Here is a 72,089-nt window from a genome sequence, read left to right as displayed (position 1 = left end):
TCAGTTGGTTCCGATCATGGAGACAAAAAATTAAAGTTCATTTATGGTCCATCAATCCTATCATTCATTCCATTCTATTCTGATGAGCAGTGGTCATCAACATAGCATTTTCATCGGCCTGTTTTGACGGTTTCATCCACGCGATACGTAAAAATGATCATGAATTGGGTTCGGATTAGTTGAATCTTCATCTATCATTCATCTGCCGCTTTAATTTTTCAACCTACTCATAAGTTATATGTGAAACTTGTAAGCGGTCATCCATTCATGCATATATGCGAATAAAGTATCAAAGTTGGCTGGTGTGAATGGTAAGGACTCTCATCTCTTAAACAATTGGTCAGAGGTTCAATTCCCGACTCTTGCGAATGAAAAAGTCAAACTTGAAAAGGGTCAACCCATTAAATTGCATTCAGTACTCCGAAAGAGATTGCCCAGTTGTCGGCAGTTGATACTTTTGATCAACACCAAAAAAATATATCGCGAATAACGTGTGAATTGAGTGATAAGCGGGTGATTATACAAATATTTTGATTTTTGATTATAAATCTTTAATGTGTACTTTACTTAATATAATTACGGAGTGTTTAAAGGGTGGAATAAGTAGAATATTTGAATATTTTTTGTCGAAATAAAGTATTATATATATTTTTTTTAAAAGGAAAAAATTTAATATTTGGTGCTGGACGGACGACGAGTGAGATTAATTTTCATCCAACCCAACAGTCATCCTCAAACCATTTCAACTATCATCCATCAACCGTTGTTGGATTTAATTTTCATCCATGTTGTAGAGTCGGTCGATCGGACTTGATCGGGTGCAGGTGAAATTGGCGTACATACTCTTATGTGTGTTTTGATTGATGAATTGGGACTTTGGGAGGGAAAGAGAGGTGATGAGTTTGGAGGGAGGAAAATTTCTTTGTTTAGTTAACAAAAGGGGGTCGAAAGGATTTGGATGTGAGTGCTCAAAGACAAATTATTTTTCCTCCAACAAATAAAAGATTTCGGTCCTTCTCCATTTACCTACTACGCACTTTCCTCCATATCTTTTTCCTCAATCCCTTCCTTTCCCTTTTCCTTTCCATTTTATACCCAAACAAGGCATTAGGTTTCTGTTCATATGTATTACTCCCTCCATTGAAAGTTATTCTCTCTCTAAAGCCTTCTCTCACTTCTCTCTACAAAAAACACAAAAAACTCTAACTCCTTTGTGCCGCCGCCTCCACTGACCACACCCCCCCTTCTTCATCTATCGATCGCCGATGTTGGGTCCTTCCCATGGCCCTTTACCGGCGATCCTTCACATCTCCCCCCTTTTGATTCATCATTTTGATCTCATTTTTCTTGGTTCGTCGGCTTCTTGGCGGTTCTCGTTTTCAATTCCGTCGGCTTTTGGGCTCTTTGGTGGTCGTCGCTGCTTCCATGGGGCTCATGTCCCTTCGAATCCTTGTCCTGTCACCGATCTTTTTGCATGTTGCCCAGGGGTGATCCCCCCATCTCCCCCACCCCTGGTTTGTCAAGTGTCTTTCCGGCCATTTGCCGGTTGGTTTTGGTTCTTCGTTTTCTGTTTTTTTAACTGGTTTTGCGTTGTCGGTCGTTTGTGGTTGTTCGGTCTTGGTTTGGGCCGTTGTTGTTGAACTGGTTTTTGTTGTGTTACGGGTCGGTTGGAGATCGTCTGGTGATCCCCCCATTTCCCCCACCTTTCAGTCCTTAGTCGTTGTTGTTTTTGTCATAGCTCATTGAGTCTGGTTGGGACTGATTGGTGATCCCCCCATTTCCCCCACCTTTCGGTCTTTTGTCATGTGTCTCGTATGTGGTTGTGGTGGTTTGTTTGTGCATGTTTGTCGGTGGTCCTGGGAGGATTCGTTTGGTGAAATGGGTGGCCTTTGCTTGGATTTTGGTGCGACTTTCTGTTTTGATGTATGTGGAGTCCGTCTCTTTTTTTTGGTTGGCGTGAGGTCTTAATGGATGGGTCTTCCTTTGTGAGCTGTGACTGGTAGGGGATGTTTCGGGTTGTTGGTTGTGTTGTTGGTCATGTTGGACGCAGTGGTTGTTGCTTCTTGTTGATGTTGATCTTCGTTTCACTTTTAATGATGTTGTGGTTTTTTCTTTTCCTTATGTTAATAAAAACCTCCCTTGGGTTATGGGTGTCATGTCCCTTAATCTTTGGGGTGGCTTGTAGTGTCGTGTCTTTAAACCATATTAGGGTTATGGCTATTCCGCATCTGACTATGGGCATGGGTGCTCCGTCCCCGTGGCTTAGTGTTCGTGGTGGTCATCGCATGTCAGATTACCTGGTCTGTTGGTCCTATGATCAAAGAGTACGATTTCTAAGGTGTAGGAGGTTTTTCTCCATCGGTGGCGGACTTCGCCGTCTTGCTTACCACTTTGTCTTTCTACGCTCTTTTCGCAAGAGTGTAAGTATACCTCGTTATTGTCACTCTGCGGCTCGTATGTATCGATGGAATTCGGTGGTCTTCCGTGTGTATGAAGCTTGTTCCATGGCCAGCGGTTTGTTATCCAGCATTCACCATCACGCCCTTAAGGCTCTTATCCGTCTTGTGGTAGCTGTAATTTTTACTTATGTGTTTCTTATCGTTAGGAATGACTTGGTAGCACTAGAGATGATAGTCAGTTTTCTGGTGCTACTTAGTCGAATAGCTTACTTTGTAACATTCGAAATAATGTAAGTTATTCATTTCTTGTTGTCAAAAAAAATATTACTCCCTCCGTCTCAATCAATAGTTAACTATTGGTTTTGGCATAAAGATTAAGGAAACAAGTATGGGTGAATTTGGACCACACAAATCACTTAACCCCACATGCACATGGAAAATAGCTACCAAAAATGGAAATAGATAACACTATTCAATGATACACCCAAAATGGAAATAGTTAACTATTGATCGGGACGGATGAAGTATCTTTTTGGAAGATGATACACATACACGACGTGTATGAGTTTTTCCATACACAACCAATCTACATAGTATAAAAGTTGAGTTTTTTAAACTCTTCTGATTGGTCCCTTGAATTTAGGAAAAAAAAAAAGACTTTTCATTTGGTAGAAATCCCACATTGAACTTGGCTATTTAATTATTCTCTCTCATCCAACTTTTCAGAATTTCATTCTCCATATATTAAAATGTTTTAATTTACACCAAAACATAAACTAAAACATAGTACAAGCATAAAAAGGAAAGCTGACATATTTATTTATGTGCTAAACAACAAAATAAAAAAAATTACAGTACAAATTAATAAAAATATTATAACAATGTTACTCTAATTTCATATAAAAAAATCACTATATTTTTTATAAACTGCATGGAGCAAATTTGGGTATATGAGCTAAAGAACAAATAAAATATCAGCATAAATCTCCAAAAAAAAGATTAAAAAGAAAAATCTCAAAACGATTAGATTTTCAAATTAAAAATGAAATAAAATCCTATGAAATAAGTATAGAAAAAACACATTTAAAAGGGTAATTTCTTTTTACTTGGTATCAAACAATTAAAATTGATATTATCATCAAACCTCATAAATTGGAATGGAAGGCCTAAATTATCACAGATCCCGTGAAAACTGTTTTAATATAGACGAACTGAAATCCAAAACATTACTTGAAGTTGAATAAGATCAAAAGTGGTAGATTAAGAGGTTGTGAATGAGATTCATGCTACTTGGTCTTCTTTTTACTGTGAGGGAGCAATTAAGGAAAGCATTTATTTGGACTTATTTTTTTTACTGCAAACAGAATGTAAAAGGCGATGGAGCAATAGAGTATCACTTCCTTTTATGTTTAGCCGTTTAGGGTTATTCCTTTAAAAAAAAGCCTTTTAGGGTTATTAATTTTAATGGGTTGTTTTTTGGGAGTAGGGATTAGCCCAATTCAATGGGTTATATTCTCCAGTGATTAAATTTTGTAGTGGCTTAATTACAGTGAACACAAATAATTTTCTGTGTATGTGTTTTTGTTAAACGAGAACGAGTTTAACAAATTCTCATTTAAAATAAGTGTATCCGTTTAAGTTTAATACGAGTCAAAATGTCAAATAGTATGAATAAGACAAGAGGTTAATGCATAAGGAAAAGTAAAAAGTATTGTCCTATATGCCAAATGGGACGATATATCCGTTTTAAGGAAGACTAACTGTTAGTTCATATATTAACGACTTTAAGGTTAGTCTAATGTATCCCCATTAGTTATTAAATTTTTAATTTCGATTTGTTTGGGATGTATTTTGAAAACAAGTTTAACTCATTGTTCCTGAATTATGATAATCGAATCTCCTGGTAAGCATGGACTTGGCAAAAATAACTTGATCTATACCTAACCCGACACCCGAACTTGGCCTGTAATCTGAATTAACCTGACCCATATGAGTAAATGACATGACCTGTAATCTGAATTAGGCTTCATGCTTTTAAATTTCTTATATGCGATAATAATAATCGCCATATCGAATTTTTTTCTCAAAATTATAAAGGTGTCAGAATGTCAGCTTCCATGTATGTATAAATGGTTTCTTTTTCTTTACTAATAGGTCCTTATACATGGTAATTTCCCTCCAATTTGTACGACTTAATTCATTTGCTTTTGGTACAAGAATTATGGAATCAATATATATATATATATATATATATATATATATATATATATATATATATATATATATATATAGGAATGAGATCATGTGAGGATACACTATCTTTTTGAGGATTGAGGATTTCGGTACAATATCACAGGTTGTTCAATACAATATCACAAGTTATTCAATACAATATCACACACAAAAAACACCCATGCAAAAAAAAAAAAAAAAAATTCAAAAAAAAAAAAAAATTTTTTTTGGCAAAGGTCAAATTTTTCGTGATATTGTATTGAAAAACATGTGATATTGTATTCACTAATCCTCAATCCTCAAATATTTAAGAGTTCTCACCGGATCCTCTATATATATATATATATATATATATATATATATATATATATATATATATATATATATATATATATATATATATATATATATATACAAATATATATATGAGGGGCTTGTGGGTTTCACGATTTCAACATTAAATTTTAGTCACATAAATCATACTAAAGTATGAAAATGAGCAATTCATAAGAACAAAGCAAATAAAATAAGCCATTTCGTAAGAATCAGATTAAGTATTAAGCAAGTGCTTTTTTTCGCATTTTTATTTCAATTTTTTTTCATCTATCCATTTTTTGTAAATAAAATTTTAATGAGCAAACCCGTGCAATTTTTATTGCACGGGAATAAAATTAGTTACATTGTGATACGTGGCAAACTAGAGTTAACCTCCATTAGTTAGTTTAAGGCTAGATTAGTAATTTAGCATTTGTAGTTAAATTTTTCGGAAATTTTTTATTTCCTTATTTTATACATTAGATTTATTATTAAGTCAAATCTCAAAAAGAGCAATTGATGGGGCTTGATCCCACAACCTCTTGGTTTGAATGGCCTTACTATTACCGGTGTGACACTTGCATCTTGTTGTTAGTTTTGTATATATTTTGATATATATCTTTGTTAAGATCTAAGTCAAACAATATGTACATATAATAACTATTAATTGTACTTCTAACTTATATTCAATATACCTATGGTAATTATTATTTGTAATTATAATTTACATAATTAATATAAAATTTACATTCATTATAGTTCATATTATTATAACGAAAAATGTATTTACGTAAAATATATTTATGTCAAAGGTACATCTTATTTCCATTGGAGGTACATAATATATACCTATATGACATGTCATGTATATTCCAATTAATTATCAAGTGTATATATAGATTTGGATCCGGTGAGAACCACTCAGATAATGAGAATTGTGAGAACTCCACCTTACAAAATTTTATTTTTAAAATAACAACATATTTGATTCGGCGTACAAATGCGGGAGTAGTTAAAAAAATAAATAAAGATGGCGGGAGTAGTGAAAGTAACAGTAGTGACAACAAATGTTATAAAAGTAACAGTATGAACAATGGAGAAAGTTAGCTAACAATTTGGTTTAAGGAAAATATTTTATTTATTTAAATATATAAGTTTGATAAAATTAACGGGAATAGTGAATTTAACTATAAAAATAGCGGGAATAGTCAAAGAAACAACAGTAATCGAAGGAATAGTGAACGTAATAGTATTAACAGGGGATCGGAAGAATAAGTGAATGTGTCTCATATAATTTGTTGATAAATTTTAATGTCATCATAATTTCAAGATATATCATAAAACAATATATTATAAATCGTAAATGTATGTGTTAAGAAATACTAACGCAATATAAAAAAATAAAATTTAAATGGTAAATAGAGGTATATCGGTGGGGCCGGGCACCAAACCCAGTTAAATGCAAACTAAATGTGCATATGATAATTAACATAAATAAATAAAATATTTTGTTCAATTTTTTCAAGTATACTTAACTTACTCAGTAAATACAATACATTAAATATAAGGTAGAAGTATTTATTTAATAATTATTACAAGTAAATATTATTTTAACACGGATTTAACATATAAATAACAAAAGAGATACATATTTAGCAATGAGATGGAGTTGTCACAAAACTCACAATGGTAATAGCAAGTGTATTTGCACCAAGAGGTCATGTGTTCGAGCCTCATCAACAACATTTTGATGTTAACTCTAATTTGCCACGTGTCTATGTGTAGCCTTTTTGTATCTTTTTGCCAACACTAACTGTTTTATTTTATAAATCATCTTAAAATATTACATAAGCACAGTGTGTGTTCTCGCTCAATGGAGAATGCCTCCTTATATAAGCACACTCAACCGGCTACTTATTTTGCACTTCTGACTCCTTCTAGACTGATACTTGACCTCTGGGCCTTCTTTGTTTCTTCTAAATACTTGATTGGGCCAATCATCTATTCTTCACATAAAAGCTCACTTACCAGTTACCATAATGCAATAAATTTAGACCTTACTAAATTGAGCGCTAACAACGAATTAAACACCCCCTAAAAATAAACAAATGATTGAGACGAATAAAAGATAAAATTAGGTATATATTTGATTTTTTTTAATGAAGAAAGAATGCACAATACTGACAACAGTCACCATTAAAAATACATAATAAGAGAATTAAATGCAACCCTTTTTTTCTGTGTTTTCTGCTGTTCTTCCACAAATTGACACTTAACCATAGCTAGATTTAGAAACATTCCCCCATCAAATCACACTATTTCCATAAACTCTCAACATACTAGTATACTACATACTACATAAAAATATAAACAAGAACACATCTAAATCATCACAATTCACAACTAGAAATAAATTACAAATTCCAAACAAAAAGAAAAACAAAAAAAACCAAGTAATAATTTAATTTTTCATTGCTCTCTTGAATTATCATTAGAATGAGATTGATGCAATTGTTGATGCAAATCATCAGCACTATTTTGTTGTTGTTGTTGTTGTTCTTGTTGTTGTTCATGAGATTGATGTTGTTGTTGTTGTTGCCTTTGATAAACGGGCCCAATAATACCATGACTATCTTGGGCCAGGCCCAACTGTAGGCCCGGAATCTGACCACCTCTTGTCAAAAACGGAGTAAAACTAAGTAAACCCATGTTAGTACTAGGCAACCCAACACCTTGTAACTGAAAATTCGTCAAATAACCCGTATTCTGACTCTGACCCGATAAATTTGAAATCGCACCTCCAGCTCCAGTACTACTAGACCCATTACCACCATCAAAAAACCCGCTATTCATACCGGGCCAAATCGATGTACCCAGTTGAGATCCTCCAAAACCAGCCCTAATCAAACCTGACAAATATCAATAAAACAGAAAATTATCCGTTAATTTCAAGATTTGGAGAACGTTAAGCTTTTCGAACTTCAAATAAATCAATTTGGGTACCACCTTGAACGAAATTGAAGATTTTTAATTAAGTATTATTGATTGATGTTGTTTTACATCGATATGGTGAGCTATTTATAATATCTCCCAACTTAATAAAACTATAACCCTAATATGACCAACCTTAATGATAGCCGGACCTAGTATAAGCTAATCCCCTAATAGAATATTAGGATTCAATCTCACGACGGTGACTTGGTCGCATATTTGTGTTACTTTATAAAAATGAGTGCGCAATCTCACGTGGAAGACTAGCTTACGCGGTACAAAATATTCAAGAGTCTACTGAAATTCACTTGGTTCAGATCATGGAGACAAAATATTAAAGTTCATTTATGGTCCCTGAATGCTATCATTCATTCCATTCAATTCTGATGAGCATTGGTCATCAACATAGCATTTTCATCGGCCTGTTTTGACGGTTTCATCCACGCGATACGTAAAAATGAGAACGAATTGGGTTCGGATTAGTTGAATCTTCATCTATCATTCATCTGCCGCTTTAACTTTTCAACCCACTCATAACTTCATAAGTCATATGTGAAACTTGTAATCGGTCATCCATGCATGCATATATCGCGAATAACGTAAAATTAGCTGGTGTAACTAGCAAGGCTCTCATTTCTTAAACAAGTGCTCAGGAGTTTAATTCCCGACTCTTGCGAATGAAAAAGTCAAACTTGAGACGGGTCAACCCATTAAATTGCCTTCAATACTTCGAAACAGATTGCCCCAACTATCGGTCAGAGATACTCCTAGTTAGCACCAAAAAAAATATATACCGCGAATAAAGTGTGAATTGGGTGATAAACGGGTGATTATACAAATATTTTGATTTTTGATTATAAATCTTTAATGTGTACTTTTACTTAATATATAATTACAGAGTGTTTTAAGGTTGGAATAACTAGAATATTCGAATATTTTATGTCGAAATAATGTATTATATATATTTTTTAAAAAGGAAAAAAAATATTTGGTGTTGTACGGACGACGAGTGAGATTAATCTTCATCCAACCAAAAACTCATCCTCAAACCATTTCAACTACCATCCCTCAATCGTTGTTGGATTTAATTTTCATCCATGTTGTAGAATATGTGGATCGGATTTGATCGGGTGCAGGTGAAATTGTTGTACATACTCTTATGTGTGTTTTGAATGATGGATTGGGACTTTGGGAGGGAATGAGAGGGGATGAGTTTGGAGGGAGGAAAATTTCTTTGTTTAGTTAACAAAAGGGAGTCGAAGGGATTTGGATGGGAGTGCTCCAAGCCTCCAAGGCAAATTATTTTTCCTCCAATGAATAAAAGATTCGGGACCTTCTCCATTTACCTACTATGCACTTTCCTCCATATCTTTTTCCTCAATCCCTTCCTTTCCCTTTCCCTTTCCATTTTCTACCCAAACAAGGCATTAGGTTTTTGTTCATATGTATTACTCCCTCCGTCTCAATCAATAGTTATCTATTGATTTTGGCATAAAGATTAAGGAAACAGGTATGGGTGAATTTGGACCATACAAATCACTTAACCCCACATGCACATGGAAAATAGCTACCAAAAATGAAAATAGATAACTATTCAATGTTACACCTCAAAATGAAAATAGTTAACTGTTTAGGTATTTTTACCCAAGTCGATTAATTAGGTCAATGTAGTCTTACTCGTTGGTTGGTTGTATGATCGTTCGTATGTTAATAAGTAAATAGAAAAATAAAGCGCGTAATGTAAATTGACACGTAAGATTTGGTGACGCGGAAAACCCGATGTGGGAACAACCGCGGGAGGGACGGTACCCTGCCAAGTATTGCACTATATGAATAGGAGGATAATTACAATTGTGGCGCAAAGCTAATCCTGCTGGTCCTAGGCGTCAGGCCTGCAAGATCCTGGACGAACGTATATTTGAGTATAATATGTCGAGGTGTGATCTTGAATGTGGATGTGTGAGTACGGTGTGTTGAATGTCCTTCTTGATTTGCTTCCTTGGCTATTTATAGGGCAAGAACCCTAGATATGTCCTACTTTGAATATGGAAAGGAAATATAATTTCCATAAGAACTCTTTCCATACTTGGCCGTCTTTCCCAATTCTCTCTGATCTCCCTAACTTCTCCCTAACTCCTATTTCCTTAGTCCAGACACCTTCTATGATGGGCTCCTGATCTCCCTTGAGCCCGTTCCCCCTTTCTCCATCCGCGGGCTTCCTTCCTCCTTATCACTCCTTCCATAGCTTTTATTTTATTAAGTGGGCCTCCTTTGTTGTGCTAATTTTAGCCCAAACAGTTTTCCCCAAATTTCTTGTGAAGCACGCTTCTAGATATCGAGCAAGGAATTTACGTAATCGAATGCTAAAAACCCTAAGCCGTCTTTTACACTCCTTCCCATGCAATCCATCATGTCAGCCGCCCTACTCCTCTTTTCTCGCACCCAACTCCCTCTCTCCTCTTTATAACTCCAACCTCCACCTTCCACTTTTCATTAAATCATTTCAAAAAATACTCTTCTCTCTTAAACCCTCAACCTACCTTCTTTTCATCTTTGCCGGCTTCACTGTTCCTCTTCCCCGTCTTCTTCACCAGGTAATCCACCCTCTTTTCTCCTTTTAATTTTCGTTTCCTCCCTCCACCATGGGCAAAACTCGTCAATCCTCCACACCTTCTGACCGTAATCTCGACCCCACTTTTCCTTCTCGAGGACTTTTTAAGCACCCCCACGACTGTGACTCTGCCTTGACTGCGGCCGATATTCCCACGATCAAAAATCTGCTTGGTCTTGGTGACGGAGTGGACATTGCCATTCCTGAACCGGGACAGAAAGCCGACGCCCTCCGTCCAGGGTGGGTTAGTTTTTACCTGTACCCATTCAGATACGGCCTCCGTTTTCCTTTTCCTAAACTCGTTCAAGACTTCATCTTCACCAACAACTTTGCCATGGCGCAAATTTCTGCTGTCATTTGGAGAGTTCTTCTCTATTCTCTTGCCGGCCGAATCGAATCGGTAAATCTGTCACTCGGGGCGACCTAGCCCATATGTATAACATCGATCCACGGGGGTCAATTCTCATTCCGGGGGCCGTGGAGAGGCTCCCTTCAGACACGTGTCAAAATCCCGTGATGAGAAATGGTTTGAGGACTTCTTCTACGTGAGGAAGAACTCCATCCAGCCTCCTGCTGATTATATTTTCGAGAAATGGGTTCTAACTTCGAGTAAGTAGCCTTCCTGTCACCTGATTGATTTTATCTCGCTGCTTACTAGCTTACTTCATCGTCTTCGTGCAGGCCCCTGTGACCTTACCCGTATCGGTGCCAAGATCCCTGCCTGCAACAAACTGTTAAGCATCTCTGAATCTGAGAGAAAGTTCTCATACCTGCTTCCTGGTTTTTCACCTGCTTCCTCCTCCAATCCTCCTCAGTCGGCTCACAGTATGTCTTCTGGTAAGATTTCTACAGCCGTTTCAATTTGCATGCTATTTCTGCTGATGTTTTAAGCATTCTGTCGTCTGAGGCTGTATATGCTTGCAGGTTCAAAAGTTGATCAATTGGAAATCATCCTCCAAAGTGCCAAAAGAAAGAGACCTTCACAAATTTCCGCCACGATGTGGCCTCTCGCCTCCAAGAGGAGTGCTCCTGCTGCCTCCTTCCAGACTCCTCCCACAATTTCCAGTTCTGCTGCACGTGAGCCCTTGGAGGTCGATCCGTTATCTCGCCATCCGCCTACTCCTCCTGCCAGTCCTCGTGCTTCGTCCAGCGGAGGCATTATTGCTCATTTCCCAGAGGGCTTTGGGAATGTCGACAAGATGCCGTACTGGCCGGGGATTGACCAGCTGTTCTTCCCTCCTGTTGACGAGACGTTTTCGGAATTCTCCCCAGAGGAGATGGCTGAGAATGACGTGCACAATGCCTTAATGGTAAATATTCTTCGCCCTCTACCTGTTTGTCTTCTCTTATTTAGATTTTATCTTTCAACTTCCCTGCTGACTTCTGATTTTTCCTGCCCCAGACCCTCCAGTCTGCACTCTACAACAGGAAGATGATCAACATAGTGCAGACCACTAGCCGTGCTACCAGCGCCAAGAACCAGGAGCTGAAGGGGACCATTGCTCGATCTGATCTGCGCAAAGCGGGCCGATCCGAAGGAGCGAGTGGTGGAGCCAAGACCGAGTTCTTGTCACCAAGAAGAAGGCGAAGGAGGGGGCGATCACCGGCTCGCACTCGGGCGGTGTGCAACACTTTCTCTAACTCCCTCAAGCGCTCGATGAGAAGATCGGTGGTGATCTCCCCGCCACCAACGTTGTTGTCTATGCTACCTGGCGGGGAAAGATCAGCGGGATGTGTGCTGCCCTCGTGGAGGCTCCTACCCAGCAGGCTATAGAGGAAGAGGAGAAGCAGCTGGAGATGCTCTACCCCACCCAACCTGATCTGAGTGTGCTGATGCCTAAAGTCGGGGAGGTGAATTCTCATGCGCTGGCTGAACAAGCTGCTGGGGATGGAGCTGGAACGTCCCAGGATGCTGCTGACAGAGCTCAGGAAGCTATGGCAGCCGAGGATGTACAAGCTGGTGCGGTACCTGAAACGGGAGGTCAGCAGGCAGAGGAGGTGCCAGAGGTGGAGGTCATTAATGTGACCGATAATTAAGTATTTTTATGTTTTTTGATGAACGTTTTTGGCAGTCTGGCCCAGAGGCGGCAGACTTTGTAAGTTTTGAAACTTTCTTTCTGTGGTTGCTCCGCCAAGGTGGCGGTTAAACTTGGGGCCGTATTTTGGCCATGTTTTGAAATGCCCCTTGTCATAGTTTGGCAAGGTTTTAGTTTTACATATCGTGTGCTTGGTACTTATTTTCCCTGTTTTTAGGAAGTTTGCCGTGTCAGCCTGCTTGACTGATTTAGGCGAGCCCTGCCAACAAGGCTGACGTTCTGACTCAGCTAGCTGCCGTGTCAGCCTGACGGCTGATTTAGGCATATGCCGCAATGTAAGGAGGAGTGGCCGTGTCAACCTAGGAGGTTGATTTAGACCAGCCTGGTCAGCCCGAATAGGCTGATCCAGACTAAGCTAGCTGCCTTGTCAGCCGGATGACTGATTTAGGCGTATGCCGCAGTTTTGGACTACTTAACTTTGTTCATGACGCAAGGTGTGTTCATCACGTTTAAAGCCAACAGGGGCGTCATTGAGGCAAGTTTATCGTCATTCTAGGGCCGATGGGACGCTGCAGATTCTCGTAGCGCGAGATATCCCTACGTTCCATGTTCGTGTGCATGCATCTTTGGGGCCCCGATTAATTGCGATTAGTGCGAGCTACGTCCAAGGGGTGGTATGAGGGGTAGCTGGATAAGCGTATTCACCACAACCAGGCTCCCTTTCGTATGTTCCACATCACTTTGGTGAGGGTGCTCCTTGTGGAGAAAATAGGTTAGGCATGTTGGAGTGTCGTGTGCCTTGTCACCCGCGTTGGCGGTTGACAGATCTGCTAGACATCCTTTCAAAGTACCATAGACACTAGAATTGAGTGATGTACTTAGAGAAGCCGAAATAAGAAAATCTATTAAAATGATGTGAAATACCTTGCGCCATCTCATGGGGTACTGAGCAATTGTGGTCCCGGGACGCCGCTGACCACACCATCTAAGAGTAGTTTAAAGTTTTAAAAATAACTAGAGACACCAAAAATAAAAGTGAAATTGGCAGTATGCCTACTACCGGATTTTTATTTTAACTTTAAACAGTGATTTGGCTTTTCATAGTACATTATTCTGAAAGCTAAAGTCTACTTATTATTAAAAGTAATACCTCTTCAGGTGAAGTATGTTCCATGGGCGTTGTATGATTTGACCGTCCATAGTCATCAGTCTATATGCACCATAGCCAACAACTCCTTCTACCTGGTATGGTCCTTCCCATTTGTAGGCGAATTTGCCTGCTTTTCGATTCTTGGTGTTTTGAAACACTTCTCGGAGAACCAGGTCTCCTACCTCCAGGAGCCTGACTTTCACATTCTTGTTATAACTCCTGGCCACCGACTGTTTGTAGGCAGCCAAACGGATTTTTGCGCTTGATCGCAGTTCGTCAATTGTGTCCAGGCTTCTGATCATCTCTGTATTGTTCAGTTCCCCTGTCATATTTTCATACCTGTGATTGGGAACTAGAACTTCTGACGGAATGACTACTTCTGCGCCAAACACCAGGCTGAAGGGTGTTTAACCTGTTGCTATCTTTGGTGTCGTTCTGTCTGACCATAACACTAGTGGCAATTCATCTGCCCACTTTCCTCCTAACTCCTGTAACCTCCTTCTCAGATTGTCCATAATGATTTTGTTGCTGGATTCAGGTTGCCCGTTGGACTTCGGAGTCCTAGGTGCTGACTTTTTTAAGGTGATGTTCCACCTGGCACAGTATCCCTCGGTATCGTTGGAGATGAATTGTGAGCCATTGTCACATATGATTTCTGATGGGATACCAAATCTGCAAATGATGTTTCGTTTTATAAACGAAATGACATGTTTATCTTTTACCTCTGTGAATGCTTCTGCCTCTATCCACTTGGAGAAGTAATCTGTCATTGCTAGCATCCAGGTTCTGTTTCCTGTGGCCCGTGGTAGAGGGCCTACTATGTCCATGCCCCATGCCATGAATGGCCAGGGGGAAATGATAGGGTGCAGGGGCTCTGTTGATGGATCATTGATCTTTGAGCGCCGGCGGCACATTTACGTGCGTACTCTGCTGCATCTGCCTTCATCGTAGGCCAATAGTATCCTTGTCTGAGGGCTTTATTTGCCAGACTCCTGCCCCCTGCATGGTTTCCACATTCGCCAATGTGGAGAGCATGTAACACAGTTTGTGCTTCTTCCTTGTCCAGGCACCATAGGTAGGGGTCTGCTAGCGATTTTCTGAATAATATATCGTCAATAAGTATGAATCTGGAGGCCTTTACTCTGAAAGCTCTCACTTCCTTCTTGTCATCTGGTAGCTTGTTATGGCGTAGCCAGTCTAGGTAAGGTGTGCGCCAGTCGCCTGCTTATTCGGCTGTTTGGTCAGGCGTCTGCCTGTTTGGCTGGGAGGTTCCGCCTTCCTCTGTAACTGCCTGGACTTCTTTCTCGCTCTGTGGGTCCTCCAGTTCACCTTTATCTATTTCATCTGCCTTCTGGATGGAAGGCTCCAACATGTGTGCTATTGGAATGTTGGATAGTTCTGTTGGTTTAAATGTTGCCCCCAGGGTTGCCAGGGCGTCTGCTTCCACATTCTGATCTCTGGGGATCTGTTTAAGCTTGCAAGTTTCGAATTTCTGTTTCAACTCCTTTGCTACTTTTAGGTATGTAATCATCTTCGAATCTCTGGCTATAAACTCATCATTCACGTGGTTGACTATTAATAGAGAGTCACTGGATATGAGCAGGTGCCTGACCCCTAACTCCAAAGCTAGCTTCATTCCTAATATCAAGGCCTCGTACTCTGTTTCGTTGTTGGTTGCCTTGAATTCACATCTTACTGCTTGCGCTATCAGGTCTCCCTGTGGTGATCGCAGGATTAATCCCACACCTGCCCCCCTTTGGTTGGAGGCTCCGTCAATATGCATCTGCCAGACTTCTGTCTCCTTGCTTTCCTCTAAGGTGAGGATCTCCGTATCTGCCAGATTATGGATGGCTGGGCTGAAGTCTGACACGAAGTCGGCCAGTGCTTGCGATTTGATTGCTGTTCTGGGGTCATATTGGATATCATACCCACTAAAGTGTACAGACCATTTTGACATTCTGCCTGATAGTTCATGATAGATTTTAACGGGTAGTTGGTCACGACATGTATGATGTGGGACTCAAAATAGGGGCGCAGTTTGCGAGATGCTACTACCAATGCTAGTACCAATTTTTCAAGGGATGTGTACCTGGTCTCTGCCGGCAGCAGAGACTTGCTCACTTAGTATACTGGCTTTTGCTCCTTTTCTTGCTCCCTGACCAGGACAGCACTCACTGCCACTTCTGTGACGGCTAGGTATAGGAATAATGGTTCTCCGGGCTTTGGCTTCGACAGTAGCGGCGGGCTGCTGAGGTAGTGCTTCAGCTCTCTGAAAGCTTGCTCGTGCTCAGGCGTCCATTCAAACTTCTGGCTTTTCCTTAGTATGTCGTAAAACAGCCTGCATTTATCTGAAGATCTTGAAATGAACCTGTTTAGGGCTGCTACCCTTCCAGCTAGTCTTTGAACATCCTTAGGCTTCTCAGGTGACTCTAGCTGCAAGACGGCTTTGATCTGCTCGACGCTAGCCTCTATTCCTCTTTGGGTTACTATATAGCCTAAGAATTTGCCAGAAGATACTCCGAAGGTGCACTTAGATGGATTTAGCTTCATTTTGTATTCTCTGAGGGTCTTTGAACGTTTACGCGGATGCCGCATATGATCTTTGGCCTTTTCTGATTTCACCACCATGTCATCAATATACACCTCCATTGTTCTTCCTATCTGTTCTTTGAACATTCGGTTAACCAGCCTTTGATATGTGGAGCCTGCATTCTTTAGGCCGAATGGCATGACGTTGTAGCAATATATTCCTCTTTCAGACATAAATGTCGTCTTCTCTTGATCTGCAGGATCCATCTTGATCTGATTGTATCCACTCCATGCGTCCGGGAATGTTAACATCTCATGTCCAGCTGTCGCATCTACCATTGCGTCAATATGAGGCAGCGGGAAGAGATCTTTAGGGCATGCTTTGTTGAGATCGGTGAAGTCCACACATACTCTCCACTTCCCATTCTTCTTAGGCACCAACACTACGTTAGACAGCCACTCTGGATATTTTACTTCTCTTATTTTCTTCGCTGCCAGCAGGTTATCTACCTCCTGGTTGATCACCTTATTTCTCTCCGCTGCAAACTTTCTTCTTCTCTGCTGGATGGGTTTACTCTTTGAGTCCACACTAAGCTTATGTGTTATGATGGGCCGATCTATTCCTATCATGTCATCGTGTGACCATGCAAAACAATCCATGTTATCCTGTAAGAACTTTACTAGTTGTTGTCTTAAGTTTCATGTGCATCCTGCTCCAATGAGCACGGTTCGTTCTGGGTGCAGCTTGTCCAGGTTGATTTGATCCAGCTCTTCTGCTGGGGGTTCGATGTATTCATCCTGGATAGGCTGCTTCTGTAATTGCTTTGCGAGAGGGCTGGCAGTGCACTTGAGTACCTTCTTATAGCAGCCTCTAGTTTCCTCCTGATCTCCTCTTATTGTTTCTACTCCCCATGGTGTGGGAAACTTTATGCACTGGTGGTATGTTGAGGGGACTGCTTTCATCTGGTGCAACCATGGTCTTCCCAAGATGACGTTGTAGGTGGAGGGGCCGTCTATAACCAGGTATCTGACTTGCTTGTTTACTCCTCCCACATAGGTTGGGATGACTATCTCACCTAGCGAGCTGGCTGTTTCTCCACTGAAGCCTACTAGTGGAATAGTCTTCTTCTGCAAATCCTTCTCGCTGAATCCCATATTTTCTATAGTTTTCAGCATGATTAGGTTGACCGAGCTTCCTGTATCTACCAAGACCTTTCTAACTGTGCAATTGGCCATCGATAAGGTGATAATAAGTGCGTCATGATGTTCTCGCTCGTCGTATGTATCTCCTTCATCAAAACTGACCGCTGGCAGGTCACTATGTGAAATTCTGCAAGAATTGGCTGGCCTGTCTTCTTTGATCTCGGTGGCACGTCTTTTAGCTGCTGAGTATGTCAGTCCGCTTAAGTCTGAGCCGCATGTTATCACGTTTATGATTTTGGTGCATGTGGGTGGGTCTGCCGGCTTAGCGGAGCCTACCTTATCTTGCTGCTTTCCCCCACGTAGTAATAGGTGGCTCAGCTTTCCTTGTTCATATAGGCGCTTGATCTCTCTTCGTAATGTGTAGCAGTCCTCAATGTTGTACCCAATATCACGGTGGAACTCACACTTCTTCTTGCTATCCTTTCTCCAAGCTTGTTCTCCTACTGGTGGGTTGGGCCACCTGACTCTATCTCCCATCTCCCTGAGTGCCTTCAGGATTCCTCCGATACCTGTAGTGAATCCATACTCTGCCAGAGTGGGGAGTAGCTGATTTTCCTCGATTCTGTTGACTCCCCTCCCATATGGTCTCTATCTCTCATCCTTCTTGCTGGTGGTTTGCTTTCTTCCTGATTTCTCCACGGCTGAGATACTAGAGATACTTGGCGTGCTTAGTAAGCTGGCTCTGGCTGAGATATCTTCCTCCAATCTGATTGCGGCAGCTGCCTTCTCCTGTACTGCCTCGAGACTATGGCATGAATACATGGTTAGCTGCTTATATAGGTCGGAGTCGTGGTGGAGGCCTCTTCTGAAGGCTTCTACTGCTGTTGAGACATCACACTCTCGTCCTGCTACCTTCTCATTGTTAAACCTGGTATTGTATTCTCCAATGCTCTCTCCGCCCCCGGACGATTACGTGCGGATCTCCCGCATGCTTCGTGGTTTTCTGCTTTTTGCGAACTGTTGAGTAAATGCGTTCGAAATTCAAAGAAATGTGGATATCGACCTGTTGGGCGGGCTTACAAACCATCGAAGTCTTTGGTCCCGCTAGGGTGGACCCGAACCCTTTGCACATGCAAGCCTCCTTGACTTGCCCTACAACTGTTACTGTCATCATTTTCTGCTTGTACTGGCTTATATGATCAAAGGGATCTGCCGTGCCATCGAAGAGAGACATATTTGGATTTGTGAATCCCTTTGGCATTGCTGTGATGGATATGGTGTCCACGAATGGTGAGTCGGCGTAGCTGTCTGAGCCGCTTTCTCGAGTGGGGTGGCAACCCCGGACCCCGCTCATTTTCTTTTAACTCAATCTCTTGATTTGTTATACTTGCTGAATCGGGGTCCGCATGTCCACGGCTTTTTTTTGGTTTAATATATTGCCTCTTGATCCGAGCTCTTGATGGTTCTGATGTGTTCCAGCTGCTAGAGGAGTTGTTGTAACGACTGTCCCCTGCTGCCAGTCCATTTGTTGGTTTGACTCGGATCCTGCTCCAGGCGTCTGATCGATCGTTGCGGGGCTGCTGACAGGGATGCCACCTGCTCGTACTTCCATACAGCTAGCTGCGGGCCAGTTATCTGGCGTGAGGTATCCCAGCCCTTGTGGGGTTATCCTTCCATCTGATGGTATCGTGGACAGATCCAATCTTGTTATTAATTCAGCCGGTACCTGTCGAAGTGAATTTCTGCTGCCTGATGCCCCCTGCGTCAGATCTACTAGTGTAGGCCTTCCCACGTCTGTTCTGCTTGCTGGGGTGACAGACTGCTGTTTCAGGATGTCTATCTGTGCCCAGAGTTCTTTGTCCCTCCTTCTTGCTTCAGTTTCAGCTTTCCTCTGGTCTTCTCTCATGTTTTCCATAGCTTTCTGAAGATTTTCCACGCCGGTGAGCAAGATTTGTGTGGGACTAGGTGGCGGAGGGAGGCCTGAACTTGTTGTTCCTTTATCTGATCTGGCTTGGGCCGCGGCAGCAGGAGCCTTAGGAGGTAAAGAGGTTTTTGTTGTCGATATGATTCTTGAGGTGTGTCCGGGAGCCTGCGTGGCCACTGCTGATGTTGGATTTTGAGTAGATGGTGGCGGTGGCGATGGTTGCCTGCTCCCTGACACGGCTTCAGATGTTTTCTTATCCATTGTGTATCTAGAATATCAACGATTGACGACCACAATGCCCCACGGTGGGCGCCAAACTGTTTAGGTATTTTTACCCAAGTCGATTAATTAGGGTCAATGTAGTCTTACTCGTTGGTTGGTTGTATGATCGTTCGTATGTTAATAAGTAAATAGAAAAATAAAGCGCGTAATGTAAATTGACACGTAAGATTTGGTGACGCGGAAAACCCGATGTGGGAACAACCGCGGGAGGGACGGTACCCTGCCAAGTATTGCACTATATGAATAGGAGGATGATTACAATTGTGGCGCAAAGCTAATCCTGCTGGCCCTAGGCGTCAGGCCTGCAAGATCCTGGACGAACGTATATTTGAGTATAATATGTCGAGGTGTGATCTTGAATGTGGATGTGTGAATACGGTGTGTTGAATGTCCTTCTTGATTTGCTTCCTTGGCTATTTATAGGGCAAGAACCCTAGATATGTCCTACTTTGAATATGGAAAGGAAATATAATTTCCATAAGAACTCTTTCCATACTTGGCCGTCTTTCCCAATTCTCCCTGATATCCCTAACTTCTCCCTAACTTCTCCCTAACTCCTATTTCCTTAGTCCAGACACCTTCTATGATGGGCTCCTAATCTCCCTTGAGCCCGTTCCCCCTTTCTCCATCCGCGGGCTTCCTTCCTCCTTATCACTCCTTCCATAGCTTTTATTTTATTAAGTGGGCCTCTTTTGTTGTGCTAATTTTAGCCCAAACATTAACTATTGACCGGGACGGAGAGAGTATCTTTTTGCCAACACTCTAACCGTTTTATTTTATAAATCATCTTAAAATATTACATAAGCACACTGCGTTTGTTCTCACTCAATGGAGAATGCCTACTTGTATACGCACACTCAACCGGCTACTTATTTTTGCAATGACTTCCTTTAGCGAGGAGCGGTTAAATAACTGCTGACAGTCTGTTTTTCTTCCAAGCACTTCTAACTCGTGCTTGACTGATACTTGACCTTTGGGCCTTCTTTGTTTCTTCTAAATACTTGATTGGGCCAATCATCTATTCTTCACATAAAAGCTCACTTACTAGTTACCATAATGCAATAAATTTAGAGGGCGTTTGGTTAGAGAAAGGGAAAGGAAATTAGAAAGGGTAAGAGGGCGAAAGGTAAGGGATTTCCTAAAACTTAACTAATTGTTTGGTTATATCAAGAAAATGAAGTGTGGTGGTTTGTGGTTTGTTTTGGTGTACGAGTGGTGGTTAAGGTGGGGTGGTTGTTGTGTGGTGATGGTGATTGTGGCGGTGGCGTCGTGGTGGTGGAGGTGGCAGTGGGGTGGCTGTGGTGGTGGTGGTGGCAGTGGGGTGGTTGTGGAGGTAGTGTTGCGGTTTGTGATTTATGGGGGGGTGGGTGTGGTGGTAGGGTGGCTGGGGTGGTGGTTTTGGTGGTGGTGGTTGTGGTGGGGTGGTTGTTGTTGTGGTGGTGGTGGTGGTAGTGGTAGTGGGGTGGCTGTGGAGGTGGTGGCATCATGGTGGTTGTGGCGGTGGTTTATGTGGGGTGGCTGTGGTGGTGGTTTTGGTGGTGGTGGCGATGGCGTCTTGATAGTGACGGGTGTGGTGGGAGTTGTAAGTGTGGTGGTAGGAAAACAAGGTGGTTGAAGGGTAACAAGGGTAATGAAATTTCAAGGAAGGGGGTGGGATGTAAGGAATTAGTTGGATTGAGAGGGAAGGTTCATTCTCTTTATTTGTGTCAAATAGACACCAATAAAGGAAATCAATAGCTTTGTTTCCCTTTCTCTTTTCTTATATATCTCCAATCAAAAGTCCCCTTAAGCCTTACTGAATTGAGCGCTAACAACGAATAAAATACCCTCTAAAAATAAACAAGTGATTGAAACGAATCTATATATATATATATAAGAGAGTTTTTTCGAGCGATCTGAGAGAGTCCACATCATCAAAAATCAATTTAGGAAAGTATAATTTTTGATGTAAAAAATAAAGTGGAAAATCTTTTAATTATTATAATATGTATATTTCCTAAATTATATTCAAGTGATATTTCTAATTTTTATAACAAACTTTTACATTTCATTTGGCAAAAAAATATAGTTAAAAAAATTATGAAAATAATACAATTAGCTTTGTGGAAAAAAATGCTATCATTAGAGTATAGATTTCATATTATTTGCACATATTAAAGATGGTGTACTTTTTAATACGTAAAATTGTGTACTTTTTAGTATGTTTTGTCCCACATTGAAAAATAAGTAGGAGTGGTGATTATACTACATATAAATAGTAGAATTGTCCCACATCGAAAGATTAGTATAAGGAGATGTGATCTTATGATTATAAATAGGAGGCATATTTGCAACTTATGTATCCACCCAAAAAATTTTGAGTCTCATAAATATTGTTTTAATTAAAGAGCTCTTAAAATTTTCTATCATTATCTACGATATGATATAAAAAATAAAGTGGAAATCGTTGAAGGAACTACCCGGGAAAGAGTTAAGAACATGAACAAGAAAATCAAAAAATACAAAACTAAAGGTTTTACTAATGGTAGTCTCCTGACATAGTGCAAAACTAAAGATATTACTAATGGTTGTCTTCTGAATGCAGTATACAAAACAAAAGGTTTTACTAATGGTAGTCTCCTGACATAGTACAAAACTAAAGATATTACTAATGGTTGTCTTCTGAATGCAGTAATAGAGCGTTAATGAGTCGTTATATGTACGATGTAGAGATCCCTTTCTAATGATCGAGACTAAGTGGTTTTACCTTCAAAGAAAAATAATATGTATACAATAGTAGCTTTTTTAAGAAGAGACATGTATTTCCTGGTATGTTATATCTTTCACATTGAAAAATAATGTAGCCATGATGAACATACTACGTCTAAATAATTAAATTATGTATCTCACATTGAAATAATAGTATACGGTAGGGTGATTCTATAAATATAAATAGGAGGCATCTTTGAAACTTAGGTATTAACCCAAAATTTTTTGATATAAAAAATATGTACTTTTTAGTATGTTATATGTCCCACATTGAAAAATAATATAGGTGTGATGAATATATTATGTATAAATAATAAAAATGTCCCATATATATACATTTTCTATATTATATTAAAGTGATGTTTATAATTTTGATATAAAAACTTTATATTTCATTTGACAAAAAAGTATCGTATGAAAATTATATAATTAGATTGTGACAAAAAAATGCTATCATTAGAGTGTAGATTGTATTGTATTGTATTTTCTCATTATTAAATCGGGTTGATGTCAAAGTAGGTGAAAAAAAAAATGGTGTACTTAGTATGTTATTTGCCCTACATTGAAAAGTAATGTAAGTCTGGTGAATATACTATGTATAAATATTAGAATTGTCCCACATCGGAAGATTACCATAAGGCAGGGTGATCTTATGATTATAAATGGAAGTCATAACCCAAAATCTTTTGATTCTCTTAAGTATTGTTAGAGAGAGCTCTTAAAAGAGTTTGTATTACTGTCTCTACAATAATGATTTCTAACCTAAGTTAATCTTTGGAAAATCTTTTAGTTATTATAATATATATACTCTGTATTTCTTATTTTATATTCAAGTGATGTTTCTAATTTTTATATAAAAACTTTTACATTTCATTTGGCAAAATAATGTCGGTAAAAAAATTATGAAAATAATATTATTAGATTTATGGTAAGAAATGCTATCATTAGAGTATATATAGATTTCATATAATTTACACGTATTAAAGATGGTGTATTTCAGAGTATGTTATATGTCCCACATTGAAAAATAATATAGATGTGATAAATATACTACATATAAAAAATAGAATTTTTCCACATCGAAATATAGCATAAGGTGGGTGATTCTATGATTATAAATAGGAGGCATCCTTGGAACTTACACTACTACACATCCCTTACATTGATGACGCTTTTTTAAGCTTTTTTCGACGCTTTAAAGCGTCAACTTTTTGTTTATCGACGCTTTTTAAAAGCGTCAATTTTTGGGCCGTCGTTATTTTTTGACGCTTTTTTTTGTCACCAAATATGACGCTTTTAAGCGTCTTCACGGACTATTGATGATTTTAATTGTCAATAAAATTGACGCTTTTAAGCGTCTTCGGTGGCTATTGACGCTTTTTTTTGTCAATGAATTTGATGCTTTTAAACGTCTTTTATGGACCATTGACGCTTTTAATTGTCAACAAATTTGACGCTTTTAAGCGTCTACAGCGACTATTGATGGTTTTATGTGTCACTTGATGCGACGAAATAATGCGTCAACTATTTATATATTGACACTTTTTTAATTTCTGATAAAATCGTAGAGATTAATTAAATAGACCTATAAATAGTATAGTACAACTAGCTATTACTAAATCATAAAAAAAAAACATAATGCAATATATATAATTAATAACGTACCCACGTAGTTTTATAAATTAAATAATCATACGTTTGATACATATATCGTCTCCGTCACAAATACTATAGCGAGCTAGCATTGGCAATTTAACTAATATAAACTAGTACGTACTTTATAGTACGACAAAATCAAAAATATCAAAAGGGATCCGAAAGATAGTAAAATCCAACATAAAATTGTCCAAAAAAAAAATCGTAAGAAATTTTACGTAACTAGCTAGACAGGGACATTTGAGTAGTTTGAATGTGGTAGGGACTTCAATCATGTAGGCGTAATGTCAAAGGAACTCCAATCAACATATGAAGGCACATCTTCAATCAACATATGAAGGTGCATCATCACCATCTGATGAATCTAAAACCTACAACGGGTAAAGAAAATATAATTAATATAAATATTTTTTGATTAGTACATATACACTTCACAAAAATGTTTCTAATTGTGCTGAACTGAATTACCCGTCGACGGGTAAGAAGAGAGAAAATTAGCGAGAGAATGAGACTATTACACAGTACTTAGATTGAGACTCAGTAGATTTCATCACTACATTCATAAATAACAACACATAATTTTTTTAGGCATTTAGCCGAACATTTGGAATGCAATATAAGAACATATATAACAGTAGAAATGGCCAAAAGCAAGCAATTAGAGAGCAGCAAACGCAAATCAGACAAAGCATAAGAGTACAAACGGAAAGCAAAAAATGATACCAAGAAAACGGAGAGGTAAAGATGATATTCCAATCTCAAACAAGGGGGCAAGGTAAGTATGACTACATATCTCAACAGCTATAAGCAACATGATAAGTTCTTCAGAGCAATGTATTTTTCATGAAAAAAAATTATCTACCACAGTCATCAGACCGAAACTTGACCAAATTATATTAATGCACTGGTGACTTGGTAAGAAGAGAGTCTAAGCATGCGCATGGTTTTTGCCATTACAATCACAGAATCATTTCCATTTAAGCCCACAGAAACAAACTTTTACAAAAAGAGAATCGATTAATCAAGAGAGAAAAAACTACGAATCGCAACCCCAAATTTTGCGAGCAATCAACAGCACACCTGAGATTCAAAATGTAAAAACGTTATTACTAATAAAATATTGGAGGGTCGGACTTCAAAGAAAAAAAAGTGATTCATAAATTGAATGTTCACACTTATAAAAGAAAAAAAAATTGGGTAATTTCTCATGCCAGAAATATGATAAAAAAGCTAGCAAGGAGAACTAATAAGCAAAATATTGGGGAAGAGGAAGGAAGAATCAGTAAAAAAGGAAGAAGAAGATGTAAATTGAGTAGGTAAGATTAATAAATAATTCATTAGTTTGGTCTACAGTCAAGAAAAGCAAATAAAAAATACTACGATGAAGTATTTTAACATGCATTCACGAAAACACAAAAAACATCACCTAAAAAAAAGCAATCGATGACATATCCTAAGATACCAAGACACATATCGAAATGTTGTCACAAAAATTCTCCAAATTATAGGGCCATGAGTGTATAGTCATACACATACATACACTTACGATGTTCTTTGAACTAATTTAATTGTCATTAAACACGCGAAGTTTTTTTCATTTTTTGTAGTAGAACTGTAATTGTTTAATCATATAATTAAGGCTGCAATTAGTTTGTGTGCACTATCTACTAAATCAAGTAAACAGTCCTGATAAAGTAAAGTTCTGTAGTGCTTAGAATATCTAGTAACTATATAAATTATCGAGAAGTATAGAATAAGACGATCTGATATCGTGAGAGGGTCCGTTTAACCATATTGTAGGACCTTATCATGTCGAGACAAATCCAACTGTAAGTGTGTAACCATATTCTCAGGATATGTCATCTGATTATAAGCCCATTTCAGTACATGGAATTTCAAGCAAGCTTTATTTAATACTTTACATCTACTCAAATACAATACCAAACCAAATGAACATGTTAAACAACATAACATTTGAGCAATGTAAAGTAATAGACGAAGCTAAAAATTTACTACTATGTAGTACTTGGTATATCATAGTTTTAGTATTTATAATATTATGTTATTAAGTATACTTCCATTATATTTTAAAATTACGTAGTATATTTAAAAATTACATAGTAGTTTATATCTTGGTTATATATATTCTTAGTTAAATTTTTAAGAAGGGAAAATATGATTGAACCTCACCCCAACTTCAACTTACTAGACATCTCAATCTTTTAGACTCGACTAGATAGTTGGGGCTGAGAGCTCTAACACAAATTTCCACGTCCAATCACGACTCACCGGTCCAGCCGAGCTCAATAATACATCCTTAATTGAAAAATATAGAAATTACTAAATACTCTAAAAATATTGAAACAAAATATTAAAATTACTTATTCCTTCCTGGCTGGTAATAAACTCATGTGGAGTAATATCTTGGTGTCAAATGAGGTGCAAGGACAGCTGGCCAGTACAATAAACAGGGAAGGGAGATTTTAAACCTGTGATCTATATTGTCACGACACGTCCGTCATAACCATTATACTAAGACCTGGTGGTAATACTAATACACTCATAATGGAGATGCAGACAAACCCAAAAGCTCAGTTAACTTAACCTTCACCAAATTGTACAGCAGTACCACATAATTTCTATCCTTACCACAAGGGTGTATTTTTTAAGGGGTGGAAGTCAAGGCAGCTGGCAATCTGCAATAATAGTGGGCAGAAGGGTATTAAAACTTGGGTGGGGGAACCTGCCATCTGCATCTGAAACGGGAAAGAGCTGGATCATTACTGAAGTATTGTAGCATTATGTTCATTAGTTATTTAGGTTTGTAGATGGCCATCTGACCTGAATAGCCTTTGGATTATCCTCAAATACTATCACCACATGGTCTGCAACGGACCAAGTTTCAGGCAATGTTTAGAACACACAAAGGGACATATAGAAATAGCAAGGGCACATGAAACCGTGTTTATTTTAAAACAATAGTTCCACCGTTCGATTATCAAGCAACACCACAAATGCTATCTCAAGTCTCAGTTATCAATCAGCACCGCAGATGCAAACTAAAATCATTAAACCCTACCTAGCAAGAACTATCTTTAATCCCCAAAATTAACACACTAATCAAATAAATCATCGCCACTATCATAACACCACAATTAATCATAAAATCGTGACATTAAACACCTAAAAAAAATGAAAATATGAGCAGAAATGAAATTAAAACCAAACAAAAATCGCATTATCTGAACAAAAACAAACATTTGGAGAGAAAAATTGAAAAGAAGAGAAAATATTGATACATACCAAGTGTCTGAATAGTCCCGAGCAACAACAATCTGAATCTTATCAAGCACCGAACTATCTGAAATGGAAACCAATACAATCGATCGATCGATCCCGAGATTCGGGATTCGACATGGCGATGAAAATGAATCAAGGACAGTTCATGGATTATGGAGGAAGGCCTATAGGAAACTATGCTGCTAATAGTGCTGATTCCTTGGAAGATGTTTTAACTTCAATGTTTCATATAAGCACATCTTTAGTATCTCTGTATTCAACCTCCAAACATACATAACGAATGGTGAATATTATAATTGATTTTATGAGAGAATCGTTCTGGTGTCTTGAGTCACTGAACTATTTCAGAGGTGGTAAACTCCTCTGTTGGATATAGAAGTAGCATATTGATTCTGTCTACAATGATATGGCCTCATGTTAATGCTTCTTCAGAGCCTAATCCGAATTGACCCTATCCAAAGTCGAGAAGGGTAACCCTAAGCAGACCCTAACAACACACTGACCAGACCCAAAATTACAATTTTGAATCAAAAACTTACTATTCATGACTGAATGATGACCTGAATTAGGAAGAACACCCATAACCCTAACCCGATTATAACTTACTATTCATGACTGATCAATGAACTGAATTATGACCCTAACAAACACTGAACAGACCCTAAGCAATAACATAATAATATTTCTTGATGATCAAAATTAGGAAGAACGCCCATAACCCGATTATAAAGCAATTAAAATTACCATCAATAACATAAAACGATTGAAAATGAATGTGAAAACGGTACCTACTATATGCAATAAGCAGATTGTATCGTCGTGAGGTGAAGAATTAGAGTTGATTAGCGGCGTGAATCGTCTTTGCGGTGATTGAATGGAAATTACGATGAAACCCGAATTTTGAAGGTTAGGGTTTGTTATAATCTATTTTGAAGATGAAATGATAATGAGAGCGGGGTGCGTGTGAGTTGATTAGCGGGGATTATTTTTAGTGAATTTAGAAATTGCGCCATTTAATTAATTTAGCATAGATATATGGCGGTTTTTCCAAAAAAAAATTTGGAGGGTTATTTACGGGTCCACGCTTTATAAAAGCATCAATAGGAAAGTGTCATTAATGTAAGGGATTTGTAGTAGTGTTAGGCATCAACCCAAAATCTTTTGAGTCTCTTAAGTATTGTCTTGGAGAACTCTTAAAAGTTCATATCATTATATTTTCTACCTATAGATTTTATATGTCTCATATTGAAAAATAATGTAGGTGTGGTAAATATACTACGTTTAAATAATATAATTAGAATTGTGTTAAAAAATATTCTATCATTAGAGTATAGGTTCCTATCATTTGCACATATTTTAATCATGATAAAAAAAAAATAGAAAACAAACGTCCATGGTAGCATGTGTAATCTATCAAAGAGGTTACCATGAGAAATTTTCCAATATTATAATGATATAGTTAATTGAATTTTCATTTAAAAGAGAGAGATATCCGTACCAATAAAATAATAAAGGGGTATTATTATTTTTTAATTGTTATTTAATTGTCATGCCATCAAACTTAACGTCTATTTAACAGCTTTTACATTAGGGGTACCATGGGCAAAAAAAATGGAACCTCAAGGGTACCATAGGCAGATTCTTAAAAGTAGGGGTAACATAGAAAATCTGACAAAATTAAGGGGTAACACGGGAAATTTCCGTATCTAAATTATGTTAAATTTTTTTTGAAGAAAAACAACGTACAAATATTAATGGAGAGTAGTTAATCATATTATTAAATTTAAATATAACTATTAGATATAATGAGTAACAATTGTCTGTATTCGGTATTCGAGATCTGATAGAATGTCGAACTAAGTGCAAAAAAGATGATGTAATTTTGAGTATATTATTTGTCCCACATTGAAAAACAATGCAGGTTTGATGAATATATATTACGTATAAATAGTAGAATTGTCCTACATCAGAAAAAAATCCAAGTTTGGTGAATATATTACTTATAAATAGTAGAATTGTCACACATCGAAAGATTAGTATAAGGTGGGGTGATTATATGATTATAAATAAAAGTTAACCCACGTATATATTAATCTTTTATTTTTTTTGAAAGAGATATTTTAATAATATGTAAACAAATCATTAGACATAGAATGTAAACATTAAACCCTTATAACGTTTTTTTTTGCATTATAAATAAGTTAATTACCCCGTTGCAACGCACGGGCATTCAAACTACTAAAAGATAAAATAAGGTCTATATTGATTTTTTTAATGAAGAAAGAATGCACAATACTGACAACACTCCCCATTAAAAATACATAATAAGAGAATTAAAGGCAACCCTTTTTTCTGTGTTTTCTGCTGTTCTTCCCCAAATTGACACTTAACCATAGCTAGATTTAGAAACATTCCCCCATCAAATCACACTATTTCCATAAATTTTCAACATACCTACATATAAATAAAAATATAAACAAGAACATATCTAAATTAAATCATCACAATTCACAACTAAAAATAAATTACAAATTCCAAACAAAATAAAACAAAACAAAAAAAACCAAGTAATAATTTAATTTTTCATTGCTCTCTTGAATTGTCATTAGAATGAGATTGATGCAATTGTTGATGCAAATCTTCAGCACTATTTTGTTGTTGTTGTTGTTCTTGTTGTTGTTCATGAGATTGATGTTGTTGTTGTTGTTGCCTTTGATAAACGGGCCCAATAATACCATGACTATCTTGGGCCAGGCCCAACTGTAGGCCCGGAATCTGACCACCTCTTGTCAAAAATGGAGTAAAACTAAGTAAACCCATATTAGTACTAGGCAACCCAACACCTTGTAACTGAAAATTCGTCAAATAACCCGTATTCTGACTCTGACCCGATAAATTTGAAATCGCACCTCCAGCTCCAGTACTAGACCCATTACCACCATCAAAATACCCGCTATTCATACCGGGCCAAATCGATGTACCCAGTTGAGATCCTCCAAAACCAGCCCAACTCGACCGAGTACCAACCTGATCAGTACTAGTCCTTAACCCTAGAGAAACAGACCCGAGTTGTTGCGAACCGGAATTTGAACCGGAGGCGGTGATGAATGAAGCCGGGATAGTTCCTGTACCAGTAGCGGCCATCACAGCCGGTTCAGCTTGTTGGAGAAGCCATTGAATTGTTTCGCCATCGGTTTTATGACCTAGTTCTCTTGTAAGTTGAAATACCCTAGCAGCACAAAGAGCTGGCATTCGTATTCTTCGGCTTCGGCCGTCGACTTTTGTGTGTCTATCTTTGGTTGAGGTTCTTTTGGGAGCTAATTGTTGTTGTTTTGTTGCGGAAGCGGTGGCGGTGACGGTGGTGGAAGTGGTAGTTAGCTGAGTTTTGTCTGTGGGTGTGTTATCATCCATGTGTTGTGAGGTTGTGAACGTGTGTGTGGGTGTGAAAGAGGGAGAGAGGATTTTGGATGTTGAGTTTGTTTGGGAAAGATAGGAAGAAGACTAGGACCATTCTAGTGTGTAGAGAATTGATGGGAGTTTAATTATTGTGTAAATAATAAATTGGTTTTTATTTTGGTGGTTTCTTGGTTTGCTTTATTAATTACATTAATTAGGTTTTACATACGACAGAATGAAAATTGATCATTTTATGATAACAATTGACAATTTGAAGAAAAAAAAATCGGTGAAAAATGAGCACTTTATGTTAAAATTGAACACTTTCTAAAATATAATGGTCACCTTTTGTTATAAAATGATCATTTTATTCTCTGTCGTATCATACAACGGTCAGAGAGTAATTTACGAAGGAGTAAATAATATTTATTGTCGTAATTAGTAGCGATATTATGTTATTGGTTTATGGTACGGATATTAATAATGTTGTTGGTTGGGAATTGGGAGTCAATTGAGTGGCCACTGTTTAAAATAGATAGGGATTAGGATTTTAAGAATAATTGAAGGGGGTTATTATTAGACCTGATAAATGGCTTAATCGGGTTAAGGTTGGGTCGGGTTATTTTGGTTTGGATCAGTTTGAATTTCTCATTTTATTCGGGTTAATTCAAGTCGATCGAGATATTTCTGGTTTCGGGTCTATTTTGGTATGTTGGCTAGGTCATTTTCGTTTCAAGCGGCTCGGGTCATTATCGCGTCCGTAAACAAAGGTTGAAAAGTCATTTCAAGTCTTTTCACATCAATTGGAGTTATGTTTTGTAGGGTCATTTTCGAGTTGGGTGTTTTTGGATCGGTCATCTTCGGGTCAGGTCAGTTACGGGTCAAGAAAGCTCGGGTCGCTGTCGGGTCGGGTCAATTTGGGTTTCGGGTCACACTTGGGTGCTGTAGTGCGGGTCAATTTTGAGTCTCAGATCAGCCTTTTCAGATCAGGCCAATCAAGTCAGGTTGCTTTTGCCAGATCTATTCACAATCCCATTTTTCAAATCCTGAAACGCAATTAGTTCAGAAGGTTTGTCCCTTTATAGAGTAGTTAGTAGGCTAGTAGCTTGATATTCCAAATTAGTGAGAGTAATGATTTAATTAGTTGGCAGTCAAAATAATTTGTAGTCCTTTTATTTAATGCAAATTTATCATCTAGCCTCTCAAAATATGGTAAGTCTTGAAGTATCATCTACGAGTAATCTCTAAGCTCAAGTGTTTGTAAAATTAGCGGTCGAAAATCCATCAACTAACGAAAAAGAGAGTATTTAAAAATATCAAAGTTTTCTTTTTATTATTTTGATTAAATAAATGAAAAGCCATATACTATAATAATTATCAATAATTTATATTTACAAATTCAGATTTTGGTTCAGATTCAGATTTTCTTTTACAATCTGTATATATCAATTCTATAAATACTTCAAAGTAGCACTATTAAACTCAGACACACACGAAAGTATGTCCTACTATCTTAAATGACAGTCTTATGATTCTTTTATCCCAACTAATCAAATTGGATTATGTAAAATACTATGTATGACTAATTGACTACCATCATTCTTGTTTAAGACCGTATTAATTTAAGACTATTCTCATACTCGATTAAAATAAGATAGAAATAAAAAGACTGTGTGAGATTATTAGTTAAGACAATCTTAAATAGGACTAATCGATGGACTATGAATTATGATCACGTCTTCTCTTGCCCTACTTGTAGGTCACTCTACCACCTCGGAGGGGGTAAGAACTTAAGAACCAACATCAATTTCTGTGAGAAGTATACTAATTGAGAATTTGCAACATTTAACAACACGCAAAACTTAAAGAAAGATGCCTCATTTTCATGATCATATGAGCAATGATTGGTGTTCTCCAATAAAGAACCAACTGTCAATTAGAGAGCCAAACATGGCACACCTTATCATTAACTATTCTGTTTGGTGGTGTTCCACTTATGGACCATATACTCTTCTCTTACTACCAAAGTCACTCCACCTTTTGCTTTCTTTTACTATTCATGTTCCATGCCTCCATTATTATATCAAATCACAATCATTTTGCCCTTCTTTGACATATTCTACCTTAATAAATCTCTCTTACGATAGATATATCCGTCGTAAGTTTTTAACGGGCCAAGTTCTCCCATTTAAATATATAAGACAAAGCATAGCGAATCCCAAATAGCTTATCTTTTCATACTCATGTGAGTAATACTTGACCCGTCGCAAGTTTGCGATGGATATGTCCGTCACAAATGAGAATTTGTTTTCTAGACTTCTAGCTTACATTTTCTTTGTAAACACAAATTCTCGTTTGTGACGGTTCTATTTCGTTATAAATTTGCAACCTTTTACAAAGAGTAAGGTCTTGTTTTTTTTTACTGAACTGTCTAAACAATCTAACTGAATTGAGGTAAGAGTTAATTTGTATCAACTGAACTAAACGAAGTTGAACTGAACTGAATAAAGCCGAACTAAACTAAAATAAGCTGAAATTAAATTTAAAAGAACATGGCCTAAGTGGAAGAGCAAGTGGAAAAAAGGCTCTAAGAGGTCACAAGCATATTATTAGCTTATGGTATTCCAATGTTTCACTATAATTATGAATAACAAGTGAACAATGATATGAATATTTTATTATTCTACTTTATTCTTTAGACCTTTTTTTTTTGGTTTTTGCCTATATTATTCTCCCCCTTCTTTTCTTACCATATTAAGGAATTAATAAACTTATTTATGAGATTAAAAGGTGAATTTAGTGGAGGATTAATTTATGATTAATCAAAAGGACAATGTGGCAATTTCATCTTTAATGTTGTCAAATAAGGTACGCATAAATAAAATAACGAAAAATAGAAAAATAAAAAGAAACTACGAAGAATTTTAAAATACATCTGATATACTTCCTTATTTGGTTGCTATGAGTTAGAGAATGAAAAAATAAAGTCACCCAAAATTATTTTTAAGTAATTATTTTAAATGAAGTAAAGTTGTTTTCTATTTTTTTTTTTCTTTTTTGTATTTTTGTTATGTTTATTTGTATTTTTAGCTAAATTGAATTTATAAAATTAATTAAACCCCAATTGTATGTAAAATGAAAAATAAATTTCAATTAAATAAGTAGAAATGATATAAAAAAAATACCTCAAATTTCAATTAAAAAATGATGAAATGATGTACACAATTTATATTCATTTAATGTAATAAGTAAGAAAAAAAATACAAAATACAATTTCTTCTAATATATTATGCAACTATGCGTTTGACTCTGTGCTTGTTTTGTCGGAGTCATTGTCGCTTTCATGTTCTACCCCGCCTTACTTTCTATCCGCGACATCTATTATAGCACACACTTTCGGAGGGTATCGAATCTCAGTACTTCATTTCTCATCTAATATCTTTTGGCGACACTAAAAGCACTTTCAAATGCAACAAAAGACACTTGAATGCTCAAGAAGTCCTTCGCTATTGCAGACATCACCGGAAGAGCTTACTTTGATGTCACCGCCAATCCAAAAGATTCGGCATGGCGGCCTCCCACATCTGTATATGCCCGCAAATAATCGTAGTTAATGTACATATCATGCTCGGCCAAGTCGAATGCTCGGGAAAATTGTTACCCAACCAGTTGTAATTTACTTACAAGACCCTTAAGAGCGTTAAAGGTCGCTCCACAAAAACCACTACTACTATTACTAGTTGCACTACTAGGACAGGCAGAAACACGAGTTATGTTACTAAAAAAAAGACTTTTAACGGTTAAATAGAGTAAAAAAATAGTGGTTCTAATTTCATCTCTATATTCTTCTTGATCGAAATTTACACACATAAATTGACTATAAAGAGTAACTAAGGATATACCACCTTCTAATTTTCCACCTAGGGTCTAGAGTAATAGAAAAAACATAGATCTAACTATATAAGGAATGTCGGTGCAATACTTGAGCCACTTTCCATGGTGGAAAGAAATCCACGATAGGTATCGTCTCCACGATATTTGTCAAAAAGTTGGGCAATAGGAATAAAATTGGAAATAAAATAAGAAGAAGTAGGGTTTATATACATGGAGAAAGAGTTAATTCCATTGTTATGAAGCTGATACCATGACAGAAGCAATTTTTGAGGAACAATTTTGCCCGAAAAAGCTGATACCATGAAGAAAAGTAATCCTGGACTTTAAGTGATATGAGAATCATATATAAATACAATTACAAGGGAGATATTGTAACACCCGCCCTTTTAGGAACTCGTTGACCAACCTTGACCGACTTTGGGAGCAGGTGATATCCCTTAGTGATGCGTGCCAGAGTTACCATTTGCCGTGTTTGCCTTTCTATGTGGGTGGTACTCGATAGAGTAAAGGCTACTCGATCGAGTAGCTTGGATACTCGATCAAGTAGGGGGCACTCGATCGAGTACGTTAGTTACTCGATCGAGTAGCGTCTTTTCAGCGGGGGTTTATAATCGTGTTTCGTCAAAACCGCAAATCATTTCCGCCTCTTTTCTCTAAACCTAGATGTCGTCCCTTCCTCTTCCTTTAATCAAGTACCTTCCATGGGAGCCTTTGAGGGTGCTTGTGCCTTAGGAGTGCATAGCTTGAGTCAGGTAGCAGTTCCTTTGCCAGATTTCCACATGTAGGTATGTCGTCATCATCATCTGTATTTTTGTGTTTTCAGTTAAGATTAGAAGGGTAGTGATAGAGGATTGTATTGTGTGTATATGTGTTGTTTGATTGTTGGGTGTTGCGTGTGTGAACATGGAATCGTTGCAGTCGCTTAAAGGTAGGTTCGCCTACTCAGTTTCTGTTGATTGTCTAGTGTGTCGGTTGCTGCGTTGTCGTTGTGTTGTTGTCGTGACCGTGTGGTTGAGTATACATGGTAATCGGTTGGTGTATGTTGTTTTGTTGATTGTTGTTGTATTGCAGCTGTCTATGATTATTGTCGTTGATTCTCGAGGTGCGTCCTCGGCTGAGTGGAGTCACTTGCGGGAGTGGCTTCACGCCCTATTTTCGTCCTTCGTGGAACCCGCCACGGGAGGGGATGTGCACATTAATGGGATAGGGTTATCGCTCGGTTTGATGAGCGGGGCTTAGGTGGGAACAACTGCGATCCCCCACTGGCAGGGCTGGTCCAGTGGACAGTCGGTGACGGAGATTGGTTGGAGTGGTTGTGATTGTGTGTGTGTTTGGTTGTGGTTGTTATAAGTGGTTGTGTTTGTTGTGTCTTGTCTCAATTACTGACCTTATGTGGTTGTCTTGTTTGTTTTGTTGTGTCTGCCGTGATCCCTTATGGTGAGCAGTCAGTCTTAGCAGGTGTTGTCTTGGATGGTTGCTGAAGTCCGGGCTGGGATAAGTCCTCACGAGTTATGACAGGAAGTAGTATATAGTGATGAGTTGTATCTTTCTTTTAACAGTTTGGTTGTAACACTTGTAAAACAGTTTAAATGTTCTTTTATTGACCTTTGATGATTACTTACCTCGGGCAACCGAGATGGTGTTGTCCTTATAAGTTAGAGAAGGTCTTAGTAAAGCTCCTTGGCATATGGGGGTGTCACAGATATACTAGTAGACCTGGAAAAATTGACCTGACGCCGACGCCCGAACTCAAGACCCGAATTCGACCCGAACCCGAATTGGCCCGATCCAGTATAACTCGACCCAAATTTTTATTGTTACGAACTACAGATTATTATCCACAAATAACTTGATAGTAGTTGACCCGAAAAAATCCGAACTCGAAATGACCCAAGCCCAAGTCTGCAGACCCGAAATTGACATGACCCGAACCCAATCCGGTTGACCTATTTGTTAGATCTATAATAATACTAGCCTATAATTACAAGGAGTTATTTACCCAATATAACTAATAGGAAATCATAAGTAAATAACAAATTATTTACATAATATATTCTAACTACATTGTACTTGCAAGTTTAATTGTTGTTCAACATTGTTTATGTTAAATTCAACAACGGGCTTAAGCGGCACCCGAATAGAGGAGAACCAGTCCACAATACAAACCTAAGAGGGTTTCACTCTAAAACCGGCCAATTGACTATAGAGGGAGTAGACTACTCTTGCCTTATATAGTAGAATACTCTTCTGTAATTTTCTAATGTGAGATCATTACATGTGTAACTCATATCGGCTGGAGTTTTATTTTCAACACTCCTCCTCGCATATAAGGTTCCCTTTTCACAGGCAAACCGGGGCTCTTTTTTTTTTCTCCTCCAGTTGCAATCACACAAACTAGACAAATTCAACTGAGCAACTTTGGTCGTCCAGCTGCAAACATGGCAGACTGGACAAATTCAACTGAGCAACTTTGCTCGTCCAGCTGCAAACTTGGCCCATGAAACCCAGGTCTTTAACCATGAGCTCTAATACCATGTTAGAATTTTGGCAGCTGAAGTATCGTGGACCCAAAAGACATAAAAATAAATCATTTATATAAATTGAAGTGATACACTTTTATAATTGTGGGGGAGGATCTGAGAGAATTACTCTCATATGGTGAGAGCTTGTAGCTCTCAATAAAAGCACAAGACTACACAATATAGCACATCGTAAATAAGCCTATTTATATAACTTACATGACTTTAAACTCTCCTTAACTATTAATGTATATATGTCTCTAAAACTCCGTTTTAATTTAATGACATTTAACATGTAATAAACATAAACTAATGTAACTTAAAAAGTTAAGTTACACAATTATGTGTCAAATTCCAACACTCCCCCTTGACACTTAATTCCGAATTAGCTTGGTATCTTGAATCTCCAATCATGTTGTCATCTTCCTATAACTTGTTCTTTTACGCTAGAACTTCGATGATTTAGGATCTTTATTTTATCCCATCTTTCTCAGAGTCAACGCCCATCTTGCTCGAGTTTTTACCCTTTGTTTTACTTTGGGTTACTAATTGTCCAACATGAATTCAGGTCTATTGCTCTTTGTTCTATTCGGGTCTTTGGCTCATTGTTGTATTGCAAGTATGTGCCTAATGCCCTATTTAATTTATGGGATTTTTGGCCAACTTTTGTTTTGGAGTCTCTTTCAGTTGCCCCATAATAAAGCGGGTTGACATTTTTGTGTTTGTCACCCTTGTTTGAAATTGAGTAAATTGTCTTTTTTTTGCTACCCAATGCTTTTGAAGATTGTGGCCCATGTCCATCAATCATTCTCGATTTCTATAGGCACTTTTATCCCTTCATTTTTTTTTTTAGTATATAGGAAGAGTAACAATTTTGTTCATTTTTTTTATATCAAACCCAGGATAAAGTCATGAACTCTGATGCCATGTTAAATTCAACAAGGGGTCTGGGTCGCACCCGAACGGAGGAGAATGAGTTCACAATACAACCCAAGAGGATTCCACTCTAAAAACAATTGGTTATAGTGGGAGTACCCTCTTGCCTTATATAGTGAAATAAGGTTCTCTAATTTTTCAAAATGTGCCTTATATAGTGGAATATTGTTCTCTAATTTTTCAAAATGTGAAATTTTTACATGTGTAACTCATATGAGCTGGAGCTTTATACTCAACAGTCTAATTTATTTTTTCTCAAAAAACAGTCTAATTTATTTAGTGCATTAATTTACTACAACGAAATATAAATCCGGGTTCCGTGACTCCCGTCCATTATTGCCGAATATCATATTTCTGGTTCTACCCTTTTAGCCTCACCTTACAAATACCTATAGATTGATGAACTAACTTCAATACAAATTTTTTAAAAAAAACAACTTCTGAACTTTTACATTGTCCGTAATTGGCAACATATATATTATGTATGAAACCAACGAAACAAGATCCGTTCTAGTCAGTTTTGACACCAGAACATTGGATTGAAGATGGATGAACAATTTCCTTCAATCCGGGGAGATCCATGAGCTTCTTACTCAATGATTCACTGGGCGAGACTCCACGCTCGGTGACATAAAACAAACGGAAAACCAATTCCACCAGCTCCGGCCAAAACACTCTCCACCAGTAAGAAACCCGATACCATGCTGGCGTAGTCACGTATCTTTGTCCACGGCATGCACTATTAATAACAACCTTTGCACATCTTTCTGTTGTCTCCATCGGAAATAAACTTACCACAACCTACATTCATTCATATAGTAAACTTTACGAGAGCTTATATAAGACTAATAGGAATAAATATAACGTACAGTTGAACCTCAACCATCACCGGCCTTAGGGTTTTGGTTGAGATGGTTCATCTATCATGGTATCAGAGTCAGTGTAACCAAAGGTCACGGGTTCGAATCCTGACAACCATAATAACTCACAAAGTGTTGGAGACACATATAGAAGAAGCCTTACATCTCTTTGAAGCGGATCAACATTCATTAAGCCTTCGCGTGAAAGATGTTTGCCTTTTGTTATTTCAGACTCGAACAGTCCTGGAGTAACTAAAGTAACATGAATATCCGATCCAACTTCAACTCGTAAGGTCTCATAAAACGATGCCATAGCTGCTTTACTAGCCTACAAATTAAACATGTAATTATATGTCATTAAAATCAATTGTATTCCGTATAAACAAAATACATGGTGGTTAATTGTAAAGCATCTGACATAAGACATGGCAATAATCTTTCCTACATTATAGATGCTCAATCGCGGTGTTGTTAGCCAAGATGCACACGAAGACATGGCAATAATCTTTCCTCTGGTACTTCGAAGGTGAGGAATCGCAAAGCGAGTTATATAAACAGCACCCCAAAAATTAATATCCTGCCATAAGAACAACAAAATGAATACCATACCATACCATACCATGATGTAAAACTTGTTACTCCGTCACAAAATGAATACCATACCATGATCGATGTTGGCATGGTATTTTCTTCATAATCTTCAAACATACTCATTGAAGTAATTCCAGCATTGGTCACAAGATGATCCACTACATTTCAATACACCAATACTCATTAACCTAATACGAGTACGAGCAGTGGTGGAGCCAGGATTTTAAGACAGTGGGTGCGAAATGTAAATATTGTAAGGGGGCCTCGAAAAAATTCAAAAATTTTAACTAAATATTTCGAAATTTTCAAACTTCAGCGGGGGCGACTGCCCCTGCTAGCCCCCAATCGCTCCACCACTGAGTACGAGAGTGTTGGATAAGCGATTTAAAATTTAGGTTTTTGGATGATAAAATTAATAACTTACGTCTTCCAAAGTGTGCTATAGTAGAATCAACGATACGTTTGCAATCGTTAATCTTGGAAACATCTGCGGGAACTGCTATAGCGTCCGGTGAGCCAAGTTCGACACACAAATTTGCGACTTCGCGCAAACTTTTTTCTCTCCTTGCCGCTAGTACTAGGAATGCTCCTCTTCTGGCATACTCATATGCCAGTTGCTAGATATATTATGTAAAGATCAGTATTAGTTTATCATGTCATTCAAATTAAGGACAAACATATTTATGTGACACTTATTTATATAAATTTTCGGAAATTCTCTTAAGACACGGTCTCATGATAAGTTCACTGTGAGATCATTTACAATTTTAAGAAAAAATGATATCATTGGTAATAAAAATTAGAATGAGTCGTGATTAAAATAAAACTAGTATAGATCCCGCGCAAATACGCGGTTTTTTAGATAGGAATATTAGAGAATGTAACAATTATATTATTGGTATTTAATAGTGTAAATCCCGCATATTTGCGGTATATATAGAGGTTTTGTTTTTAGTTATTATTTAAATATTTTAAATTGATACATTATTAATTTTTCATATTTTTCATATACCTCATCGTACTTCGATATGAGAAAAAAATGAACTATGAACTTCAAGAGAATTTAGTAAAGTTATAAAATATGTTTAATGATTTTTTTTTTTAACATAAAACTAATGATTACAAATAATAAATTTTCTCAAATTCTGTTAATGATTTCTTATTTTTTTGTGACGAAGCTAATTATATCAGTTTAGAAAATCCGGTTTAATATTTTGTTTTATACAAAATGTGTCAAGTCATTCTCTCATATATAATAATAATTAGTACATAACAAAAGTTTAGAAATTTACAGTTTATAAAATAATAGTGAATTTATCTTTTTTAGTTAAATTATTATAATTAAGATTTTCAAAGAAAATACTATTTTTTGATTAAAAGCTAAGGTTATATTTTGATGAAATGATAATAATTTAAAGAAAGAAGTATTTTCGTTTTCCTATTTAGCTTGATACCTTTTGGAGGAAAACTTTGGAGAATTTTATTCTCTTAGTATATAGGAGGATTCATTCCAAATTTTATACCTTCAGATTTTTTTATTTCACTTAATTGTATTTTAATATGAGAAAAAAAATGTAGTATGTCATGAATTTTTTTTAACACAAAGTTAATGTTTTTATTTTATAACTTTGCTTAATTTATCTTAATGAGTTTTTTTCACGTATCTAATAATATTATTTTATTATTTTATAAAGTTTAAGTATGCATTAAGTCATTTTCGAAAAAAAATTAACGATTTTGTATTTTATAATTTTATACTCCTTTTATTTTATTTTAATTAAAATATTATATAATTATAATCTATAATTTAATAAAAAAAAAAGTCATGCTTTAGGAAAACGATTATAGTTTAATGAGAAAGTTTTATTTCCTTCCTTATATAAGTAGGTGGAGTTTGAAGGGAAAACTTTTGAGAATTTTTATTCTCTTAGTAGTAGGGGGATTAGTAAGCTAATAATGATAATAGGTACGAAATTAAAGAATCGTTCACGAAAAATATTTAAAAGAACCGGAAAAAATGTGGCTAGTGAACTTCTGTTGTCTTTTTCCCAACAATAAAACCATTTATTTACAGACGATTTGGTTCTCTGGGAGGCGAAAACCCAACTAACGGAGTATATGTATATCTAGCCCAATTTATGAACCCATTAGAATATTTTAGCCTAACTAGTTGATATGGCCCAGTGATGTTGGGCTTACCTTATTCCAATCAATGTGTCGGGTATAAGCTGTATACAACTTCTCCAAATCAATTATTCTACTAACTAGTTGAGATCCCGCGCAATGAATGCGCAGTATTTATAGAGTCTTTATTTTTATATTACTTAATCATGCTAAGTTAACACCTCATTAATTTTTCATATTTCACGTCATTTAATTTAATTTTTTCATATTTCACGTTTTTTTGGCAATGATTTTATATATTTCGATTAGTGAAAGATATATTTCGAGATTTGTAATATATGAACCCACATTTTTTGGCAATGATCGAGGATTTTTTTACTTCGAGATTTGTAATATATGAATCCAATTTTTTGGCAATGATCGGGGATTTTTTACTTGTAGCAATATTAGCAACGATTGACGGTATACTTTTTTTTGGCAATGATTGAGGATTTTATACTTATTTTTTGCCAATCAATTTTTATGTTATTTTTGGGCAAGATCATTGATATGATCTAGAATTAGCACATAGTAGAATAGGACGTTATACATATTTTTTGGGAATCATTTTTTACATTACACTTAGCCCATAGTATTTTAGGCGGGAAAAAACGTAGATTGGCCTATTCATTTAGTAAATAGGGGATGTCATCATTTTTAATTTTCAGCAATTTTATTCACAAAATTTATAAATCGCTTTTCTGCTTATACCAAAATCCTTATTTCTTCTGTTTTTTTTTTTTTTTAAAAAAATTATTTCTTATACCTAAAACAAATTAAAAGGGAAGGAAATCCCAACTCTAAATATTTATAATATATATTTGTAAATTTGTGAGTAGAATTTTGCATCATGGCAGGCCAATCCGGCTCGGCCCAATATGATCTTATCGGTCGATCTAGCAGCCCGGTCAACCTTATATGGATCGCACATCAACTCGGGTCAGGCTAGGGCCGTATTTTCCTTGGTCTGGGGCCGGTCCCATCCCTAACAAATTAGAAAACAAAGGTGGCCTAGCTCAGCCCGCTTTGACCCGCTACTAAGTTGGCTGGACAAAACCAATCCTGGCCCGAACCAGCCCAGTCTCTCACTCGTGTCTTGCCTGGGTTGTTGTCCCATGGCCGACCCAGCTCGCCACGGCCCGGCCTGGGATTAACTATTCTATACTTTAACCCTTCCAAGTTCCAAGAGATATATTTGATGACTCTCTAAGATTTCCATACAGAGTGATATGGAATGTAGACAGGGAGTTAATAACCCCTTTAACTAAACACGGACTATATTCTATATTTATTTTATAATTTTTCTTAAAATATTAAATTTAGATATTTAATCATTATATATATATAGACCTGGCAAACAGATCGGGTCGTGTCGGGTTCGTGTTCGTGTCACATGTAAACGGGTCACAGACCCTCCAACCCAAACCCGACCCAATTAAATTTCGTGTCGTGTTCGTGTCGACCCACTTACATAAATGGGTCATCAAGTGTCAACCCTAACCCATTAATTTCGTGTCGATTTCGGGTCGTGTTTTCGTGTCTTGTCCATATTTGGAAAGTTTAAGTATATTTATGGGATGAAAGATGAAGAAAAATTAAGATTAATTTAGTAAACAGATCTTTCGTGTCGGGTTCGTGTTTAGAGAGCTCAACCCAAACCCAACCCAATTAAATATCGTGTCGTGTTCGTGTCGACCCACTTACATAAATGGGTCATTAAGCCTCAACCCAAACCCGTTAATTTCGTGTCGGGTTCGTGTCGTGTCATTGTTTGCCAGCTCTATATATATACTTATAAGAAAAAAAATCATCAAAGCACACAACTATTATTTCTATTAAGACGATCATATTCGTAAGTCATAACTGTAAGGCCTTGTTCTTTTACTTAATTTCAGTTCTAATAAGTTCAGTTCAGCTCGATTAAGTTCAGTTCAGTTCATATTAGTTTATTTCAACATTAATATTATTCTTATTTTATATTCTTATTGATATCATTATTATTATATTAATTTATTTACGATTGTAATTATTATTATTATTATTATTATATTATTTCTATATTTATTATATTACTATTATATTTGTTAATAATTAATTTTTATGTTTTATATTATATATATATATATATATATATATATAAATATATATTTAATATATTTATTATTATATTATACTATATTTATTATTTTATTAATATATTCATTATTATTAATATTATTCATAACATATTTATTATTATTATTATTATATTTAAAATTATTATTTTAATAATTTATTATATTGTATTTATTATTTTATTAATATATTTATTATTATTAATATTATTAATCACATATTTATTATTATTATATATAATATTATTATATTAATAATTTATTATATTAGACCTATTATTATTATTATATTACTATTTATTGTTTAGTAATTATTATTAATATATTATATTATTATTAATAATGTTATCATTGATATTACCAATATATTACTATTATTATTACACTATTTATTATTATATTACTATTTATTTTTTATATATCTTATTAGATTATTTTTATTATATTATATTAATATATAATTATTAATGAATAATATTATTATAATATTTATTGGTATTATTATTATTATTATTATTATTATTATTATTATTATTATTATTATTATTATTATTGGTGTTATTGTTATTATTATTAGTAGTATAATCTTTTTATTATTATTTCAACTTTCAAGTCAATTCAGATAAGTTCAGTTTAGTTTAGTTCAGTTTAGCCCTATTAATTTTAGTTCTGTTCAGTTCAGTTCAGCTCTATTAAATTCAGTTCAGTTCAGACAATTTCAGTCCAAAAAATAGACAATTTTGGTCCAAAAGAACATATTCTAAGATATCAGATCTTTAACAAAAAGTTCCTTTTAACTAATTGAGCCCACTTCTTATAGATGGACAAAGACTTGCCCTATATATTGAAGATCTCTAAATTGAGAAATACTTGCGTTTTCTCAGAGGACGTCCTTCATACACCCAAAGGAAGATTTTACAATATTTAATTCTTATTTTGGTCTTCTTCTTTGAGTGTAGGGAGGACATCTTCCAAGAGAATGTAAGTATTTTCCCCCTAAAATAGGATAGTTTAAAATTGAGAATACACATGTTATGGATCAAAGTGACAACCTTTAACAAGGAGATGGGGAGATGAAGATTGCATAAATGTATGGGGTCAATAATATTGTTACACTCACCTCTAGTTGATATAAGAGCCCGACCGAGTTTGGTTTGAGTCTCATTAATACAAGGAAAATGAAAGGGCGTCACCGGGTGACACCCAATTTGGGCGTCACCCTCTCACATGGGGTGAGTGGGGACCCCTTCAATAATCAATTGTTGTGAGAGGGTGGCACCCAATTTGGGCGTCACCCGGTGGCGCCCTATCACTATCCTTAATACAAATGGTCTTAAATATTTTGTTTTTGGTACGAAATGGTATAAATATAAGCTTGGCCTTTAAAGATTAATTAATGGTGGGTTGGGGTTAAAATACAAGTCCCGTGTATCTTGTTAGGGATGGTCAAGCTTTAGGGCCGACTCGACCCACCATAATTAAGGGGTGGACTCAGGTCTAGGAAATAAATCAGGCCGGCCCTTGGCTTGTTTCTTGATCCTATCCTGGGCCGGTTCCGAGTTTACCTCCACTAGGCCCAGCGAGACCCAACCCGACTTGTTTTCTATCCCGAGTCGGTTTTGGAACCGCCTAACCCGGCCGGCCCGGTCCAAATGTTTGATGACCCCTATATCTTGTGCGCTTTGATGACCCCTATATGTTCTATTATTTATAACCATGATTTTTAGGTAATTCGGTAAATTGTATTTTGTCAGAAAACACCTAACATTTACACCTTTTATAAATCTGGTACCTAATGTTTTTTTTATTTGCCCAGAAACACCTAACATTTACTTTTATTTGTCAAATGGCACTAAACTGACTTTTCCGTCAAAAAAAGTCAAAAAACCGTCTTGACTCACTACAAGAGAAGATCCATATAGCTACTAATTTAGCTACTAGTGATTAGCCTGTAGCTAATCCGATAATTTTGCTACTAATTTAGAGACTCTTGGCATAAGTAGTCTCTAATTTGGCGACCAAATAAAACTAGTAACTAAAATTGTCGCTCATTTAGCTACAAGTAAATCGCCAGTAGCTAATGACCACATTTTGCGACTAGTTTAGAGATTAGTGATATAACTAGTCTCTAATATGACGACCAAATTAAATCAGTAGCTGAAACGGTTGCTAATTTAGCTACTAGTGATTAGCCCGTAGCTAATTAGACAATTTAGCGACTAATTTAGAGACCAATAATTTAATTAGTCTCTAATCTTGCGAGCAAATTAATTTAGTAGCTAAAATCGTTGCTCATTTAGCTACAAATTAAATGATTAGCCAATTGTTAACTACAACCATTTAACGACTAATACAGATCCTCTGTTCCAATTCCGTGTTCCATCGTCTTGTGTGTCACTACCATTGTCTTTTGACACATAATCCTTTTATAATATTTTCACAATTATTTTTGATAGTTAATGCCAATAATGCAAATCCTCTGTCTCATTTCATGTACCATCTTATGTCTCATTGCTTCTTTTTAATGACACATTAACACTTTGATATATATTATTACAATTTATGTTTTCGGAAGTGTGATCTGTCAAAGTCTTAAGGTGATGGGACACAAAATGGGACATAAAAGTGGTACAGATAGTCTTAACTCGTTAATTCTTATGTGTTAAATGGAGAACTAGTGAGAAGTAAGATGGGACACAGAAATGAGGGTAAAGAATCCGAACTCAATTTAGAAGATTAACGATACAAGTGATTACCTAATACCTAATTAAATCATCATGAAGCCAAATTAAAAACAAAGTTTAATAGAAACCAGTTCGACTCCATTTATGTAGTTTGCTAAATACTCCGTAATTATATACATATCGATTATTAACTATTTTGTATATTTTGAAGTAAACTATAGATCAATTTATTTATTTTGGAAATTTATCTTCATTTTCCATTTCCATTTTCCATCTTGTATCCCACTATATCTTCATTTAGCACACAAGATGAAACACGAAAGTGGGACAGAGGATCTAGACTCTACTTATTGAGCCCGAGTGTGTCATATAATTAACATATCCAATATAATCAACTCCTCCTATCTTATTGTTGGGGAAGCGTCCTGTAAACCCGGTGCGGGAAGAATCTCACCCAACAACGATACTACAAAGGAACACACACAACGAATAAGTAAGGGCAAATAAAGTGACATCACAATTTCTCACGTGGAAACCCTTCTCAACTAAGGGAAAACCACGGCTCTCTCGACAAATTAATTCACTAATAAGATATTACAAAGTTCTTAAAGTACAATCACTCACACTAGTATTGTCACTTTCTCTCAATCTTTGCCTCACCCTTATTATTTCTAATGGATGTTGAACACTCTCTTTTCTCTCTTTCGAACAAGAAGTATTCTCACCAATATAATGTAATTTGCCTCTCTATATTTTTTGTGTGTCCTAAAACTATTAGCATCAACATCAATTTATACTAAAAGTTCTCATAACTTCTAGTAAACCATTAATTGTTTTCATTAAAACAATTTCATAACCTTTTGTGCATTATATATTTCTTCTTCCAAAACGTAAATAATTTACGTATTATCTTGTGAAACATTTAACACTTTATTTCAACATTTAATTGTTGGAGTTTTTGGGAGATTAATCCAACAATTTCCTCCCTCGACCAAAAGCTCCAAACACCTCAACTATCTCGGAAAAGCGGACTTTCTTCTTTACGCCGGCCTTCCTTTTCACGCTATGTCCATCCACATAGCAAATGTTATTTTTCTTTTTCACCCCTTGCATTACCAAGTTTCTTCCACGATACACTTTGCATCACTTACCATTACCAACATATCGGTTCCCCTGAGTCGTCAGCACACCCAAAGAAATAATGTTGGAACAAGCTTTAGGGACATACCTCACATTTTTTAAAGTTCTTATGGTGCCATCATGGAGTTTCATTCTCACACTCCCTACACCCTCAACTTTTAATTTGAGGCCATCACCCAGTTTGATTTGCCCAAAGTCTCCATCAGTTTGCAAAGTATCGAATGCTCCTTGGTCTTTACACACATGCACAGAGGCACCCGAATCCATCACCCATTTTTCTTGACACTCTACCTCGTCCCGAGTAGTCAAGAATATACCTTCATCATCACTACTATTACCACACACCATATTGGAAGAATCACCTATATCATCAACCTTAGTTTTGCCCAACTTTTCTCTTAAAGACTTCACACTTTTCAAGTCTTCCTTCATCATTGGACAATTTCGTTGAATATGGCCCTTCTCATGACAATAATAACACTCCACATTATCCATGTCTCTCGCGCGCGACTTCGATCTACTTCTTTGGCTATCTCCATATCTTTGTGATTTTCTCCCTCTTTCAATACCATCTGCCACTAGTGCCCCATCACTTGATGATGCATTTCCATCTATTTTTGCCATCATCCTCTCATTTTCTCTCACCACCGTTATTGCTTCATCCAAAGAAATTTTCTCTTTACCCACGAGCATCGTCATCACAATGGGTCTAAAACTTTTCGGCAACGAAGCCAATAACAAGAGAGCTTGCTCTTGATCCGTTATCTTCTCATCGGCATTCAAGAGTTGACACACGAGCTGGTTGAATTTATTTATGTGGTCTTGCAAATTTGTATCACCCTTTTCCATCTTGAGTTGATACAACTCCCATCGCAAACATAATCGGTTGGTGAGCGACTTTGACGCATACATGCCTTGTAACTTCTCTAACAAGGCCCTCGGCTCCTTCTCGCTCAAAAGATTATACTTAATCTCCGGTGCTACCGCCAACCTTATCATACTCACGGCTTTCTTTTTCTTTGACTCCCAATTAGACTCACTCATCTCCAATGGCTTAGTCAATTCCAAAGCCTCATCAAGACTTGACTGGACTAACAAGTCTTCAACTGTGCTTTTCCACACCATAAAATTCATCTTCCCATCAAATAATGGAACATAAAATTTCTCCGCCATCTTACTTACGATAAATAAGTTCCTCCCTAAATCGGAATCTCCCACACCTCCCGGCCAATATACAGAACCTTCGGCTCTGATACCACTGTTGGGGAAGCGTCCTGTAAACCCGGTGCGGGAAGAATCTCACCCAACAACGATACTACAAAGGAACACACACGACGAATAAGTAAGGGCAAATAAAGTGACACCACAATTTCTCACGTGGAAACCCTTCTCAACTAAGGGAAAACCACGGCTCTCTCGACAAATTAATTCACTAATAAGATATTACAAAGTTCTTAAAGTACAATCACTCACACTAGTATTGTCACTTTCTCTCAATCTTTGCTTCACCCTTATTATTTCTAATGGATGTTGAACACTCTCTTTTCTCTCTTTCGAACAAGAAGTATTCTCACCAATATAATGTAATTTGCCTCTCTATATTTTTTGTGTGTCCTAAAACTATTAGCATCAACATCAATTTATACTAAAAGTTCTCATAACTTCTAGTAAACCATTAATTGTTTTCATTAAAACAATTTCATAACCTTTTGTGCATTATATATTTCTTCTTCCAAAACGTAAATAATTTACGTATTATCTTGTGAAACATTTAACACTTTATTTCAACATTTAATTGTTGGAGTTTTTGGGAGATTAATCCAACACTTATAACTCCCCCATTAATCATACTTTAACCCACTAACTCACGCCAAAAATTCCCATAACTTCCAAAATCAACTACAGAAACCCTAATCATTTCCATCTTTTACCTACCCCTTCTCCCAGACGCACTAATCCTCCATCTTTAACTTCAATATTGATCCTCCGTTTTCATCGCATCCTTTTCAACCTCCCTTTGTTAATCAACTTTATGAAAGTAAGCATTCATCGTCATCATCAGGGGCGGAACCAGAAATCGCAAGTATCCCGGGCTAAAATTAAAGTTATAAAATTTTATATTTTATATAGAAATTTTAACTAGTCGTACACATTAGGAACCAAAAAAAACATGGGGCACACACGCCCTAAATTTTAAATTGAATCAAACAATTAAATATGTAAAGTTGTATAAAACAAATGAAGAATCCACTACTGATATCTAAGACGGTAATAGAGTATTCAATTTTCTCAAACCACCGCCACTGATTCATCGAGTACCGAGGAGAAACCCCTTCCTCTGATCCTCTTTTGTACTACCGACCATTTGCAGTTTTGCCGTATTAGTGTAGTTTTGTGGTATTAGTGTATTAGCTATGACCATTCGCCATTCCTCCTCTTAAAACTAGTGTCCAAAACTGCTTGATTATTTTGTGGTATTAGTGTATTAGCTATGACTGTCTCATTTAGCGACCATATATATATATGGTGGTGATGATTATTTCAGTTCACTCATTTTGCTTGATTATTTTCAATGTTAAAACCGTTGACGAATTATACTCATGAATATACTTACAGCCGCACTTCAAAATTCTTGTTTTCCATGGATTTACTAATTATATAACTCTTGAATTTGTGCCATGCTGCAGGTAAATTAATTGGCTATTTGTGCAAAACTTGAGATTACTTTGTCCGTCGATTCTTTTATTGTTTCCTAATAGTGGGTTAAGGCTGCGCACCTGTCTTTGATTTGTAGTCGATATCTTGTTAATGTTATCTTTCTGAAAGTATTGACCCATTTATTAACACTGCAGTAATTTTTTATTTATGAATGACCTTCAAATATTTGATCATTTCTTTTCGTACCAATTTTATTGGTTGGCCCTTTAATTTATATTCAGTTTTATATAAAACTTTCTTCTTATCTTCTACCAAGTGATGAATGTATGATCGTATTATCTTCTTACCCTCTCTTCTCATTGCTTAACTCTTTTGTAGGTTTTGGGGCAACACTACGACAAGTAGGATTCAGTGACATTCTTACCACATTACACTCTACAGAACACGAACTTAGGACTACTCAAAAACTATTCAATGCACGCACAAAAGCAAGTAAAAAAGCTCAAGGACTTGAAGAGGAATTGAAAGAGTTTATTCCAATGGAGCTATTAGATTTCAAAATTAATATGGCTTGTATGTTAGAAGTAACTTCAATGTAGTGACATCTTTATAAAGACTCCCAGCTTTCCATCTTATTCAGTTGCACAGGATTGTGAAAAGCTACTGTATAAGAGTTTAAATACGTATTTTAATTGTGTGCTTTTGGTTGAATAAGGATTTCTCTCCGTTTTACAGATTGTATTTTGTACTATTAAATGGTGATATATTCAGTTTGATAATTAGTTCATTTATAAATTGCCTCCATAGTTCCTTGATGATGATTACAATGCAAGAAGCTTCAGGTTGACTAAACGTTTTTTACGCCTCAATTGAGCTAGGATATATTTTCTAATTCAATTTTATTATTGGGTAATTTGACGTTAATTTAGCTACCGAATTTTTTGTCGCCAATTTAGCTACTGAATAAAATGTCGCAAGTTTAGCTACTTATTATTATTGTCGCTAATTTTGCTACTATTATCGCAGTCGCTGATTGAGATGCTAATTTAGCTACTAACACTACATAGGTCGCTAGATTTGTTGCTAAGTAGCTACCTACAATTCAGTCGCTACATCCATCGCTAACTTAGCTACAACCCTTCCGTAGCTAAATTAGTAGCAAGTTTTAGTCGCTAATCCAGTAGCAAAATTAGCGACTAGGTGTTTAGCTACGGACAAAATTCAGTGTCAAATTCCGTCTCTAAGCCAATTAGCTACGGAAAATTGATGCTTTGCTACTGAAAATTCGGACTCTAAACAGACTTTCCCTTGTAGTGACTAACGGAGCAAATGGTGACTTGGAATTGTTTACTCATTTCTCTTTGTTTTTGCCTTCAATCCCCACTCCCATTTTCCAATTCCACTTATCCATCCAATTGAACCCAATTTCTCTCCAATTAAAACCCTTATTTAACCCTCTAATTTTATTCCTTCACTCTCAAATTAAAGCCCCAATTTATGCCTTCATTGTCCAATTTTCTCCTCCTCTTTTATCATCCTTTCAACCTAATATGTCTTTTTTAAGCTCGTCCTCCAACCCTACAAAGCGGGTTAGATGCATTTGTTGTCCTCATACGCTGCTTCTTGTTCATTTTCTTTTGCAAATTGATGGGATGGAAAGGTGATTGTTATGGATGAAAAATGGGGAGTGTGGAGTGTGGAGTGTGGAGAGTATAGTAATGACTGAAATAGAGGTAAGAATGAAATAAATTAAGAAAACAATGCTAAGTCATTATTTGCTAAGTTAGTCAAGACAGTTTCTTGACTTTTTTTTACGGAAAAGTGAGTTTGGTGTCATTTGATCAAAAAAAAAAAAAGTAAATGTTAGGTGTTTTTGGACAAATAAAAAAACATTAGGTACCAGATTTACAAAAAGTGTAAATGTTAGGTGTTATCTGACAAAAAATCCTTCGATAAATTATATAAATTCTTCCAAGTCCCATTTATTTTCAGCAAATTTGGCAACTTTGGAAAATTAGGGTCATTCTTCTAAGTTAGAAACCAGAGTACATAAAGAAATTTTCATTTTAGGCTTAAACGTTGCATACCCGACCTTTTGGGTGTTGACACTAAAAGCAAACTGAGAATTTTCGCTAGCAAATCAGTTGCGGACCGCCTTTGTATCATCATGCTAGTGCGTAACGATGTATCTAATACTCCGTACTGTATTATAGGTATGACTGCATATGCAAGAGCCTTGACACACGATGTCATCAAACGATGTTCGAGCTAAGGGGCGTTGCATTTCGGACCGCCTTGACACACGATGGTCCACTTCGTGAGTTCTAGGTAACGGTATTTTGTTTCTGAATTCCGACGAATTGATTTCATATTTTCATAGTAAACTAAGCCCCACCCCCACAATGTATGCGTCACTCTAGTGCATACGTTAAATATCTAGCATCACCAATCAATCAATCGATCATGTCGCTCCTTAATTTATTACTAGAGTTATTGCATACTCCGTAGTCCTTACCGCGTACTGTGATAACATTATTGTCATCACAAAGTAAACTTTGTGAAAAGGGGGTATTGTTATCTTTGAATTAATGGGAAAGTAGTTTAGACCCCGTGTATTATATGCACCGTACTTAAAGTTTAATATTTTTTATAAAATTACTTATATATTATTGGTACCTTATAATTGTTTACATTTCTCATCATTTTTTTTTTCATCATCTAATAATAGGATCAATAAGATTTAGCAATTTATAGCAGGGCCATCCCGGTAGTTTTGAGGGCCCTGTGCCAACTCTCGAGAGAGGCCCCATATCATTTTTATTAAAAGAAAAATGGGAAAATCGTATCTTAACTATTATATATGAGAGTTTTCTAGGACTTGTGTATTTTTCAATCCTAGACGAAATGCGGATACAAATATAAATTTCTTTCCAGTTTTTAACAATAGTAGTAAAGTGGCATAGTGGTTAGTTGCTCACTAAAGAAGTAATACAACCCGGGTTCGATTCCTTCATAGCCTTAATAAAGATTAATTGCGTTAATTGATAAAAAATTTAAGTCATTATATTAGCATAATTCTCACTTATGAATAGTGCCCAAAAAACAAACGTAAACAATTCAATGGAACGGAGGAAGTATCAATTTTATTTTATTTTAATTATAATATTATAATTTAGAATTTAGTGAAAATAATATAATTTAGTGAAAAGATTAATTTTAATGAAAAGATAATAGATGAATTAAATTATAATTGTTAATTTCCTTATTGGGTGGAGGAAGATAATTATCATTATTTCCTTTTTTTATAATATGCTTTTTGGCGGGAAAATGATAGAAATTACCTATTCTTTTAGTAACTAGGTGATTTTAACCATTCTCTATTGGAGAAGTGGCTTTGAAACAAGATTTGGAAAGTGCCGGTACTTCCGCGTATCAAGGTGTTCTTCTGGCAATTGTGTAACGAAGCTATTGCTACTAAGCATAACTTAGCTCGTCGGATCAGTGGGGTAGATGGTGTTTGTCCTATTTGCTCTTATGCTGCGGAAACATGTTTGCATGTTATCCGAGGGTGTGACTGGGTTGGGGGAGTATGGGATGGGCTGGGGTTGGATACGATGAGGGAAATCGATTATGATAAGGTGAGGGAGTGGGGTGAGTCGATGATGAGAGAAGGGACTATGGAGGATTGTGTGACTCTAATGACTGGGTGCTAGGCGATATGGGAGGCGAGGAATAAGCCGATATTTGAGGGGTGCAATGTGAGTGTGCGGGTTGTGTTGGGCAGGGTAACGGAGCTAATAGAGGAGATGCATGAGGCGGGCTCATCGGTGGAAGAGGGCCTGGATATAGTGCCCGGTGGGATGGTGGGGAGATGGGAGCGGCCGAGGGAGGGGTGGCGTAAAGTAAATGTGGATGCGGGGTTTGTAAGTGGACAGGGGTCGGGAATGGGAGTGGTATGTCGAGATGCAGGGGGTGCTGTGAAGTGGTGCGTGGCATTGCAGACGATGATGGAGAAGGAGCCGAAGATACTTGAAGCTGAAGCGATTCTTTTGGGGTTGTCTGAAGCTCGAAGGCATGGCGTTGCACGGGTGATAATCGAGAGCGGCTGTTTGAATGTGATTCAAGACTTGAAGAAGAGGAGCACCGGCAGGAGTGACATTTTTCTTATTTATGATGATATTTACGAATTATGTTTAGCTTTTGAGACTGTTGAGTTTTTATTTGTTAGACGTCAGTTCAATAGTGTGGCCCATGAGTTAGCTCATATGCAACCTTGGCAGATAGGGAGAAGAATTTGGTATGAGGATATGCCTCGTAACATTAATGATCTTGTTTCTCATGATTTAGTTAATATATCTTAAAGCCCTTGTGGTTTTATTTCAAAAAAAAAAAAAAAAAAAAGAATAACTCAATCCACTATTTTCCCTTTAAAATACGCCCCCTACTTTAATAAGGAAAAAAATTATTTATGAATGTTACATATTCCTTCATTTTAATAAGGAAACATATTTAAATTAGAGTCATGTATTTTGTGAAGCATCAATGCACGAGAGACATATTTAGATGGATATGAACCTCGGGTTGGAATTAGTGATTCAAAATTAGTTAACTTTGTTTTACTTAATATTTTTAAGTGCATAATGTTAACCGATAGGATCTGAACTTAACTTAACTTAATTTTACAGAACTTTCTGAACTGACATTATAAGATCTTAACCGAATTTAAATGAGATGACTTTAACTCCAATAGAACATGGTCTTGGACTCTTGGTAGCCCTAAAAAGAGTATTGTGATCTTTCAATTAATTGGAAAGTTTAATAATTTATATATGTTTCGTAAGACCATGTTTATAGGTGGTCTTGGCTGGCCAAGGAAGTCTTCAAAAAAAAAAAAAAAATTGCATAAGACATTCCACACGTTTCAAAATGGAACACCCAAACCGCATGTAGGAACACTTCTAATGAAAAACCAACAACATACACAACCAATGGACTTTTGACACGCAAACTGTGCCTATCATGCAGAAAATAAGCAAAAGTAAGCTCTTTCTCCTTTAAATCATGTGGCATGAGGTGATTGGTTGAAGTTTTTTTTTTAAGGTCATGCAGCTATTGAAATATTGAGTTTTTTTAAAAAATTCTGCTCCCTCCGTCCCGGTCAATTGTTGTCCTTTCGTTTTGGCACAAAGATCAAGGAAAGAGGAAATGACCAATAACGAAATAACAAGTGGAACAAATTGAATGAGAATGATCAAATTACTCTTCAAATTCATTCTCAAAATAGAAAGGACAACAAATAACTGAGACACCCCAATATGGAAAAGGACAATAAATGACCGGGACAGAGGGAGTACAAAATTGGAAAAAAATAACTATATCAAAATTCATAACTTTTTTCCTATGACAAATTCTCATCTTATTTAATAACAATTGATCTCTCTTAAAACTGTATATCAGTCTAAAACTAATATAGGTCGTATACCATCCCATTTGGCTAAATAGGATTTTTTTTTTCTATATACTAATCTTTTCATTTTACTTGTGATATTTGACCCCTGTTTAACTTAATGGAATTTGTGATTTAATAAGACCGTGTTTTCTTTTCGTATATTTTTTTTATCAAGAAAACTTAATTTATATTAATCGTAAATACATTTATACTCCTATAATATTAAAATAATCAAGAACTAGGTCTAAGTAGATTAAAAAGTATATATTAATATTTTAATATTTCAATAATCAAGAACTAGGTCTAAGTAGATTAAAAGTATATTTTAATATTTTAATACATCAATTAAGTCCGAGTAAAACTGCATAAACAATTGATAAACACAGTCTAATGTCATCAGATTGGCATATTAACAAAAGGAAGGGGGGCTCCGGGCTCACTATGACAATTTCCGAGACGGTCTCAATGATGGTCCTCCCCCTATTTCGACTTTGGAGGTAATGACCGGAATTAATGTAAAATGTACCGAGTAAAATTAGTCATTTGTTGTCCTTTTTTATTCTTGGGTGTCTCATGTGGTAAATTTATTACTCGTATAGTCATAGGGTATTTAGGAGTTTAATGTCTTTAATAATTGAAAATTTGAATGCAAAAAAGGGTTAAGTGGTGTTCATTAATAATACGACGCAAGATTTCTATTTTATTTTTTATCTTATTAATTTATCAAATTATTATCGAACTTTATTGTTGCCAAATTAAAGTTACGGCAAATGACGTTTCTTCCCATGGCAAATATTGAAAATTAAAGTAGTTTAATTTCTCCTTATTTTTCTTATTTTTATAATATAGTAATAGTGAAAATTCAGTATCACCGGGTAACGCCTTAAACTATTCCATTAAACACTCATTTATCTTCATGCATTCATGCTCACATATACTATCATATATACTTAGGTCAAATATTTTTATGAATGTTACGTATGAGACATTTAGAATTATTGTGCATGTATGCATTGTGAAGTAGAGAGAAATGATGAATCAAATGACGATAAAAAAGGATTAGGAAATGAACTAACCTCGCCGATACCAGAAGATGCACCGGTTATGACGACGACTTTTCCGGCAACGTCTTCACTAGAAAAGTAACGTACAATGGAAAGAATGACCTTAACAAGTTGAAAAGGAGGTAAGAAAATGCATAATATCAATAAAGTTAAAATTGGAGTTACTATATTCAAGACTTTGTTTAACAAATCCATTTTTTTTTTTTTTTGGCATACATGCAACAGATGAACAAATTAAAAAAACTGAAGTTGAGAGCTAATATCGACGCTAGTCGCGTGTTATGAATACTTGGTTCGTTTTGTGTCCCTGTTTTTACACCAAGTTCTTCACACGTGGTGGATTCAAATTCTTGTCTAGAATTTATTACTTTGTACGTACGTAACTTCATTTTCTGCGAGCTGGTTAGTGGTTAGTTGTATCCAACAATCTAATTTAGATTCTTTTGGTTGCTTTCTTTATTACTCGTATATGTACTCCTCAACGGTTTATATATTATTTCTCGTACTCGGTAGTTTATAGGAGAAATAATATATAAAAATAAATATAAATTATCCATTACTCCTTAGTCCATGTTATTCATAATAATCTTTTTTTCCATTCATTTTGACACAAAAATTAAAGAAAGACATTATCTCTATTATACAATTAAATTTGAACCACGCAAATAAACTAACTCACCATACAATTAAATTTAGATCATACAAGCACTTACAAAAAAAAAAAAAATAGAGAAGGTATTGTGAATAGACGAAAAAAAAAATAGATAAATTTATTATGAATAAGAGGGATCGAGGGAGTAGTTTTGAGGTGATGGAGACAGTCTCCTAACTCCGAACAATCTAATGTACTCCGTAGATAGTAAACTTCTAATAGTGTAATGTACTGGTAAGTGGTACCTCTGTTCCAGTGATATGTTTATATTTTCTTTATTTTATAGAAGGAAAATAAAACAAGTGTAAATATACTTATATATTCTGTGATCCTAAAAATAAAAAAATAAAATAAAAAAAGTTATAATGTACTAGGTGCCTAGGATGTCTCACGACAAGTGTTTAGACTTTAGACTTATAGATTACCCCCATGCTGTTATTCCACTTTACTTATTTCCTTCATTGGTTGGAAATATTTTTAAGGTTGGAAAGTAAATTTTCAAGAACCTCTTTCTTTCCCAATGTGGTTTAGGGGTGGTCAAATGTTTTCGGGTCGGGTCGGGATCAAGTAATTATGAAAGCCTCCAAGAATTTATAATTATATGCATATCATTATCCCCTAAATTGTATATTTATAGTAAATTCGAAATTCTAAACCTTTTAATTATTGAATTATTACTATTTAATTTACCTAAAATTTTCTTTAAATAACTGAAAATTCAAACTTCAGAATCCACTAACCCAAATTCTAACATAGATAATTCGCAAATTCACATGTCTCCTTCTGTGAATGTGATACCCGGCATTGCCCGAAGCACACATTTTTTAATTATTAAGATTTATTTTTAATTAGGTGGTGATACGAGCTTGTCATTAATGTACACACAAAATTCATTGGGCATAGGTTAGAAAAACCCTTTACATTAACTAAACAAATAATATCAACATAATGTACAAAATTCAAATATCCAAGTTAATAACAAAATTAATGATTTATACGATTAAGAATTAAACTGATCAAGGTATTAGGGCAACTGGTTAGGCGGTAACATGGAATAATAATTGATTAATATTATCTAAATAAATTTAATTATAGCTAACGTTATCATTCATAAGGTATTAGGGCAACTGGTTAGGCGGTAAAATGGAATAATGATTAATATTATCTAAATAAATTTAATTGTAGCTAACGTTATCATTCATAACTAAAACCTCTGTTTCGTGATTTGTTTATTGGGGAGACCATTTGAAGCTATTGTTATAGCATTACAAGTGAACACAATTTTATGTGGTGATCAAATAACCCATAAAAAGTAAGCCAAATAAGTAAATAAATAATTAAGATACTTGCAAATTAGATAGAAAATGTGACCGGAAGTAGCGGAGTTATTTCATTTTTTTTTTTTATTTTTTTTTTCGGTGGTCACGGAAGGAGTATTTAATACAAGAATGCAACAATGTCACATACAAAGTCTAATTAATTTGTCTACACACCTTATTGCTATATGAAAACTCGTTTGAATAAGTTACAAATATAAGCTTTTCTTGAATATAATTGGTCCCAACTATTTATAGGAAAAAGGATACAGTAGCACACCATGTGCCATTTAATTTGACGAAGAAATATCATTGCAATGTTATACATCATTGGGTGAAACTTAATTTTCACTATTTTTGTTACTAAATTTAATAAGAACATTTAATTTGAAAAGAAAATACACAAGAGGACTAAATTAGTGGAGACAATTTTTTTGTTTAACACGAGTGTCTTGTCAATTCGTCCTAAATTTAAGAAAGATCAAATAGTATGAATAAGACAAAAGTACAACACATAATAAAAAGCGAAATATTTGTTTTAACACTAACACATTAGTAAAAACAAAATATTTGTTTCAACACAAATTCTCATTTAAGGCAATATGTGATAAGACGGGGTGCCCGTCTTAAATGATAATTTGTGTTCGAACAACTCTTCCTTATATGTTGTTCTTAAGACGAGTCAAGTATCACACATAAGACAAAAACAAAATGCATTAAGATTGGCAAATAATTTCTTATCTATGCAAATGAGGTGTTATCTAACCTGTTGTATTCTTACGACGGATATATCCATCTTAAGAAAAACCTATTATTGTCTTCAATGTTCAAAGGAGAGGATATTTAATCCTTTTTATTTTAGTATTAAAACGAATACCTTCGTACTAAGGGTAAGATTATTGGTAGTTTTGAGATAAAGACTTTGGTAAGTCTTGAAACAAAACTTTGGTTGAGTCTTGACTCCACCTTAAAGAAAAATTATTCAATGGATGGGCAACACGTGTCCTTTCTTTTTTTTAAAAAAATAAAGTGGAGTGGAAAAGTAGAGTATGAGATAAGTCTGACGGATAATGTATAAAGTATTAGGTGAGTTTGAGATGAGTCTGAACAATAAAGAAATAATAAAAGTTAGTGGAAAGCTGGTGTGGTAGAGTCTTAAGACTTGGAAGAGTGTGACTGATAATCTCACCCTAACTGATTAATGAAATGGGCTGAATACGGGCTAAAACTGGATAAATAAAGCCTTTAAAACCAAACTAAACATTTTAGCTCATCATTGATCCACTACAAGGGAAAAGGGCTACCACCCCAATCCTTAAAACAAAGAGAGTAATTTCAGGCCCAAATATGATACAAGAAACTGGATACTCCGAATTACACTAGTAGATGTAGTATGTAACTCATTTCACTATTTTTTTCACTTGATTTTGCCTTTGCCATTTGGAGATTTGTGACCTCTAATTACACCATATTTCCTGATCTTCTCCCTTACAAACTTATCATAAATAAACGCCGCACCGCGAAACTGCGGTAACACTAGCCATGCTATCAACGCCAGCTTCAGCGTGTACCATATCGGCATCCTGCATTTTAAACAATGATAACTATTGATGCAGACGAATTGAAGGGAGTAGTGTCCAAGGATTACATCCTAAAGTGGAATAACAACTTGGTCTATGTATTGATCAAACTTCGTCTTTTTAAGGTTGACATTTACATGTGGAGATCTTCTTCACCAATACAAATACATAATACCATTGATTTGTGTTACATGTAAAATGGGAAGACATACCATTCTAAAAGAGGCTGGAGTACAATCTCAGTGAGGGTGAGGAAAGAGTACAAGATCCAATAGGCCAACCATTGTTCGTCATCTTCTTTCGATGGGCTTTCGATGGCCACCACTGATGCATACCTACATAAATACCATCAAAACCGCAAATAGAACGGTAAGTGGCCATGTTATCTCGCACACTCAGCCGACCCCAAATCATTTTGGGATTAAGGCTCTGTTGTTGTTGTACAGTCCATATTAATGCCTCAACGGGTCCACGGGCTTTATGCAATTCATTTTGTTTAACTTTGATTAAAATCTCATATCACAAAAAATAAAAAAAGGTAAACAAATGAACGGGACATAAAGAGTATCTTACAAACACTTTAAAGTTGGACTTCCAACCAAAATGTTTAGTCTTACAATTAGAGACCGACCAATTAGTTCTACAAGTCCGATAGTGACGGATGTTTATATAGTCATTTGACTCGCAATTAGATTATTTTCAATTATTATGAGGAATAAATCAGGGCAAAGATCATTGCATAATACAACTAATGCTAACTACCAAGTGCCAGACAATTTAAGGGAAAATTACTTACAATGGATAGAGTAGCATAATTATTGGCCTGCATCCAAAAATACAACAGTGTCAGTATGAGGATTTTCTAGTAAGGCATAACAAAAACTCAATCGCAAAGGTCTCCCATTCAAACGGTCATTTTCGTCTGAAGGCTTCAATGTGACCCAGTTTAAAGGGTCACAAATTACCATAAAAATGGTCACATAAGGCCGTCTAAAGGCTTCAGACGGACCATATGTGACCCATTTATAGCCAAATGTGACCCAACTTAAATGGTTACAGACCTACAATTTACCATAAAAATGGTCACATAAGGCCGTCTGAAGGCTTCAGACGGAATACTCCGTCTGAAATGAGAATTAGTGACAAAATAAACGCCTCAAAATGTTTTGGCAACAATTGACAAATTTGTTTTCTATATATATTTCAAAGATAGCAAATTTTACAACTATATAAACTTCTTCCCCCTCTCATTCTCTCATACCAAAACTTTCAATCCACATTTGGCGCTAGACTTTGAATCTTTGACTAATTATCCAAACCCCGGCAGTGTATACTCCGTATGTAACATTGGAAACTAAATACAAACTATACAAACCATACAAAGGGGTCGTTTGGTCCGCAACATGAATTGCAAGTTGTTTGGTTGGAATTTGAATTCCACAAAAATTCTCACTTACCTAGGGGAGATTAGGTAAGTAACTTCCTTTATTATACGGGAATTAGAGTTTTTATGTACTGTAATTCATGGGATTTGGATAAACAAAGAACCCACTTGTTAAAAATCACGTGAATTATTGTAATTCATGTGTTTTAGGAGGGGTAAGCGAAGGACTCCAAACAAATACTCTCTCCATCTCGATTAATAGTTATCTATTAATTTTGGCATAAAAATTTAGGAAATAACTATGGGTGGATTTATTTGGATAACACAAATCAAATAACCCCACATGTACATGGAAAATGGTCCACAAAAGGTTACCAAAAACGAAAATAGATAACTATTTAATGATACACCCAAAATGGAAATAGATAGCTATTGACCGGGACGGAGGGAATAATATCATTTTTACAAAGGGTTGCAACCATGTGTGTAACAGGAAATGAAACTGCGGAGTAACAAACTTTTTTCTGTTATTTTATACTTATGCTAATTCACAAAACCTCATTGAAGAGGGTGATATCCGTCACAACCTTGTCACGGATACCATTTTCTCTCATAAAATACTCGGTGACTGTGAGAGGTCTTTGGTTTGTGACGAAATTAGCCTGTCACAAGCAAGACGCTTTAAAGTTAATTAAGTCTCATATTCAGGCCTTATTGGTAAAAACTAATCGCTAACTTAAACTATTATTCTGGGTTTTGGGATCTGAATAGCGAGTGCTACCCCTTGCTACCTGTCCCTCGTTAAAAACACGAGGCACTTTCAAATCGTCATTTTAATAACATTTGGAAGGAATGGGGGATTAAGTAAAGAAATGAAAGAAAGAGGAAAGAAGAGAATACCCGGCAGCGGAATGAACATGGGTAAGCAAGGTCCAAAGTTTACTCATCTCCTTGACCAAATTGTAAGTATGACCCTTAACAAACCTTGAAGAAACCTTAAAGAAACGGAACACAAGTACAAAAACTGCCGACTTGCAACTAAAGTAAAGTTAAGAGAGTGGTGTTAAGTAAACTTGCAATATAAGAGTTCTCAAAAGAGTGTGTGTGTATATATGAAGAGAAACAAAGTGTAAAGTCACGTGTCAAGACAGGATCTGATTCTGAACCCTAACGTGTCCGATGAAGCATGCCACCGACCTACTTAGTGACATCTCTTAATTTACCCAAATTCTCATTATAGATGGACACTATACGTCTATACGTATAGACGGATATCATTTTTCCTCACAAAATACCCATTTGTCATAAAGTGGGAAGCATATGGGGGTGCCCCACCTTGTCCCCCATACCCATTTTATTAGAGGTCTTTACCCGTCTGTTCGCCCCACCCGTCTATACCAAGACCTATTACTTAATTTATTCATTTCACATTCTTATCTAGATTCCCTTTATTTTTGGGAGTGGTACGACAATACTTTACTTTTTTCTTTTTATAGAATATAATATCTGATCTATCACAAATTCTCATTATAGACGGACACCATCCGTCTATACGTATAGACGGATACCATTTCCCCTCACAAAATACCCATTTGTCATAAAGTGAGAAGCACATGGGGGTGCCCCACCTTGTCCCCCCTACCCATTTTATTAGAGGTCTTTACCCGTCTGTTCGCCCCACCCGTCTATACCAAGACCTATTGCTGATCTATGGCCGACCTGCCCAAGTTTTGTCTTTCTTTTTTTTTTTTTTTCCAAATTTCGAGATGTTTATCATTGTCCCAAATTATCATTTGATAATGTGCTTTTTTTTTTTTAAACACAACCTTTAAAAAAAAAAAAAAAACTTTATAACACCACATTTAAAAAAATTTGTAAAACACAACCTTTAATATTTTTTTGTCAAATACGACTTTTTGGCCGAAAGACTCAACATTTTACAATGGGGTAACTGAAATGAGATAGCAAACGATGTCGGTTTGAGGTATTCTTGTAGTCGTTGGAAATGAGGAAATACAAGCTTTCCAGAGGTTATCAACACGATGGTCAAAGGTGGTCTTATGTAAGGTCTATTGATGTGTAAAGTAAGGCTTGTCGAAAAGGCTAGATGTAAAGCAAGTGGTCATAGGGTTTTTCGTGGGTCTTTACATGGGGTTAGGCTATTTTGTTTGGTCTGAAATTTCGAATGTAGGTAGAGGGGAGTGTAAGATAGGTCGTAGTTGTGTTGCTTTTGATGGGTGTTAGTTGCAAATAGTAGTTTGAGGTGATTAAATTGACCCACGAAAAAAATCTTACTTTGACATTATTCTAATTGTTTTTAATCTTCAATTTAACCCCCCTTAAACCACCACTTGCAACCAACAACCACCACAAACAACACAACTAAGACCTACCTTGCACTCCCCTCTACCTACATACCAAATTTCAGACTAAACAAAGTATCATAACTCCATTAAAAGACCCACTAAAACCCTCGACCACTTGCTACTCTCTCCGACCAGCCTTATTTTACACATCAATAAACCTTACATAAGGCCACATTTGATCATCATGTTGATAACCCCTGAAAAGCTTGTATATCCACCTTTCCAACGACTCCAAGAACACCTCAAACCTACATCGTTTGCTATCTCAAATATCGACTAAAAGTTACCTCATTATAAAATGTTGAGTCCTTCGGCCAAAAAGTCGTGTTTGACAAAAAAAAAAAAATTAAAGATTGTGTTTTACAAACTTTTTTTTTAAATGTGGTGTCTGGAAGAATTTTTTTTTAAAGGTTATGTTTAACAAAAAAAACCCTTTGACAATCTTAGATTTTAATATAGAAACTGAAATATTCATATCAGGAATTAAATGGATAAGTAGAGACGTAGAGTCGGGTCTGGAGATAAAGGTATTGTGACAGTAGGCCACGGGTTTGAATTTCTCTCATCCTTGCGTCTAATACTTAACTAAAATTGATCAAAGATGACTAGTGAGACTCGTGGCATTTTTGTTCGACGAATTAAATACGTGGTAAGTGTTATTTATACAAAACTAATAATATTAATTTATAGTTTATTATATACAAATTTTTAGATTTATACCATTTTTGTTTTATTTTAATTAAAAGATTATAATTTAGTTTAAAAAAAATAAAATGACTAAAATATTACTTCGTATATATTAATTAAAAGATAATACTCCCTCTCAGTCACTATATTGTTCCCATCCCCTACTACTAAGAGAATAAAATTCTCCTAGTATTTTCCCGCCAAAGTGTTTTCCCACTTTGATGGGCCTGACTTATGGATTGTAAACAGCACAAAGCACGTTCTAAGTTGGGTCATCGACTTAAACTAATTGATTTTGCATTGATTTGGCATCATTACTAAAATTCTAACGTGATAATTCTTGGAATCTTATACATGAAAATAAATTATGCTTTGACTTTTCTAATTTGCCCCTCAAACTATGCAATGCTAATAATATTATTTCGAAAATCTCAGATCACAATATCTCGAATCACAATTAATTACCCCCAATATACAATATCTTATATCAATTCATCAAAGATAAAATCCGAAAAAATAACATCATATCATTTAAGTACTCCTAATATATTATGCAATATTTACAACATATCAATCCCCATTTTATCCCCTTTATACTAAAAGATTAACACACGTAGGAAAATCCCGCTCAACAATTCCTGCTCAACATGAATATTGCGCTCAAGTTGCAAATTATACGGTATATTTCTTTCTAATATTACGCTCAAGCTGCAGGGACCCACTATTGTATTCTACCGCTCAAATCTTCTCTTTCTAATATTACGCTCAAGTCTTTTAACATCCGTAGTATATCGTTTTTTACCGGTTTACTTTATAAGATTAATACGCGTTTTATTTAGAGATCTGATATCTTATTTAATGTATTATTAATGTACTAAATTAGATGCATGTAATGATTTAACATTATAGGATATTATTAACAGTTTAATATTATACTTAGTACATCCCCCTTAAACTAAAAGAATAAGAAAACTGAAAATTTTCCCGCTTAAATGCTTTTAACTAGAAATTGGGCCTAACTTTGTCTAGATATGTATTGGACCTAATTAATGGTCTTTATGTGTCAAAGTATCTTATCAAACACCGCAACTTTTATAGTTGGGCCAAATTTATTTTTTTATTCATTATTATCTCATTAGTCAAATATATGTATTTTAAATGTCGTAAATTTTCTATTTAAACATATGCAGATTTACTCATATTATTAAAATGAGTGTGTGCTTTCACTTTTTTATTCTTTAAATTTCTTACTCCGTTTAAATTGTTACTCCGTATACTGTAACAAAAATTACAAAATTAGTTAAATGCTTCAAATGCGTAAAAATAAGCATAAGTTTTTGTAATTAAACTAACAATCTTCTTTTTTTAATCATAAACTTATTCCGAGTAAAAATGTAAAATTCGTTCTATTTTAATTCTTAGTATTTTTACACATTAACAATTGTAGATAATTACAGATAAAATTCAAAGTTCATTTATATATTATTATTAGCTCTAATTGTTAAGTTCTTTCCACATGACATTCTAAAATACCGTGCATTCGCACGGGCCCTGTACTAGTTTGATATGGACACAATACTTAAGGAAAAGTATTAAAATAGGAGTAAAAGAGTTGTGTGGGGTTGATGATAGGAGAGAGGGATGAATTATTAGTAGTTAAATAAAGAATTATGGGGCCAAAACATAAAGGAAAGTAATAAAATAGGTGTAAAAGTGTTGTGTGGGGTTTAGTGATAGGAGAGAGAAATGAATAAAATAAGAGTAAAAGTTACCAAAAAAAGAAAATGAAAACATTAGTTGAATAATCTGTTTCGGAAAAGTGAGAACATTATAGTGACTGGGAGGGAGTAATTTAATAAACAGTAGATCTTATGATTCTTTTCTTATTCAAAGACATTTCTTGTGAGAAAATTATTGAGAAACTTGGTAATATAAGGGGATGAGTTGATGGGGGATTTATTCTAATGACCAGCTTAGATACGATCTCGGGTTTTGGACAACAAATTGTCGGTGCTTTTGGCATTCAATTCCATCTTGAAAGATGATTCCTATAGAAAAAAAAATAGAAAAAGAGAGAAAATATATACTCCCTCCGATCTAGACAGATGGTAATACTTACTTAAAATGGATGAACTACACCAATGGTAATAAACAATATTTGGCATGAAAAATAACTAAATTACCCTTACATTCACTACATATTTACAACTTTACCATCCAATCACCCGCTCACCAACCACTTATTTAATCCACCTAAACTTAGAGCTGATCAAAAGCGGGCTTGGGCCGAACATGGGCCGGGCCTAGCCGCTAAAAAAGTGTCCGACGGGCCGTATTTTATAGCCCAAGCCCGCTCAGCGGGCCATTTTTCATTGTCCGTACCCGCCCACTTCAAGATAGCGGGCCGGCCCGCGGGCTTGACTAAAATAAAATACAAAAATTAGTGTTTCTATTAAAACACGAGTTTGTTATCGCTACATCCCCTAAATCTTAACAATTGTCTTTAAAAGTTTACCCTTAGAAAAGTATACTAATTTTCAAAAGATAAGCTTACTAAAACGTCATTTCAACCCTAATTATTTTACGATCTCTCTAATCACTCCCTAATCATTCTCTAATCTCTTTGTGTGTGTAATTGTCGTAATCCTTGCGCATAATCTCTCATCCTAATGTTGGAAAGTTTCATTCCCCATGTCATTTATGTTCTTTTAGGGTTACTGTATATATGGAATTTGGGGAATAGGGGGAATTGTGCAATGTGTGATTGTGTTATATGGTTATTGTATAGGAGAAGACTTCATAGAGGAGCCTTTCTGATTGTTCGGTTTCCGTACTGCTGTTGATTGCTAAGGTAGGGTTTCCCTACTCAGTTCTGTTTAATTAATTGGAGATGTTGTGATTGTACTGTGTATAATTATTGTTATCTGCTGATCATCGGAGGTTGGGTGTTGTGGAGACGTTGTTGGTGTGGTGGTGTTGTGACGGTTGTGGTGTTGTGACAGCTGTGATGTTGTGTGTGTGTGGTTGTGGTGGAGTCACTTGCGGGAGTGGCTTCACACCCTAGTTCACCCTCCGTGGAACCCGTCACGGGAGGGGATGTGCACATTAAGGGACAGGGATTGTTAGTCGCTCGTTGATGAGCTGGACTATGTGGGGATGGGTTGCGGTCACCCACTGGCGGCGAGGATTACCTGTTGCGATGGATAATCTGGCAGGGCTACACACTTCGGTGTGTGGTCGGTTACTGTGTGTGAGATCGATGATCAGCTGGTGGTAATGTTTATTGTCTTATATTGATTGAGTAGTACTGACCCCGTGTTGTTGTTTTGTAAAACCTGCGGTGATCCATTCGGGGATGGTGAGCAGATTGTGACAGGTGATACATTTATTGAGCTTGGGGCAGTCATGGGAGAGTCACCACGCTGGATTAGATGACACCATCACGAGCCTTAGTTATTGTTTTGGTAGTTGTTGCCCTTTGGATAATTCGTTTATTAGATTTTGGAGACTATGTAACTTTTATAACTACCGTATAGTACATTAATATATGTGTTTGGACTGTTGCTTTTGATATATACTAACCTCGGGCAACCGAGATGGTAACAACCTTTCATGCTGGGGTAGTCCTAGTAAGGTACCTTGGTATGAGGGGGTGTTACAAAGTGGTATCAGAGCCGACGATTCCGGCACCTAAAACAAATGAACCCAATGAACTTAGGGAGTCTAAATAAAATGAACCCGGGAGAGTTGTTTGAGTCGCCGCAAAGACTTGGGAGACGTCCCGAAGTCGCATTAAGGCCCTTACGATCTCAAGCCGGTCACATGGGGGGAAACTGTTGTATGTTTGAGTCATGTGAGTTTGATATTTATAGTTTGAATCTTGTGCATGGTTGGATGAAATGATGAAAGAAGTGGAATGTGATGGTTGTTGAAAGATGCATCGAGGATTGTTGACGTTAAACTTTGAGCATGAATATGTTGGCATGTTAAGTGTTGGAACATGGTAAAATATGAAAAGTGAATTGTGAAATTGTATCTGGTTGATATTGAGCATGAAGAATGTGATCATGTTACCTGTTTAATACAATGTTGAACATAAAGTATGGTAGTGGTACATGTGCATATGAACATGATGATTTTAATGCTTGATTGTTGGTAGAAGCATGTGATTAAGGTCATGCGTCTATATATGTGAATGTCGTGTTTAATTTTCATGTGAGTATGATAAGAGTTCACTTGTGTACTGGTTTCTTGGAGTTTTGAGTTGTTGTTGTTGCTTTATGCATGTTCAAATTGTTTTGGTTTAGGAAATTTGATTGGTATGAAGATCGATTACGGAAGGGTTGTCTTAAAACTGTCATAAGTCGAGTTCTAGAAAAGATATTATTGTGATTCCAAGTTGAGGTGATAGCTTGTCCTCTTACGATTCTAACGATAGGTCACACGCCCAGAATGACCAAGTAACGAGTGAGATATGACTGTTTTACGAAAACTGGACGTTGCTGAGAACTGCGCCGATACTCGACCGAGTAGTCCCTACTCGGCCGAGTATCTTTTATACTCGACCGAGTAATCTCTCTGTGATAATACTGTTTAGCGTCTGGAGTCGTGAACTCGGCCGAGTAGTCTTATACTCGACCGAGTATGGTCTACTCGGTCGAGTATTCCCAATACTCGACCGAGTAATCCTTCTGCGACAATTGAGTTTGCTTCTGGAGTCGAAAACTCGACCGAGTAATATAGTTACTCGACCGAGTACCTTGTACTCGACCTAGTATGTTATGTACTCGACCGAGTACCTCATTGGGCGGCCACTTTGAGTCGGTGGCTATGTTCTTACTTTTGTTTTGAGTCGGTGGCTATGTTCTTACTTTTGTTTTGAGCCGGTGGCTATGTTTTTACATTGTTTTGAGTCGTAGGGTATATACACATGTATGTTTTGAGTCTTAACGCATTCTTTTATATGTGAGACGGTCTTGATACGTAAGTTACCGGAAGTTATAACATGGAGAATGATGGCTTATGAGGGACATGTGTTGGGTAAGGAAGACATGTGTTAATGTGGTTGTGAAGGATAGTGGAACAAGAAAAGCGTAGATTGATGAGCTAATCAAGACAAGGAGCATGTTTTGTGGGATATGATGAGTGATATAGTCGTGGGTTGAGTAATATAAAAGTAAGTGCATATGGGCAAGGGTGATGTAAGTGTAAAGAAACGTGAGAATGAAAGACTGAGATGAGGGATACGAATAGTGGCGTATTGGGAGGTGTAAGGATTTATGGAGGGAGACGGTTTGGATTGAGTTGCTTAAGGTTATTAGTGATAAAAGGTCGCTATAGAGAGATGGAAACGAATAGTGTATAGTGAGGTCAAGTTATGCCGCGATGAGTAGACAGTGGTTGATTTGGGAATTTGGAATATCAAGGGGTGAGCCTAGTGTGTAAATCCTTGGGAAATTAACGGTATGAGGTAAATTTTTGGTCTTCTAGAGATACGAAAGGGAGATACGACTAATTGAAGAGTAACTGTTAGTGTGTGGACTTGATGGTGACAAGGGAAGTGAGAAAAAAGATAAGAGAGGATAAATGATAAGAAGAATGATAAGATATTGATATGAATTAAGGGAATTAGAGTTGTGGAGCTATGGAAAAATAAACAAATTAGTAAAGAGTTAGGTAGGAAGAGAAAGGAGATGAATTATTAATTGGTATTATTGAGTAAAAGGGGGGAAATAAGGATGGAAGTAAGTTGAGAGAATGTTGACCGGAGTTAAGGAGCATGAAGGTAAGAAATTATGGAAATGTACGATAGTCTCACTAGAGGGTGTGAGTTAATGATTATATAAGAGAGTAGGACGACATGTTAGCCGTGAGTTTCGAGGTATTAAGGGAATAAGGAGCTTGTAGAGTGTTTGCACGATCTGAGATTTTGGTGGAGAGTTAGGTAACGATATGATAAAGGATAGAATTGGGAATAGTGTTGAGGTAAATCTTGTTGATGGATTGGATGTTCGTTATTTGGGATGATAACCAAAGAGATAAAACGGATTGTTATATTAATAAGTGATAGTAAGAGAGTAGTCACATGAAGGATGTTGGTGTCATTGTAGTGTCTCTAGTGGCTGAGGATGGTGTTACTTTGGGGGAGTTAGTTGTTCTAATGAGGTTGATTTTGTGGAGGTGGTTAGTATGTTTAGTTGTGAGGAAGTATAAGATGTGGATATACGAGGTGTTCGCTGGAAGTTAGGTACGATGTTATGGCTACATTTGCCTTGAGGGGTGATAATTGTGTGTAAGAGAAGATATGTTAGGAAGGGCACCGAGTTAAGTCCTGGATAAGAGATATTCATTGTCAAGTGGTAACTTACGTGATCAGGATTGACTAGTTGGATGTGATTATGGGTCTATGATGTGTATAAATGTTTGTGTGAGGTTCTGACCTCACGAGAAGCGGTATGGTGTGATAGTCATAAAGTTGTTATATGAATGTTTGTGATATATGTTGGGTACGCCAATCTAATGGAATGAGGTTAAAAAAGTAATAATTTGATTGATCTGGCATGGATAGTTAAAATCGTAGGTGTATTGATGATACATGTATATTCCGTGAAAAGGTATGGATGATATGCATGAGATTCTTCTATGTTTATTCCGTATAAACTGTTGTGTTATGGTCGAGTAAAGCAGTTTTGAGTAAGTTCTCTTGTCCGGAGAGTTATACTAAGTCAATGTTTGTGGGAATTATATGTGGGCGTGATGTTTATCGATGTGGTTGTTGTTCCTCGGGTGGTGATCCGGGCATGGTACTTCGTATTGTGATGCGGGCATTTTCGCGCTGCGGTGCGGCTGTTGGTGGCGGTGTTGCGATGCCGTCACCGGTTGTGGTGGAGTATACGGGGTGGTTACGATTTGAGTTTCGAAAGTACAGACCAGTTATGCACAGATTGTTGTTTTGTTGCTGTTGTTTCTTGTGAGTTTCGATTAGACATGTAGACTGTTGTTTTGTTTGTTGATGTTTCTTACCAGTTTCGGTTTGGGAATGAGGGTAGAGTATGATATGAAAGAGAGTTGTATATGTTTTCGTTGTTATCATGGTATAGTGATATTCTGTTGATGGGAGACAGTTGTGATAGGTTGTTACAGTAATTTTGATCTTGTTCTAGATGAGGCTTTGGTAGACATGATAATGATCTGATATATGCAAGTGATTCGTAGAACATGTGTGGTAATGATCTGATATATGCAGATGGTTCATAACTCTTTGTTGAGGCAGTGAGTGTAGGGTGTTGGGTATTTAGTGTCGTGTTAAGTTATGTATGA

General features: G+C 36.2%; 3 protein-coding genes across 3 annotated transcripts; all 3 read right to left on the bottom strand.

The window, feature by feature from the left end:
- Window positions 1-29,717: 29,717 nt before the first annotated feature.
- On the bottom strand, window positions 29,718-30,866 carry LOC141652827 (transcription factor TCP20-like). Its single transcript, XM_074460432.1, has one exon. The coding sequence runs from the start codon at window positions 30,725-30,727 to the stop codon at window positions 29,900-29,902; it is 828 nt and encodes a 275-aa protein (XP_074316533.1). The 5' UTR covers window positions 30,728-30,866; the 3' UTR covers window positions 29,718-29,899.
- A 7,498-nt stretch (window positions 30,867-38,364) lies between these two features.
- On the bottom strand, window positions 38,365-57,113 carry LOC141652826 (11-beta-hydroxysteroid dehydrogenase 1A-like). The gene is made up of 6 exons (XM_074460431.1): window positions 56,797-57,113; window positions 39,937-40,129; window positions 39,585-39,670; window positions 39,367-39,498; window positions 39,085-39,249; window positions 38,365-38,862 (listed from the first exon to the last, which is right to left on the bottom strand). Exons 1-6 carry the CDS (start codon window positions 56,977-56,979, stop codon window positions 38,572-38,574), a joined length of 1,050 nt encoding a protein of 349 aa, XP_074316532.1. The 5' UTR covers window positions 56,980-57,113; the 3' UTR covers window positions 38,365-38,571.
- A 2,871-nt stretch (window positions 57,114-59,984) lies between these two features.
- Window positions 59,985-62,791, bottom strand: LOC141652825 (HVA22-like protein e). Its single transcript, XM_074460430.1, has 4 exons — window positions 62,617-62,791; window positions 61,129-61,155; window positions 60,545-60,667; window positions 59,985-60,335 (listed from the first exon to the last, which is right to left on the bottom strand). Exons 1-4 carry the CDS (start codon window positions 62,661-62,663, stop codon window positions 60,170-60,172), a joined length of 363 nt encoding a protein of 120 aa, XP_074316531.1. The 5' UTR covers window positions 62,664-62,791; the 3' UTR covers window positions 59,985-60,169.
- Between the last annotated feature and the right edge of the window lie 9,298 nt (window positions 62,792-72,089).

Source organism: Silene latifolia, chromosome 4, assembly GCF_048544455.1.
Source record: "Silene latifolia isolate original U9 population chromosome 4, ASM4854445v1, whole genome shotgun sequence".
Classification (NCBI taxonomy): Eukaryota; Viridiplantae; Streptophyta; class Magnoliopsida; order Caryophyllales; family Caryophyllaceae; genus Silene; species Silene latifolia.
This window is presented reverse-complemented; position numbering and strand designations above follow the sequence as displayed.

What these genes read in the sequence shown, in the direction of transcription:
- LOC141652827 (XM_074460432.1), bottom strand. Translation starts at nt 30,727, where the DNA reads ATGGATGATAACACACCCACAGACAAAACTCAGCTAACTACCACTTCC.
- LOC141652826 (XM_074460431.1), bottom strand. Translation starts at nt 56,979, where the DNA reads ATGGATTTGTTAAACAAAGTCTTGAATATAGTAACTCCAATTTTAACT. An exon ending in CATCTTCTGGTATCGGCGAG is followed by an intron (nt 40,130 to 56,796) that starts GTTAGTTCATTT and finishes TAATATATCTAG; the next exon opens with CAACTGGCATATGAGTATGC. An exon ending in CGCGATTGAGCATCTATAAT is followed by an intron (nt 39,250 to 39,366) that starts GTAGGAAAGATT and finishes TTTAATTTGTAG; the next exon opens with GCTAGTAAAGCAGCTATGGC.
- LOC141652825 (XM_074460430.1), bottom strand. Translation starts at nt 62,663, where the DNA reads ATGAGTAAACTTTGGACCTTGCTTACCCATGTTCATTCCGCTGCCGG. An exon ending in ATTATGCTACTCTATCCATT is followed by an intron (nt 60,668 to 61,128) that starts GTAAGTAATTTT and finishes GTATTTATGTAG; the next exon opens with GTATGCATCAGTGGTGGCCA. An exon ending in CTCCAGCCTCTTTTAGAATG is followed by an intron (nt 60,336 to 60,544) that starts GTATGTCTTCCC and finishes TTTAAAATGCAG; the next exon opens with GATGCCGATATGGTACACGC.